General features: G+C 41.7%; 3 protein-coding genes across 7 annotated transcripts; 2 read left to right on the top strand and 1 right to left on the bottom strand.

Moving 5' to 3' along the window:
- Positions 1-1,297: 1,297 nt before the first annotated feature.
- Positions 1,298-8,226, bottom strand: LOC111265853 (FGF signaling regulator protein canopy b). Of its 5 annotated transcripts, none has more exons than XM_022842821.2 (5): positions 7,979-8,147; positions 3,099-3,300; positions 2,716-2,895; positions 2,135-2,300; positions 1,298-1,519 (listed from the first exon to the last, which is right to left on the bottom strand). In XM_022842821.2, the coding sequence occupies exons 1-5, from the start codon at positions 8,075-8,077 to the stop codon at positions 1,381-1,383; spliced, it is 786 nt and encodes a 261-aa protein (XP_022698556.1). In that variant the 5' UTR covers positions 8,078-8,147; the 3' UTR covers positions 1,298-1,380. The 5 variants fall into 5 exon arrangements, with proteins under 5 accessions (XP_022698556.1, XP_022698557.1, XP_086826802.1 ...); XM_022842822.2 differs by lacking the exon at positions 7,979-8,147 and adding an exon at positions 4,153-4,297; XM_086970676.1 differs by lacking the exons at positions 1,298-1,519; positions 2,135-2,300; positions 2,716-2,895; positions 3,099-3,300 and adding an exon at positions 5,457-6,945 and having other exon boundaries at positions 7,979-8,226.
- A 163-nt stretch (positions 8,227-8,389) lies between these two features.
- On the top strand, positions 8,390-13,301 carry Ssadh (succinic semialdehyde dehydrogenase). The gene is made up of 8 exons (XM_022842816.2): positions 8,390-8,535; positions 9,682-9,837; positions 10,067-10,243; positions 10,509-10,709; positions 11,032-11,292; positions 11,444-11,645; positions 11,768-11,985; positions 12,209-13,301. Exons 1-8 carry the CDS (start codon positions 8,524-8,526, stop codon positions 12,518-12,520), a joined length of 1,539 nt encoding a protein of 512 aa, XP_022698551.1. The 5' UTR covers positions 8,390-8,523; the 3' UTR covers positions 12,521-13,301.
- Positions 13,302-28,057: 14,756 nt separating this feature from the next.
- Positions 28,058-68,137, top strand: LOC111265854 (mitogen-activated protein kinase kinase 1). The gene is made up of 6 exons (XM_022842823.2): positions 28,058-31,684; positions 57,681-57,867; positions 63,061-63,334; positions 63,704-63,900; positions 64,262-64,515; positions 65,212-68,137. Exons 1-6 carry the CDS (start codon positions 31,590-31,592, stop codon positions 65,363-65,365), a joined length of 1,161 nt encoding a protein of 386 aa, XP_022698558.1. The 5' UTR covers positions 28,058-31,589; the 3' UTR covers positions 65,366-68,137.
- Positions 68,138-72,089: the final 3,952 nt, after the last annotated feature.

Here is a 72,089-nt window from a genome sequence, read left to right as displayed (position 1 = left end):
TATTCCACTACTAGATAGAGAATAGATTACTAGCATACTGGTCATAAATATTTCAGCCTTCTAGAAACTTGTAATAATATAAATACAATATGTCTGAAGATAACTTGAGTAAATTTTGAATATTATTTACCATTTTCCATATCAATTTCCATATCAAAAATGATTTGGAATTTGCTTCGGATAAATAATAATAATATGTCGCCTACTAGTGACTCACAAACCTGCAACCTTGATCCCATCTGTCAATCTAGAGACATTTACTTGCGATAATTTTTGATATAATTTTCACAAACTTTCTAAGTTGAATCGAAAAATAATACTCAAGCGTAGACATCTGATCCACGAGACTAAACGTATAATGTGCCAATATCAAATGTATATAAAAGAAACAAGACTAATTATCTTGGAGGAAACGTGAAAGGCCTTCAAGAGGATTCCGTTCCGAGACTTATACTTAGTTATGTTTTCCTATGTTATTGAATCTGTTTTAAAAATCTAACACATGTTTCGAATTTTGCGTCTTGAACTGCGTTAATGTTGCATGAGAGCACTTACATGTCAGTTTTTTTAGAAATACGCACACACTCAAGAAGAAAACGATTTAAGACAAATTTAGAGACATCTACTCATCTCCAATGTTTTCTATAAAGTTTCAGAACTCTAGCCAAGTAAGATATATCAACCACGGGACCATTTGAAAATTGCTTTAATGTTGGTCTTCTCGACTTAAGCTTTACTCAAGCCGTCGGCAGAAGTGTCGGTCCCAAATCTATGTCTTGGTAAAGGTAAATAAATATAACTACGTGTATCCCGAAGGGTACGTGATATACATAATGTATACATTCTGACCTATAAAAAGCATTTATTTGGCGAATTTCTTAATATAATTCCTTTTTTTTAATTTTAAGAAGTGTAAAGCAAGGTAAAAAACACAATGTGCTTTTTCTGGGCTTATTTGTAACCTAATATGTACACTTCAGATACCCCTTCTACTTGAACATTCCACACGGTTTATGATAACGTTGACAGTTATTATATTACCAATTGCCATAGACCATATCCATTATCGAATAAGCAAATCACACAGAGTACTTCGGCTGGTGCTCAAATTGAACGTCCAGTTTGGACTGCAAGAGATTAAGTAAGATTTTATTTTTACCTTATTTAAAACAATAAATGGAGTTCTCATTATTAACGCGGTCACTTTGACGTACATTGCATGCATCTTTCGAAATACGAAAACCGTGTCATTAAAAGTTCTTTAGAGACTTACAATATTATTCAGGTACAAGGTAAATTAAAATGACTAAATTTATTTTTACAGAATCATTTATATATACAATATTTGAAAGTGTATAGAAATGTACCAGACATTAGAAATTAAAGTTCGTCCCTTGATTTATTGTCACCATCCAGCAGTTGCTCATGCAAACACTTAGTTTGCCTTGGATCGTTCTTAAGTACGCGTTCCTCGCATAGATATTGCATCAGGGGAACTTTTTCGGTCTGTTGAAAATACCTGAAAAATAAATAAATGTCTTTGTTTAACCCAATGTACTGAACGATTCTGCCAAAAATACGATAGAGAGAACTTACCCCGATAAAAAAACTATCTACCACAACCCCATTCTTAATAATCATTGGATGAAAAAAGACCTGATGAGCCGCACCGGATTATCACAAATTAAAATAAGAGCCCAAGCTCATCGGGCTTCCTGTTTCAATCTGCAATACAAGGTTCTTTACTTCAACAAAAAAAGCATGATAACAATTGCCTGATGAAATTGTATTTTTTTTCTTAACCAATCCTCGGCCTGAAAACTCTCTGGACAGTGCTACAGAAACAATGACGTATGCGCGGCGTCGCAGCGATATTGCTCTCGCTTTTCAATTTCTTTTTCCTGTTAAGATACTTTATTGTGAGAAAAATTTTCGTAAAATTATTTAAATGTCCGGTTTCAAATCTGCGGCGCTTGCAAAACTGGCTAATGATCTTATTTAGAAAAACTAAGTGTTGTTTATTTTCGAACTCTAATGGTTGATTTATTGACATGTCCCAGACCATTTCGGGGGAAATTCTGCATTAAAGTCTAGTTCTAAATGTTGATTACTATAGAAATCATGTAGATCCTACCATTCCTCAATGTCGGATTCATGTGACTCGAGCATTTTCTCACACTGAGTTTTCAGGTTTGTGACCTCGGCGGGTGGTTCATCCCACAATTCTTGCGGGATACCCAGATCGACTTTAACACCTTTAGCGACCAAATTGTTAAGCACCTGGAACGTCTGAGAAGTGCCTAAACACACAACACAGACGATATGTGATTGACCGATGAATGTTAGGGATGTAAAATAATCATGTTGTTTTTTTATATATGTGTAATTTAAATTCAGTCTACACTACAATAGCTTATTGCAATCCATTGTCTAAAGCTTCTTCTGAATCTGGCTACAAAAATAACTAACAAGTGTAGTTATTATCATACATTGTCTCTATGAAGAAGGTGAGTCATGATAACGGTGTACGAGTTCAACACGGCAAAGGGTACAATATTTATAGTAGTTAATGTTTAGCCTTTGCAGAATGGAAATAGCAAAGGCTATTTTATTTTGTACATGAAAGTTAGGCAAAATTAATTACGTTTAAGAGGTTTATACAAGACCGAACTAAAAAAAACAACTCTAATCTAGCTAGATGTTGATAGATCCCACCTCTCGCAAATCTGGTTGAATCAGTTCTCTCTTTATGCAGTCGGTACTCTAAAAGCCGGTTGCAAACGCTTTCCAGTGTTTCTATTAGACGCAGTTCCGACGTGACGTACTTTTTCACCTTACGCTTCTCCGGAGGCGTATCTATATGATACCCGGTCTCGATAACATCGTGCGTTTTGCCTGTTTGTGAATACAATATTGCAATATGTTCCTGTTTTTCTCTAAAATATGACAGTTTGAAATTCTAAAGTTCAATATCTTAAATTATTGAACGCGAATGAATATTTAACTGCCGTAATTTAAACTTACATAAAACGTGCTCATCAAGTATGAATATATCAAGTATCAATAAAAATTTATGTTTCTTTTCCTCAAGTCCGTACCTGTCGCCTGGAGCTCTAAGTCCAGCTCAGTTACAAGGTACTTGCATACTTCGCAAGTGTCCGCATAACGAACACCGTACTCTTTTTCAACAAAATCAGTTTCACCTTTTGGTCCTTTAGTTCCATCTGTCTCCGTTGAGGCAGCAACAACGGATATGGCAATCAGGAGAAAAAGGACTCTCATTTTAGTACAGGCAAAAATCTGTAATGGAGTGGAATCAAAGCAAGTCATAATTCCTGTGTTAGCTATAACTTACTAAGTTTTTAATCAGGTATGATCGTATGTACTACTTGAAACTGAAAAAAGTGTCAGACGATATTTTTTCTCTATTGATGGTGTTAAGCCAGATTTCGCGCGCGATATTTTAGCCGAAAGTCTAACCCATCTAGAAGACTAATTCAATTATTTTCATCAAGATATAGTACAATTTACAATAATAGAATCCGTATAACTGCACGGCATTTGCTATTTTAACAAGACATTACCGACAGGAAAACTGCCCTTGGCTGTCTCCTTCGTGGCCAAGGTAACGATGCGCGAGTAACAGTTCATAAATTTTATTGTAGCGCTCAAACACAAAGATGCCGATAATCCAAATCCATGTATTTGATTTTTAGGATGCTTTTATCAGGGCTAGTATTTAGTTAGAAGGCACGTAGTTTCTTAAAGTTCGACATGAACTTAAGCACAGCTAATTTATATTTCTGTATATATTATTGTAATATTATTAGAATAGTGTACGTCTACTGCAGGTGCTGTACACACCTTAAATAGCGTAGTAGAATTTTACCAAACAAGGTGTCTATCTTAGTTAAAGGATTTTGTTTAAACTAAATAGGAGGCTGTAAAAACAGGAGACTATAGATATATAACTTCCTAGAATAGATTTCTTAAACATGATATATAAAATAAACTGCAGTCATTGGAAATCAAATAGAATACACTTTATGTTCGATGTTTACGTACCAACCCAGAATATTCATGTTACCTATTTGATGAAAAATCACATTCTTAGATTTGTAGAAAGCTATTCACATGCGACTAGACACTTACGATTTTTCTCCGCTTAAGGGAACCACCTTTATCGTTTCTTAATTTTATTCTACTTAGCCAATTTACAAAACACCGGTTAATGGATTTAACTTAGGGTTGGACGCCGGCAAGAACTATATGAAGAAATGGTTTTTGCAGTTCCTAAGCGGCATCTAGTTGTCTCGTTTCAAAAGCGAATGGGCGTTGTGCCGCAAGGTGGGCTCGCAAAGAAAGTTGTAGATTTATATTTCTCTTGTGTGAACTGCTACGCCGTTTTTTAAAGAGATTAAGTATTACAATAATAATAAAAATAATAATGCCAATTAGTTTTACTTTAGTGATCCCAATAAGTACACAGGGGACTCTAAGACCGTAACATGGATTCTGACTATAAATAGGAAAAACGCTAAAAAGTAATGGCACCAGTTGTAAATATAACATTATCTTAGAAATTAACACAGCGGCTCACACTGGGGTGTCTATACAAATGTGCATACAATGTTATGCACTTACAATGTGTATAACCGATATAAGCACACCAATAAAAAAAACTCATGGGTTTATATGTTATTTAGGTTCATAGATATATTAGAATCTATTTGTGATTGTCTATTCGCAAATAACTCAAGAGTACTAAAACGATCCACAAATGCGAAAAAACGAAAATCTAACACCGGTCACAGATAATTCAATAAAAATATATGGATGAGAAAATATCAAACATTCTTCCACAAGCCATCTAAGTGCCCAAAAACGTATGCGACCGAAAATAAAAATGTGTTTCTGAGTTTGTATAGAGATAGCTGGTATTGCAATTTGCTTCTCAAAGATCATCACTGACGCCCAAGTGTTTTAACTATCTACTGTAAATAAAGTTCTCCAGATATTTATGTTACTTTAGTAAAGAATCGTCACTAACAGAGACGCCGTAGTGCATTATTAGTTTCAAACGATCAACCACGTAAATAACTTTGTCTGATCATAGAATCTTTGTCGGGATTCTCTACCTGGTATTTAAATACATAATCGCAAGCTGATCGTAATATTATCGACAGGAACGATGCTTTCGTGGTTAATTTGACGATCTTCAATAAGTAGATTAACATTTGTGAAATTTTTGGATTTCTGAAATTTTCGGATGCCAGTAGACCTAGAGGATTTCTGAAATTTTTGGATGCCAATAGATCTAGAGGATTATAAACGTGATGACAACGTTTATCTACACATACAGAGAGGTACTCTGAAACTATAAAAAAAAATGGCGCATCTTTAAAAGCGTCAAACGTCGCGTTACACGCTTTTCGAGAAAAACAGACAGTGCAAAAGCAATTGCATTTTTACGATATATTTATTCAGTAAAAGTCAAACATGAAGCATTTATATCTATTGTTTGTATGTACAATATAAGCTATCATCATTGAGTTCTTTAAGCTGTCTTAAAAAAAGACACTCTGATTAAGTTCTTAGCGTTGACTAATAGAGGTCCTTATTGTTGTTAGAATGTGGTCGGTAAGTCTAGTCTTTATAGCGCACACCGAGAGAACGCCTGAAATTGCAGTGGTATTTCTAGTCTCTGTTTAATCTCTCAATAACTTTGAGGTATTCGCCCTCGAGCTCTTTGTATTCAGCATCGAGCTTTTCTATTCGATTATCGAGAGACGCGTGTAATTCGGCGTACGAGGCGCCCTCTTTCTTGAACGCTTTCTTTGCCTTTTCAAGATTGATCTGTTCTTGACGAGCCGTTGCGTTTAGACGATTCTTAATATCCAACCGGTACTTCTTGTATTCGGCTGCATTTTTCTGCTGGGTGTTCTTTAGGCGGAGAATCTCGTAAACGCGTCGTGCTTGACGCTTACCAATTTTCAGTTTTTCACGAGCCTCTACACGCATTTCCTCACTGAATCCTTTTGCTAGCCTGGCAGCGTGAAATGGAGCAAGTCTCTGACAGTTTTTAGCGTCGATATAATCCCGAACCCTTGTCAACTCTTCGGAAGGATCTTCGAAAGTAATGTCAACGACATCAGCCCGGCCTACATAGTAGTTGTAGACCATTTGAAGGAGCTGGGCACCCAAACCTTGCCTTTGGAAAGGTGGCAGTATTAGGATTTGTGAGACCCGAGGGCGCTGCTTGTCGGGATACGCCCAATACTTGTACACTGTGCAATAACCACAGAAGGTGTACCACGTATTTTCCCCCTCACGGCGTTTCTCGTATAATACAAATGAATTCCAATTTTCATCCTCTGTGTCGATGTACTGAGCGCCGTCAACGAACCACATGACAAAAGATTCCATTCGCATATGATACTTTCGGTATTTCGGGTCAGCAACCATATTGTGGTAAACTTCGTACGTGACCTCACTGCTTTCCGGCTTCCACTGGTGCTGGAGTTCACCCATTGGTTTGAACTTTCGCTCGTCCTGCAGCTTGCTGGTGAATACATCGAGATTTGTGTAAAAATCATTTTCGGGCAGTTTCTCACTAATCACACCAAGAACGTCGTCAGCTTCTACGTCTTCAGCCTTGTCAGGAGATATCTTTTCGGAAAACTTCTGTCCAAGAAAGATTTCTAGACTACCAGCAGCAAAGTACAGTTGAATAATAAGATCCTTATAGCCAAATATTGCTTCTCCTTCACCGAAGAACTGGTGGCACATTTCCGGGTTGAAGGTGCCTTCTTCCTTATTGAGATCAGCTGCCGTATGTACAAGACGAAATTCTACAGCGTCATTTCCGCTTGTGACATACTGTTCCAGCACGTCCTTACGAACCGCGTGGTTCATTTTTAGGGCTGAAATTGAGTGCAATTCAATCTGCTTGATTATAGTGAACGGCCAATATGTTAGTTTAAGAAAATCGTGATCACAAATTACTCTAATACGTATAGTGAATACAATTTTTATAAAATATTGATATATCGGAAAAGCTACTCCTGATCAGACATCACAATACATACTTACAGCATTGGTTAGACATCCCATATAAATTAGACGAATTAGCGGGCACATAAAATTTGGAGTACCAAGTGATAAATGCTAACAGAGCGATGTTCGGTAATTATTTTAGCGTTAAATACCAAGACGGTATAAAGCACACTTATCGTCTGTACGTTTCTGCATGTGTTATTTTCAGTCGCTTGTTTCAACTTAGATAAAAAAAACATTTTCTCTTCTACACCTGATAGCAACACACAGACACACAGTATACTAATATTTTTGAACACTTACACGAAGACATCCTTAAGGAAAAAAATTTCGGAGATGATATGAAATTACACTTAATTTATATAATTACAATAATTTTCTCCTACGAAAAGTTGCAGATAATAAATCCGTGTCTTAAATACACAAGTTTTGAAATGCGTGAGAGCTAGCTGTGAATTGTATTCAGAAACACGCTGTAGCCGCGAGTTTTTAGAGCTAGGCTAAAAATTGTCGCTGTTTAAAGGAACGGATACACACATCTTTTGTATCCCAGCAAATCCTTGCAACTACTATATACGACACGTGAAGGACCCACTTGATTCGAAGACTACATAACATACGAAGACTACATAAACAGATGTTCGTTATTGTGCCGATAAAACTAATCAAGGTAGTATTGAAAAGAGTTAATAAATCGGTCAAAAACGAATGCTCAGAAGACGACGGGTATATGTGGAATTGTCGATGGCTGATGAAGCTCCGATAAATTCAAAATGTGCGTTTACGGTGCGTACGTGTGTCTGCATGAAGGAACTGCGAATAAACATACGGATACAAGACGGTCTAATTTAACTGATCTCGTTTCACAGAAGGAAAATGCTACATCTAACATGCCTGTAACTAATACATATGGGACCCATACCTTGGAATTAAAAATATTGCCTGTGAATGTTAAAGGCAGCTGACTATACGTCAAAGTGAGTAGTATTACTTGCGCGGAACGAATCGAGCTTCGATTCATTCAGTTTTCGAACCTATTGTCGTCGGCAGCAGTTCACAATTCCACAAACACCTAGCCTTTCGGAAACCTGTGCATTGGCGCGAAAGCAGCTCATGGTCATAGAAACTTGATGCGTAGCTTTTCCAGAGCTCTAGCCAATCGTTCGCCTTGTTACTTATAAAGTGCCTAATAATTCTGATCAGAGGTTTGATTAAGTCAATCAAAAGGCTAGAAGTTATCTATTAAACCGATCCCGGGAAATCTGTCGCTTCATAAACGAGTCTACTTGGACAGCGAAGCTTCTAGAGAACAGCTGATTGCCTGAATCTGACCGCTAGATGGCGCTGACCGTGATGGGAACGTGGAGTGAGAATTACATTACTCCGAATTGAGTCGCCTTCTAGGGAGGCACTGGTAGCAGGCCTCCTGTTCATTAGCGTGATCCTGGCATCGCGCGTAGCGCAAAAATGTATCAAACGGTAAGATGTAAAGTTCGTACATTCTATACCCGTTGTAAACGGAAAATAGGAAAGTGTGTACTAGTGGGAACGCGTGCAGGTTGTAAATGCTTCGTTGAGAAATCTTGTCAAGTGGTCCAGCTGAACTCAGAGAGAGAATAAAGTGCAGCTCTGGATATTGTTAGAGTAGTAAAAAATTAGGCACATATGAAAATCAGCTACCCCAAATAACAAATAAAAAGGCTTTTTTTGTTTGAATCCTGCTGTGAAAAATGCCGGTCTTGATGTGAAGGGTTTTCTCCAGAATTTGGAGAAAAATCCTATGCTATATGTAACATAATATCTCATACAACTTAACCGATTGGACAAAAAAAGCATTTGCAAAATACCACTCCCATCGGTAAGCTAAGATGTCCTCGTATCTTAATTGCCTCTTTTCGAATTCGTGGTGAGTTACGATAAGAAATTCGATCGAATAGAATTTGCATGAACTGATTATGCTCCTTAAACGTTTTACCGTTGGCAAAAAAGTTCTTGGTTTACAATAATTGTACATAGGTAGGTTCGTATTAAAGCCTATTCGAATTAACTGACCACTGGCCATATCGGCTTAAACAAACGGCAAATATTTATTACTACGGTCACTTAATTTCAAAAGATATATAAATACAAACTATAACAAGAAACGAATCATCTGTAACTAATGTAACGCAATCCTAAGGCTTACAAGCTATGAGTAAACTGCCGATTAACGGTACAAGCCCGCTCAAATAAGTCCAGGTTCCTTTAATATCTGCACAAATGTTAAGCTTATTGATTTACGAGACTCATAGTATGAAAGGACAATTTTATGTTTTAATAGTAACAAGGTATTTAACCCTGTGTGTTTATAATTGATGTGATTATTATCGGAAGCATAATAATTCTAATAATAATTACTAAAAGAAAAATAGGTTCATGAAACTAAACCAGAACAGTTCTAATGAATCAGTATGTTGATTTCTTGCATGCATTGTTGCTTGAAACAGGACAACAGAGCATAAAGCAATGCGCAAATATTTGGTCTAACGGGAAATCTCATATCTATTATTATATGAGCGTCCATGGTTAGAGCTTGTAACTTTACAATGTTGGCATATATAATATTTCTCTTGGTCGGGATTGAAGGTGTCGGTTTCATTGACCAGAACGCTTGGGTACCATAAGAGCGGGATAGCGTATATATCGCAGCAGCTGAGAACGGCATCGACGCTATCGTTGCTTCGTACGAAAGCATATATCGGCGGGAAATGGACAGACGCCTCTAGCGGCACCACGTTTCCGGTTAATTGCCTCGATCCTACTTGCAGCTATCATAGTAACAATGACAATTCATATTCATTTTACAGATTCTGATTATTCGTTGTTTTGATATAATAAATTACATATCCGTAGATCTATAATATGATAAATATATTTTTTTCCTTTATTGTCCTTACTTTCTGTGGATACTGAGTGTAGTCCGGTCATTTAGGCATTACTTGGGCTTAACGGTGTTACATTAACATGTTAGGTCTACAACCCATCCACGAATGAGGAGATAGCGAATGTGGCTGATTGCAACGCTGAAGATGTCAATAAAGCGGTGAAAGTTGCGTTAGAAGCTTTCGAGAGCTTCAGCCAGACTTCAGCGAAAGAGCGCAGTACTCTCCTTCGGAATCTTTTTGATCTGCACAACAAGCATCGGAAGGTTCGTGAAGTCAAATTATAGGCATTGCTCCCGCTCAAACTAGTAGTTAGGGAAAAGTGCTTCATTTATGTGGAGCCTGAATACAGATAGACAAACACCGTGGAACATGATGATAAAAATAACGCAGGGACTTCTCAGGCTAGTAGCAAAACCTTTTCAGACGTGAGATTAATGAATTCCGTTAAGTTTGTGTTCAAATTTATAGAACTGCCATAGCTTGCCTCAGTAGATACTACTTTAAATTAGCGTGTCTTGTTGATTGTAGGAACTATCGGAAATAATGACTCTCGAGAATGGAAAACCCTTACGCGAGGCTACTGGTGAAATTGTTTACGGTGCTTCCTTTCTCGAATGGTTCTCGGAAGAGGCAAAGAGATTATACGGTGACGTTATACCTGCTAGTATAACTGACCGAGAGATACTCGCCATCAAACAGCCGCTTGGGGTTGCTGGAATAATTACACCGGTTGGTTGGACAAAGCAGATATTATACCAAGGCGTCTTTAGGTTTTAATTATGTTTAGTAATTAAGATTAAATAGGTTTTGTTGGAAACGTTTAGATCACGTTCGCCCCACCAAGCTCGAGGAAAATACACGATACGCTTAATTCAAATCTGTCAGTGTTAAACTGATCTAGTAATAAATTTACGTTACCCTTATTGTTTCACCTGTGGTATTTTATGTTCAAAAATAACATAGCTTCAAGACGTTGTGACTCCGAAGGCTTAGCACTGGAATTTTGAATCTAACAGTGTGTCTAATCTAATGGAGTGAACTTAATTTTCAGTGGAATTTCCCCAATGCCATGATTACTCGAAAAATTGGTGCCGCGTTGGCTGTGGGGTGCACCGTTGTTGTCAAACCGGCACAGGACACCCCGTTATCGGCACTGGCAATTGCGGAGCTGGCTGAGCAGGCAGGTTACCCAGCTGGAGTTGTCAACTTTCTCCCAGCTTCCCAAACGAATACTCCAAGCGTGGGCACAGCTCTAGCTACGCATCCTGATATTCATGCGCTTAGCTTTACTGGTAGCACGGCTGTAGGAAAGGTATCTGAATCTAATCGAGAATTTTCAATATTTTGTTTGATGGACCGATGAGTTCCATTGCATCTTGAACGATGTCTTCGATAACGCATTGTAATGAGATAACTTTTTATGATTAAATTATAAAGAACACATCGAATTCATTAACTTTCAGTTGTTGCTGGGACAATGTGCGTCTACTGTAAAGAAGGTTTCGCTCGAGCTGGGAGGCAATGCACCATTTATCGTATTTGATTCTGCCAACATTGACCGTGCCGTTGAAGGATTATTGGTGGCGAAGTTCCGAAATACGGGTCAAACTTGTGTCTCGGCTAATCGGATTTTTGTGCAGACTGGAATCTATGAACAGTTTATAGGTTTGTGAAATGCTGCTTCTAATCCTAACAATAAATCGGAGAGTGCAGCTTTTGACCGAATATGATAGAAATGACCAACAGAAATTATCCGTGCGCCTAAGTTCGAGAAACACTTTTTCCAGAAAAACTGGCGGCAGCCATGAAGTCCCAGTTAAAAGTAGGTGATGGCTTTGACGAGCGCTCAACATGTGGTCCTCTCATTAATGCAAAGGCCGTTGAAAAAGTCAAACATCACCTCAAAGATATTAAAGCAAAGGGTGGGCGTATCCTACTCGAGGGGAGTTCTAAAGGCAACTTTATTGATCCTGTCATTGCGGCTGATATCACACTCAGTATGGAGGTTGGTATTGTTATGACATTTTTCCTGCGACATTATTACGTCATTATGACATCTCTCAACAAATTAGTTAGCCAAACTGTAAAAGAGTGATTTTTTCCGATCACTGGCGAAAGATTTTCGTTATGGATAGATTGAACGCAATATTTCAGCAGTATCGCTCTGTTTTATAAATTCCAACATTACATCGGTTACATATTATATTCGTATATATTTTCGTTTCAAGGTTTGTCATGAGGAAACGTTCGGACCGTTAGTAGCTGTGATCCGCTTTAACACAGAAGAGGAGGTCTTGAAATTGGCCAACAACACCGAAGCGGGCTTGGCCGGATATTTTTATTCCCAGGATATTGCGCAAGTATTCCGGGTAGCTAAAAAGTTGCAGGTCGGCATGGTTGGAGTTAACGAGGGACTCATCTCAACAGCTCAAGCGCCATTCGGCGGTGTCAAACAGTCTGGCATCGGCAGGGAAGGATCTCGCTATGGCGTTGATGAATACGTTGAAATTAAATATATCTGCCTTGGCGGACTTGCCTAACTTGTTAGGTTTCGTCAGGGGGAATAATACTGAAATGTGTAGATCCCTTAAAGGTAACCTACCCTGAAGTTAACCGTTTTTCTTTATCGCACGTTATATTCCGATAGGATAGAAGCCATAGGTCAGAGCACTGGCATCGGTTAAATTGATTTGATTCTAGGTACAAAACAAAACTATGTCATTTCTTTGAGATGTGGAAAATATGAGGCTTCATTTAGCATTTCTCACGAAAAGGTAAGCTAATATAAGCTGTAAGTCTTCCAACATTATAACTGTAATATCATATTAACATGAGCATTTTATATTGTACAAGTAAAACGGACGCTTATAGAAATTAACAACTAATTACAGTTGTGCCATAGAATTTTCATGTCACTAACTAACAGACCAAAGTACGACTGCTAGGATTGCGTGTGTATTCAAATTAACGTAGTTTTCACTGAGAACAAGTGGTTATTTGCATCCATCTCTAGGAAGCGCTAGTCTTTAATTCTTATAGTACGTGCAATAATGGAACCGTTTCATAAAATATTTAGCTCTTTTTAGATCTAACTATTTTATTTTTTAGATGAAATACTTTTTACATTACATGTACATTTCAATAGAATAAGTTGGCTTTTAGTTGACTTTAATTACGGGCGTCGTCGAGACGTCATTGCACCCAAAAGAAGAGACAATACAGTACGTATAATATATACGGCTGCAACATAACGTGTTACAATATACTAATACGAATATAGTCAAACACAATAAATGGGTATGTTGTGTTACTAATAATAAATTGTGCTGTTTTCTGTTTTTTTCAACAACAAGGTTCAAGTGAAAACATTTCTAGGGTTGAGAGTATGACGTATAACTTTGTAAACAAGTGTTAGTTAATACTGAATGTTCAAATTGTAGATCAAAATGTATCAACTAGGGTTCGGAGTAATATTTGGAACCATATTTTTAATACTGGAAGGCACCCGCTTAAACCTCTAGGGCTACATAGTTGTGGAATCGACACGTAAATGGATCCTTAACACCTCCTCGTCAAGTTAAAAAATGCCTAAATGCTAGCGTCCCGTACGCGTTAACATCTACGTCTTGAAGAGTGCGCACGAAGTAAGATACCACATTTGTTCATTAAATATTTAGTTTCCATATTGACAGCAGAGCACAGAAAATTTTAACGAATTCTGGAAGGTTCTACCAAGACGTCCCAAGTATCTCTAGTACAATCAAGTCGTGAACTTGACATAAGCAAATCAAGCGTTCGTCGCATTTAAAAAAAACGTAAATGGAAAAACTACATTTTAAAAATGGTACCTGCTACCAATGAAAATGACCCGGATTGAAAAAAAAAAGATTTGTGAATGATATAATTTAGATAATGTATGAATAGAATAAACGGTTTTCGAAGAAAAGTGTATTTGGGGTGTCAAAGCTGTGTCCAAATTAGGCGGCATAATTAATCGATATGATTCCACCTATAGGGCGACTGTGACTCCACAAGTAAGAACGCCATATGCATGTACGAGAACTTCACTGGAATTTCGAACAAAGAATTAATTAAACCATCTCTTTCTTTCATCACCATTAATTGAACCAAGCCATAGTACAGTAACTGGTGCCTATTACTTAAATTTACTGTCGAAATCTGTTTCACAACGGGGAGGGACTTTACTAAAGATTGCGAATTGGATCTTAAACAAGATAAAGCATTTATACACTATTTGAGGTAAGAGCATATTTTGATTAAAAAGAACACAAACAGACGCATTGGAAGAGGTCCCGTGGAATGCCTTGCCCATAACGCCAATAGACCTAACTTTAAGATAAAGCCTACAATTTTATTTATTTATTTGATATTTAAGCTAGAGTCTATATTTATCGTTATCAGCGATATACCGATCAGAACGGTAATTTTGAACATGTGCAATAGGAGGAAATCAAACGCATTCTCTGTATATTTTTTCTGCAATCTGAACATTAATTACATGCAAATAAAAGCTGAATTCACGATAATCCAAACCATGCATACATTTTTGGGATATTTTGTATATTGATTTAGAAAATGTTTCCCCTTTACGATGACCGTCGTCTTGTCTAAAAAATAAAAACTCATCTCGAGTGTCGTAAGAGCTTTACCCATAATGGGATGGGAATGTCTGTCTTGGTATACAGATAGTGGATTATGGCAGCAGTGCAACCTCAACTGCATAAAAGTAAGTTTGAGCTCATTAAGCGTGAGATAGCCTATTAAGCACTTTTCATCGTTAACTTTCCAAATCTAACTGACGCTTCAAGAAGCAGGTGGCATCCATATGGCCAGAGCGCACCAAACAAATGAGTGGACATTTAACACTGTGTTTGACGATGCATACCTATAGATATCGAACAATTATTCACCACATAGCGACAGTTGTCACATACGATTATTATTAGTTTTGTAATTTTCCATGAGCAGATCGGAAACATACATTTTAAGTGTCAACATCTGGTTTATAACGTTGGTAAAAGTGCTGGACTTGACAAATCTACTTCCGCATAATGGCACCGTGGCGTCACTACGTGTGGTGTGGCACCGAAACGCCTTCAGCTGGTTTACATTAAATACGCTTTGTATGATTTTGGAATCAGTAAACCCTCTTGGATGTCAGATATCTGTCAAACTGTATCAGACATTATTCAGTCACGGCGAAGTATTATATGAAAGCTCAAAGCAATAATGATTACAACCAGATATTTAGAAGGTTGAGATGTACACGACATATTATCGGGGCAGTAGGACGCTTCTTTCAGTGTTCGACTTCTAATCATGTTTTGCTCGAAGGCACTCCGGAATGACCGCTTCGTAGAGGAAGGCCAAGGCGGGAACAACCAGCGCGGTGTCCAAGGAACACCGAGCAAGTAGGAAGGATAAGTTCTAACGGCATGTAACATCGTTGCTACAGGCGACGAACAACTACTGCTCGACGTGAACAGGGAATTACAGTTCAGTGCTGAGCAAAATATAACCAAAAGAGTTCTTGCTTATGACCAGCGCCCCGTTAGTGAGAAACAGCAGCTTTAGCTACATGCTTATTCCGAGTTTGCCGTACGTGTCTTTTGCGATAGTTAACGAGATAAGACCAACCCACTCGCAGCTCCCTCCGTCCTCTTACAGAGCTAGTAGAGAAACGGGCGGACCACATGCTCTGGCTCCGTTCGTCCGAAGTCTGAAGTTTCGTTAGGGTCGTCGGTTTTTGGGCCTTGTGTCGCGTCGATCAACCTGCCGCTTAACTCGTTACAGAGAGAGACGCGCACAGACACACAAATATACAAACATACGTGCATACATAACCTCCAGCTTCCCAGCCACATACACACACACTCACTCAGAAAGCTGCACATGCTCACCGTTCTCTACTAGACATTCTGAATCAGAGTACGAATGATCACAACGACGTAATAGTTAAGTAGCCTGTAGACAAATTTTTTCCAAATTTCCCTCTTCATTCGGCCCCTTCCTCTGGATACCCCCTCTTCCTGCGCAGGAAAATCAACTTTGTTCCTATTCCTGCTTTACCTCCTGCACTGCGTCTGACCTCTAACGTTACCCTTGCGCTGGTTTGTTCGTAATCCTGTTTTTCCGTTTACGGTATGAAATCGACGCTGCAATTGGCACTCACCAGCCTAGGTCTACTATACCGTAACCTATATAGTATCTAACCTTACCACCCGTGATGACTAAGGAAAAAATTACAGGATTGAGTTCCATTGTTATTAGATGAATGCGCGAACAAACAAACATATCGAGCCAATGAAGGAAGACAACATAATTCTGGTCCATATTTTAGTCACATGAGAAAAGGCGAAGTTGACTTTAGTGTTTATTACACCACTTTATGAATGAATGCTGAATACGACCAATGGGTTAGGCGCGTCCACTGCTACCAAGTCGATGACACACATAGAAGCATGGAACGTGTGCTCACGCGTGAAAGCGTTGCACGGTATGAATTTTTTACTGTTTTACCAGCCGGAACTTATAGAACTGCCATATCCATAAGAAGTTATGTCATTCCAAAACTTACAAACCTACATTTTCTACTCAACTGGTGTCAAAAGACTACTGGGCATATGCCACTGGCTCAATAGGTATGTTATTAGCGGGTAATTCCATAGTTATGAAAGACGAATTCAGCCAATTGATTCAGGTCATTTTCCTTTTACGGAAGTGAGTACAACAAATACGCTTGTCTAGCCATCGTTTGCTTTGACTTAGATTCTTTTTCGTTTAGTTGGACTACTTTGAAGTTCTAGCATTGTTGGATTGAATTTGGTATAGCACTTCGAACAGAGAAGTTAAAAAATTACCAAAAATACTGTAATCGTGACAAACATTTTCTAGTAACATCGCAATAATTATCATTTCCGCTAATGAGTGGTAATGTTTAACGGCGCAAACTTGATTTGAGCCATAATTACAACGAGAGATTGGCAATACTGCAATAAGGAGGTTTTTATCAAGTTCTAAAAAGACGGGAACTTGCACTGTCAGAACGGAAACGCAGCTGGTATGAAGAAACGTAGTTACTCTCCTATAATTCATCGTAGCTTCACATATCCTTCGAAGTATTGTAAATGTGTTAACTGGAAAAAATATCGAGCCGATCAAGTTTTAGAAATTATTTATAAACGTTTCAGAGGTAGTCCCGCACGCTTAGCTCCATCGCATGCTATGTTGGATTTTGTCGTTTAACCTATTTTCTAGGCCCAAGTTAAATTGTACGTGTTGACCGTTTAAACTACTTCTTCTTCTTCTTCTTCTTCTGGCAAATTTATTTCATTATAGCATGAAATATCATGCCATTAACAGTAAGCCTATTACACAGTAAAACGGGAGAGAGAATCTACGTCGACTAGAGAACGCATTTGGAAACTGTAAGGGCTGTGACAGAAGACTGCCCTCCAGCAATGAAAATAGAAGAAGTTTGGAATACAGCATTTTGCAAAAAGAACCGACAGGATGATACGCGTTGGTACGACTACATCTTTCATCATCGTGTCAGTCCGCAGGCAATTTTCGATATCTGAACGAAGGACCGTAGCCTCTTTAGTAAGCGGAAATTACTTTCAATGTACACCCACAAAGAAAGGCTACAGTTCACGAATCATTACAGAGAAGAAGATCAAGTAACAGCACTTACTGTTTTCATAACCAGGGGCAGATGGTATAACTTTGACTTATATTTATTTAAAGGCAGCTGAAAAAGAAAGTTGCTTTAAAAGTGTTTGAGCGGAAATCATTGTATACGTAATAATTATTAATGTACTGTTTCAAGGAATACATAAAGCAAATTGTGACTCGAATGTAATTGTTGCTGCGTCTGCTTCTAAGCCTCTAATTAGCTTCTTTCTGTTGGCCTTTGTCAGCGCTATGTAGTAGGATCGGCTTTTTTAACCGCAGCTGTTTGCTGAGTCGAGTTCGATACGATGCAGTCAAACTAATCGCGGATTCAAGAGATGTTGCGAGCTAAAACAATTTAGCTTCAAATTTTTTTATCGATATTATTCGGTAGCAGGATGAGTATCGTTCGTCCGTGGTCGTCGAGATATTTATATATTGCTAAAACACGGTCAAAACGTTTTTTGAAAACATCTCAAAAATGCTGTTTCTTATGAAAATACGTTCATCTGTTTTTGTGAGGTTATTTAGTGGTAAGTCGATTTCAGTTTATTTAAAATAAATCAAATGTGTTCTTTTTGCTGCTGTATGATTCTGTAAAATTTTAGCACTAATTTTTATGTCGTTGAAAAGTACCTTGCGGTCAAACATAGTGTTTTTACGTGTTTATATATATATACATACATACTAGTTCGATCGTAATTGTACAAATGAAGCGAAGCTATGTAATTGGAAAACATTCTTAGCATGAGATAAAACGTAGAACTACTGAGCGCGCACTATAGGCTTACTCTGCTAAAGGCTGGCTGTAGATTACTTAACGTAACATTTCTATGAAGTACCTATTTCAATACGCTTTATCATTTTTATTGTTTTACGTTGACAAATGTCTTACGATTTAAATTTTACTGCATTAGGTAATTCGGGTCCAGAAGCGCAACTAGACTACACTAAATAATAATCGAGTTTTTCCTTGAGACCGGAAGCGTGGCCCAAATAAACAATAGGCGTCTCTTTGAGGCGTGGCTGCCATTGAAACTACAAATCAGAGCATGATTTGCAACCATTAGTTCAACCCTCAGGTGTTCTAATATGGCTGAAATTCTTATATGACATACATTCTTCCGCTGTTACATCCATTACATACAAGGCCCAGATCAATCGAAAAGGATTAAAAACTGAGCAATAGGTCAAGACGATGGATGAAATTGCTCCTGCTTCTTTATAGCCTCTCTGGTTACTTGTATGAAGCTTTTGCAGGTTATTGGGGCAACACCGAGGCCTACTATAAAGGGAATGTTGCAGGATCAATAGTGAGTTATGTTTCAACGAACTAGATTAAGGAGGCACAAGGGGTCATAATAGTATACTATTTCCTTTTAATTGATCTACACGGCGAGTATAAGCAGATTCCAGTTATTCAAATTCACAAGAAACAACTGGTGGTCCAAGGACTAGTATGCATCTTTGGTATGAGTGTTTTGCCTAAGTTGCGGTTGACTTGGTGGCACCTACACGACGTAACAAAGCAACAAAGAGGTTCGCTGCACTGCCGGATACTTCGGTACAATACAACGTGTGTCTGTTGTGGATGCTTGGAAAGCGTGCAGCATAAACTAATACAGTCTTAATAGAGACACTAAATACGCGTAACCATTAGTTCATAAGCTGGCTACAACTGTGGCTGCTCGACAGACTCTGTGCGCCTCTGTAAGAAAGGCGGCACTGACGTCTACACGTCACATTGCTGACGGTCTCCGCCAGGCTACCATCGTACTGTAGGCTTTTGTTTTCTATATCTTCAAATCGATAAATTTATTTTGCCAGTAGTTCTATTGAAAACTGGTGCGTATTTGTATTAAAATATTGGCGAGCAGATACTTGGACGCCGCCGCCGAAGTTTTATAAGAGTAATATATGAGCTCTGTTGTGATTGTAACTCCGATTGCTTTTTGTCGAATTAGGCTATGTGTCCAAACACTTTATATATACTTTTTCTATTATTATCATTTTATCAGTGTATATATATGCTTGAAGTGGCTGACTGATATTTCATACCCGTTGTCGGTGGGAAGTAAAAAGTTGTTATTGAGAAAAATCGTTGACTAGGAGGGCAAATATTCAAGTGACCAAATCATCAACTGATGACTACCTTCTAGCTTGATTTGATATTATGATCCCAACTGATCAGAACCAGTTAGACACGAATCGTTAAATTTTTCACAGTAAAATGATAGCTTAAAAATTTACATTAGAACATTGAATGGATGGCAGCTACATCGTACTTCAAAACCATTATCAATTAGATTTTTTCTTCGCACATTTATTCTTCTCTTTGGCACAAACCTATAACAATATTGACTTACCCGCCTGTTGTGACAAATCGCTGGTATCGAGAATTGGGAGACGGTTGGGGTACATCCTGCGTCTTACGCTTGGCTGTCCCGACTAAATTAGAGTAGCTGCTTCGACACTGGCTTGATACTGCATAGACATCAGATCCTAACTAACTAATCAGTTGTCCAACTGTTTGTGTTTGCCGACAGAAAGTCTAGATTATGCATTCTGCTTACATATGTTGACGCTTTGAGGACGACCTATCAACTCTCTAACCATTCGTTTTCATTTCGAATTTTTCTTCGAGCTTTTTCTTGCTTGAGTTTCGGGCCGATTTTGCATGTTCGAATGATGTCGTGCCGTGCCACAGGTCGACGCCAACTCAAACGTGAACGATGATACTGAACAGTATTGTTTTACTTAGATCGAAGCTTAGAAGGCGACGGGTTCTAGCGACAACCTCGTATGTTTACATTTTTGTTAAACCTTCGTTAACTTTATTTGAAATAACTTCTGTTCTTCCTAATTAAACTGTCTTAATACCACGACGTGTTGGACGATGGCTTCTTGAATATTCCGCGGGGTATTCCGTTCAGTAGTTAATGCATTTTTACTATAGCTTTGTAACACTTTTCAAGAAACTTTGAGTCATGATTAAATCTTCCAACTCTGTAGTGTACAATAATATAAAAAGCTTGATCTCGCCGTGACTCTTTTGGTACATGCAACATGTTTCGAAATACCTTGTCTGGAAATGGAATGTTACAATTCTTGCATCACTTGGTTTTGTGGTGCATCTGAATGCCAACCACCTGCTATATCCTGCAACGTTTCTTGGAGCCAACACGAGCTACTAGTGCGAGTGCTTTACTTTTTGAAGTTGGATATAATCCTCACTGTTGGCGACTTCACGATTAAAAAAGCCTGCTTTGGCAGCTTTTTTATAGCCTGAACTATTAATTCTTTCAACATTTCAACATCTTCCTTAAAAATTATTTTTATCTGGAGGTGGAATGCACATTAGTTCCCGAGTGACTTATAAAGAGCATCATAGTATTTGTTTTGTTTCGATTGTTTTGTTTCAACAGAATATTATATATGGTGGCTTTCGACCCTGTCCGATGCTCGCGACCTGACGTAATCAAGAAAAAGTTGACACCTTACCAGTGCTCGTTCTCAACTAAACATATTCAGATATATGGTTGGCGGAAGAGCCCGTTCAATCAAGATAAACGTTAAACGTACTTTTGGTAGCGGAAACAAGAGTGCCCATTTGTAAAATTTATTCACCAAAATTTCGATTTCATATGCTTTCGACACGTAACGATGACCAAACTACTACGTAACTGAATTATGCCACCATAGGAGTTGCGGTTTTTTCGTGAATTGTCTACTCAGGCATTGAAGATGTCCATCATCTGCCTGTGCTTCGCAAGTAATTTTCTACGGTTTTAATGACAACCTTGACAAATTAATTTCTTCATTGTTCATTGTTCGAATGTTACTCATTTCTTCATGGGATTTCAAGTGAGGCTTACGATCTTTTAAACGTAAATTCACACAAAGGAATGTACTTTACGACAGACTGATTAGAAATCATGAGCTCTCGCAGGTCCACGTCCAAGGTCTTGAACCTGTGTTCGAGAAAGTAACCAATACATAGTATAGCATTTGCGGTAATCCAAACTAATCTATATTATCCGGTTCCATGGTGATACATACATGGAGGTAACTATACAAATCATATGAAAGATGTAAATGATATAACAGACGTTAGCTGTTACATACAACAGAGACCCCTGTTTTCTGGGATAAGAAGAAGTTTGCTTACATTAAGTGATTGTGAAGTACAGTTTCGAATTCTGTGACCTATTTCAATGATCAAGTTTGGCACACTTACGAACGACTAACAAAACAAAAATTGTTACTTTTTAAAAAAGAACTAAATTTTACCGCATTGAAGCGTTCCCGTTTATACCCGTACTGTACCAGAGCATAGTCGTTTGACAACTTCCTTATAAAATGAGTTCTGTGGATTTGTCAAAACTTCTTTTGATTAGTCACTAGTCTCTCTTATTTTTGTTATGTACAGCACTCGAATATGTGCACTCGAATACGGTACAGACTGCGTTGAGCGTCACATGAACTATATTTTCCATTTAGTTTTCTACCCCTCCGTATCCTATTATATAATATCCATTTAATCTACATGATCGTTGCGCTGTTTATAGGCTGCGACACCTCAATTCACACGGGTCTCTACCAGCTTTCGCAACAATGTTTTTCACACAAAAATTATATTATAGGAATATATTTTCCTTTTATTGACCTAAAGTCACCTTAGACGAATTGCTTTATTCGATGTAACAGTTGTTCCCACCTGCGAGCAAATCGTTTTTAAGAGATATAGTTTCCGAACTTTTGGCAAATGCCTATTCTCAGTCATGTGGCACTCACAGGCACTGCGTTTCGCCCAAATACACAGTTCGAACTGCTAACGAGCTACAAGTTCCTAAAGTACAAGGTTTTCAGAAGGCAAAACCTTTGAAATATTCTAGAAGACGAAAAGGAACAATCTTTGGCATGTACCTGGATGATTCGATAAGCATGCGTCCAGTCGGCCTCGATTTAGGTCAGGCGAAGTTAAAGACATTGACGACGACCACCTCATTTCGTATTGAGAAGCGGCCATGCGAAGCAATGCTTAACCGTAGCAGCGAACATTAAACTCGAAATATCTACTTTGACTTGTTTGACCACGTGATCCAGTGTGTGATTGTTTATTAATAGAAGTTTCCTTAACCTGGATTTTTAAACAGTGATGTGTATCTAGCTTCTACGTTTCTCGGGTTCATATGGGCACAGCAGGTTCAAAGCGCTCACCCGGCAATGGGGGCGCAAGAGGGCCGTTTTAATTATCTGTACTTCACCAGCTTTGGAACCACTGATGAGCTCGCTTTGTTAAGTTTTCCACAACATTTGGCTTGCTACGTATGATAAGTTTAGAAGACTAAACTGTTAGCCGGACTCGTAAGGGCCGAGCATTTCAAATGCGTTTGGGGAGCCCCTATAAGCGGATCGTCGGGCTACAAAAGCCTCTCATATCCAGCAGCTGGTCTGTAAATTAATATAGGTCGCCATTCTTTTAAAAATTCAAGTGCTTGATGGAATACAACTATGCTGGATCATATATTAAAATTGATGCTCGACTATCAAATGGTATCAACTTGTTTGCCGCATCGATCAAAAATACCCATAGGCTCTAATCGTTGGTGTACCGCTGCCTTTAATTGTGGACTGATTAACTCGTTGGTACTTTTATATTATCCCCAAGAGTCAGAAAGGCAAGTATACGGAATCCTTCTGCTCATGGTTGCTTCAAGTGCTGCGACGGTCATGCCGCCTGATGTGATGCTGAGGACGATAATATTACTCACAGAGAAAGCGTTTTTATGATTGACCTTCACACAATATATCATTGTTGTTGATGGCATGCAAATTCAAAACACTTAGCATTATCAGGCATTTTCGCCTGTACGGTAAGAGTCAACTAAAAGTGTATGTTGATCATATAACAATATATTACGTTCTTTTTATTATAGTTTATTACATAGAAGACTTGCGATAGACTATGCAGGGCGTGCTTAAAGCCGACAAAGCTCTCCAAATTGTATCCCCCAGGAAAAATCAGTTTCCCGCGTTACAGATACGGACACTCCTTTTTTCGTTTGCTTCAAGAAAATTGAGGTAAATTTTATTTTGGAAGACCGTGCACTGGGCTTTTGCTTGATCACAGATGTGACCTTCAAACGAGTGACAGGCCAGCGTCTCGCAAGGACACTGGAAGAGCTTAAAAAATAGCCACCTTTCCGAATTTCACATAAATCCTTTTACAAGTTTTTGCAACTCTAACAAATTGCATCGCAAAAAACTGGCTGTACAGTTGCTTGATTTCCGCAAGGTGCGTAGGCGGCTTAGCGTCTTGTTTAGGAAGATTTATTGATCATTCCACTGACACATGGAATAACAGGTATTAAATTTTATTATCCTTGCAAAATTTGAGACTAACTTTCAGGGCCTTTTCCATGACTTCCTGACTAATGTTCATGTTTAGCATGACGCATCCTACAAAGTACACATAGGTGAAGTGTGAATTTGCTCGAGCGAAATTATCAAGGTCACCGACGTGCAATTAACAACTAGATAACGGCTGTTTAGAAAGTAGCGTTGAGTTGATGGTACGAACGTTTTCCTAGGATGTAATTATATTAATGCTATCGATGATGGACTAATACAAGCAGCGTACAATAGTATTAAGAGCTTCAGTAATCTACGACACCTCATATTCACCAGCACAAGGGTCTTCGTTAGCAAGGACGAAAAAGTATCGGTTTGCAAACCAACACGCATACGACTGTGATGATTTTGTGCATTTTAATCTGACTTGACATGGTGCTTTATGTCAAGAAGAACAGCCTTGGGAACAATCGGGTGTATGGTAAGAAAACAAAGTTTCGCTGCACACTGAACCTCGTTGCCTTCACAGACCGAGTGACGACTGTTATTCCGTTCTCGCACTATCGCTAACTGGGCACAGGCCCCAGTGGTGGTTAAATCTAACATCTGAGGATTCAGAAGAAGAACAACTTGATAGTTATCAATACAACAACCAGGGTTCTTCAAAATGGACGTCATCCAACGATTTCACAGTAAATTAATTCGTTGCCTATCGGGATGTTTGACACATCAACGAAATCGATCGTCATATACTGATAGCTTCTGATACAATAAATATAATTAGGGTGGATGCTTGTCATGCGATCTGTCAAACGGATAGGAAGTTGCTCATTCCCATGTACATTTTTCCACGCACGAAGCTACGAATCAGTCAAACGCAGCTATATGCTCAAGCATTTTAAATGATCTTTCTTAGATATCGAAATATATACTGCTGTCACATTCAAGTCCGTTTTAATGAATGCAAAGTGAACACAATGAAGCTAACCACGAAATCTCCAAACGGTCAGATGCGAAATAACGATAAGTTTTATAATAGTGCGAAGCCACGGTTAAAAGGAAAACGCCAAAAGCTTAATCGTACACAAAAATGCTACAGATAAATGCAACAATAGGCTTGTTATTATACTCGGATTCTGAAATTATATATATATATATGACATAAATGAATATGATGGCGTAAAAGCGAATTAAGGCTTCTTTTTACCTTCAGTTACGCTGGCTTGGCCATAACCGAATAGTTCCGTAAGAGTTGGCCTGAGACGCATCGTACACATGTACCTTTCTTACGAGACGGAAGAGGGTTTACGCTATAAAAAGCAGAGTATATAAAATCCTGTAAATGGTTCACTAATGGTGTGGAATACAATGTCGTAGGGTTCCGGACAAATTTTGGGACCATCCGAATTAGCTACTCAGACACAGAAAATAGTTACCAGTTCAGGGAATCTAGTTCCCTCTAAACTATTATATTTAAGGATCTGTAAACGCACGTTTTTACGCAATGTTTGTCGACTCCCGCAACAATGCATTCATTCTTAAAGGCGGTCAAGAAGTTCTATACTACCCGAAGACTGTTGAACCTTCGAGAAGAAAGACATTTTCGATTTTTTACAAAACGGAGCAGTACACTTGCCGAATTAAATCACTTATAAAATATATATATATATATATATATATTTTTTTTTTTTTTTAATTTAGTTTAACCTCTAATTATATTGCTGATAAAGATAAATTTCGACTTAATTCGTTTTTTGAAAAATGCATGGTTTTAAGCAAACTTCCTTTAAATTTACGTTTCATGGGTTGGCTATGCTGATCGAGAACATCAGTTATTCCAATGTAATGACGAAATGCCTTTGACAGAAAATGTTGTTTCTGTGCTACTTGCTTCTTCCATTTCGGGTCAGAACACTTCAACCCACTCCTTCAAGTTTACCTTTGGTCTAGGTTTCTTTCTTCAGATGGAAAGCGCACAAAGAGAACTAGCACGACATTATGGGGGATACGCGGTACGAGAAGAGCGGTTGGAGGGGGCAACGGGGCTTGAGGGCGACGATTCTCTATTTTCCTTTCTCTTTCCCGTTCATAGCGTGACGCCTTTCGAATCAAGGCTTACAGCAATACTTCTAAGATGGAGGCGATCCGGAATGTTTACGACTCTTTCGTCATTGCGTGCGAAGCTTCAGCATAAGCGGACTCTAGCCGGGATCAGTCGGGTCGGCAGGCAACGATTTACGGCCTATGACACTACCAGCAAAAATAGCAGCAGTGAAGACAAAACGAGTATTGCCATGTTGCTTGTTTCGCGTCCTCCAGCGATTTTTCTTTTTGCATATTGGAGTCAGCTACTGCAATGAACTCTTTGGACGGCCGCTAGCGTTGCCCTGGCGTCTGAGCCTCGCTGTCTGGGACTGTTGCCTGTTAGACTAGTCTCTGTCCTCTTGCCTCAGAAGCAGCGGCATACAGGCTATGAACGACCGCGTCCTTGTACTGTTTCTCTTTCTCACTCTTTGTTATATCCTGAGGGCGCCCTCCTTCCTTCCGCTTTCGGTAGCGATGCGTTCATCCATCCATTGCTGCTGGTCAGGGTTCACAGCAGCGTACAGCATACTCGCCTGCATAGAGCAGCAACTAGAGCGCAGAAGCATTTGGTGCAGCAGCGGTTCGGCCTGCCAGATAGCCATCTAGCGTCTTGAACGCACGCTAACACGCGGAGATTCGCTGCCGCCACTGCTGCTGTTTGGCCGTGGTGCTAGCTCGCTTTAAATCCGAGGCTGACGGTCAGCCGCTGTGGCTGCTTTCCGGGAAAAAAGGGCACGGAGCACAGCACAGGACAGCGGCGCAGGTAATCACACCGACCGCATCATACGGGAGTGGCCGCAGAGGACTACGATCGTCGGTGCAAGAACAAAACGAATAATCTGCTGCTACAAGCAGCCAGCCGGACAGACAAATGACCAGCGCGATCGCAGTTGCGTATTAACGCGTGCGTGTGTGTGTGTGTGTGTGTCTGTGTGTGTCTCTGTGTCTGTGTGAAAGTGATCGAGCCGAACGGTTAGTTGTGAATGAAACAGAAGGTACTCTTTTCTCTGCTGCGTGCAAACACAGCAGCGGTAGTCCCAGAAACAACGGCAGAGCAGGTGCCGAATGCAAACAGGCTGCTGACTGCAGCTCTATCTTTGTAATCGTAACGGCAATCGCTGCCACCACCGTTGCCGCTGCTACCGCCTCCATATACTTAGGCAAGACCAAAGCAGTTACAACAGCAGAGGCCGCGCGTACAACTTGTGCGCGTATAGGTGCGAGGCCACTGATTATGAGCAGACGGCTCTTGTGGGCATGTGGGATCGAGAGGAATAGAGTGGGGTGTGCGCCCATGACTTCAGCTGTCGCTCGAAGCGACCGCCACCTAGGAGTTCGATACTACTATTGCGACGACGACGACGACGACGACAACTGTCGTGGTTATTCCTTCGACTTTGTTTGTAGCTTCATTCTCTTTTTGGGCGTAAGCGTCGATTCATCTATACGTGTATAAGCCTTGAAACAAATCCGTGGCGTGTCGCATTGCCAGAGTGCACTTAGAAAGCGACAGGCGGTGAAGCGAATTGAACAGCCGCAGCGGCGTCTGTTCAGATACAAACAGGCGATTTCTGGTCTCTCTAACTGCTCCTGCTGCTGCTGCTGCTGCTACGTGGCCTGCTGTTTGAGATTCCGTGCATTCGTGTGCTAACGTCAAATACACAGGGAGAAAAGGGATATTCCCAGCACCAGCTGGGCGTCAACTAGTCCTTTGCTAGTTTTCCTACAACTGGTTTGTTGACGGAAGACTAACGTTATTGTTGAACCGTGAGCGCGGAACGCGCGGCAAGACGCGACCGCCAACGGTATCGTTCGGCGCAATCAAGCACTTTCTTTCTCACCGTTCATTTTGTCCATTCGACGATTTGTCTGGTTCAATACATTATTGTGATTCAGGAAATTAAGCTAAATCCAGATCCCAAAGAGGCCGGTGACTTATACAGTAGAGCTGTGCGAAAAAGTTTTTGTGTTTGCTCTGAACAACGGGCCTCGTTCTAATTGTTAGATTTGATTGTTATTGTTGTCGATGATTGACCGATCTTCCGACGGCGCTGCGCATGGCCTGACACTGTGTTTGTTGCGAGAGTAGCGCACTGTTTCAAACCAATCGCACGGCCGTGTCACGCTATAGTGGTGTCCACGCATCCACCGGTTAGACGTGTGTGTCCCGCAATCACGCAACGCGACCAGGCTAAGGCAAAGCTAGGGTCGCACACAGGCCTCAGGACTCGATATGTTATCGCGATATTCTCGCGAGATTGCGAGACTCATCGTTAGTGAGGACAGTGAATATCGACGGACGCCGGAAACACGCTTGCGAATGAAGCTCATGATCATAGACTAACACATTATTCGAGCTATCGTTGTTGGTGCATTCATTCTGTCGGTTCGTGCAGAGTAACAGTGGCAGAAAAAAGTAGAGCGTCCACAAATTGCCTACATCAGACAAGCGCGTCCCAAGTCCAGGAACAGCCGCAACAATGTCAGCTACGATAAAAATTACAGCGGCATATAAACGTAATAAAAGTCATAAAATATTAATAATTACATTACCATATAATTAACAGGAAGTGGTATAACTGTGGGTCAAGGCACGACAACAACGGTACTACGCAAAGAAGCCAGTCATCGTTATACCGTCGGATACACCTGCCGAGCAAGGTGTCTTATGGGCCACAGTAGTAGTAGTTTAAGTATTACGATTCTAGTTGGCTGCCTAGACCAGTCAGCTACTGCCTTCTACACAAGCGATACCTAAAAGCGGTGGCGTCATCACCGGGCCGATCGGGAGTACAGGCCGTCAATACTGCGTGGAATTCTGTCGACGAGCCGGACTCGTTCGTACCTCGTCGGGAGGATCCGGGTAGTTTCGTAAGTCGTAAGGACAACCCACAGAGCGTCCTGTCTCATCTACTTAATAGTATTCCCCTGGCACAATTTAAGGGACATTCTGTTTATCCAATACAGCAGCGTTGCCAATTATATTAGCGAACCCAATAGAGTATTTCTTGTTGAAAGATAGCCAATGTATTTATATTAACTAGTACTAATTTGGCTGTTAGAAATCCGTGCTGGTGGTCTAGAATTTCCTGGGGTAGCATACCGCCGTCGAGCGCACTGTTTCCGTTCTACTAATGGCTCGATTTACCTTTTGAGGTTAGCACTGTCCTGCAAGTTGGTTTGCTTGAGACTAGTTGGTCGCGAGTCTGATAGACGAGGGGTGGTAGCCCGATCCTAAACACTTGATCCCTGACCAGCTGTCGTACGACTGGCGAGTGCGTTTGCTTAATCGCAGCACCTCTACAAGAGATCACCGTGTGACAAATTCGAAGTGTATTTTACTTTTGATGCTGCTATTAATACTGTGTTCCTGATCGTGGGGCAAGTAGCGTTAGCCCTTAAGAGATAAAAGAGCATTATCACAACAACAAGTGCTGCTATCTTGGTGTGCTAGCGGCGACACTGCCGGTGCGACGCTGTTATCGGCGTTTAGTCGGTGTTGCTACCAAAACTGGTGCTATCCCAGAGGAAAAATAGAAAGTGCGGGTGAGCTACTGAGCGGTGTGACGACTGAAATCAGTTGAGCCCAACATCGAGGAAGCGAACACTTGCTAGACCGACGGATGAAGTGACAGACCCCGAGAACCGTAGTCGCTTCAAGCGTCGCCGATAACCACGACAGCAGCCAGTAGCTGCAATTTTAGCCTGTACGCTCTCAGCTGAACTGCTACGACAGGAGCAACATAAATAAACAAAAAGAGGAGAATCCTAGCCATCCGAAGCAAACCGAACCATAGCAAAATACCCCATTCAACATTGACACAGCAGCAACAGGCTCTACAGCTTGCGTACTTGAGCAGCTCGCGTCCGTCGTTGTCGTCGTCATCATCGTCGTTTGTCGCCCGCTGAGCTGCGCCCTGTTTTGACGTTTTTCGTTCGTTCGTTCGTTCGTTCGCCTTATTGCCGTTCGCCGCTGATGTATGGTAGCTGAATCTGTTGCATGAGTGCGGGATAAAGAGTAAAAGAGCGCCAGAGAGTCATTGAGAGCGGCTGAGGAGCGCTGAGTGAGTGAGTGAGTGAGTGAGTGAGTGAGTGAGTGAGTGAGTGAGTGACTGACTGACTGACTGGCTGGCTGGCTGGCTGACTGACTGACTGACTAACGAACGAACGGCGCACCGAAAGCGCTGCCACCGCACCACTACGCTAGCACTAGTTACTACCGGCGAGTCGCACTATTCGTGTAGTTGCTGTCTTCCCCGCTGTCGTTTGTTGTTTGAGGCGGCACACGCTCGGTCGGTCGCTGTGCTGCAGATAGAAGAAAGCAGCAGCCAGCGGTGGCGGCAAGTGATCCAGCCATCCAGCTACTTGTTAGTCTGTGACCAGCCAGCGGCGATTGAGCGGTACAGCCGGGTGTTGGCCGCGGACAGAGCTGCAGGGCGTTTGCGTCCGTCGTATGCTGTGTGTCACTTTGACTATTGACGATTGAGAAGCTCAGAAGCAACTTCATACAGCACTTAGCTGACGCCAGGTCGAAGTTGATAAAAAAAAAATAGATAAAGAAAAATAGGGAAAAGGAAAGCCATCAGACTACAATTACCGCTAGCTCTGCGGTAAAGCAACGAACGTGCAGTAATTTGTGCTTGTCACCAGTACGAGTGCACTGTGTTTGATTCACCATTGTCGCCGTAAGCTCTACGATCATACATTAACACGTGATTAATCGTAGCAACAACTGTACAATATACGGCCTTTTGGACCAATTTTCTGGCAAAAGCAAAAGTAAAGACGTGAGCACATGGATGCGTGTACAGTGTAGAGAGCGTGCAGTCAACCTAACCAAGGTTGGAATAACAAAAGGAGTAACTGGTCCGTCAAAGCGTTCGTATTAAGACAAGTGCGTCCTTTTCGCATTGAGCTGGATCGTTAACGAAACCCATCGAGGAGTAAAAGGCAAAATCTGCTTGACCACTGTGAATCCTGCTGCGTTTTTCTACCGCGGCTGTCTAACAGGGAACCAGAGAAAGTGGAGGATCTGTTCCCGCGCGGACGTACCACGTAGAGTGAATGATGTTCTTGCAGAAATAATCGTCATTGTTGTTTTCATGATTATTACTGTAATCGACACAAGCTACAGCTTGAAGAACGAGGAACGAAGTCGCTAAAGTTCCGATCATAGAAGTGCTGTCTATGTTATCAGCTGGTGCGTCGTCAGCAATCAACTTACCTATTATGCAATAGCAACTACCATAACTATAATAAAACATTGCTATAAACAGTAGTTCGGTGCTAACTATCGCAGGGCAGCCCATTCTCTGCGCCGGCTGCCTATTATTTACGCATAGGCCTATTGTTGGCGGTCTCTTCTCCGTCCAGGTTCTATCCTTGCCAGATCCATACATTAATAGAGCTCGTGTGAGTCGACTTATTTCAAGTTCAATACAAAGTATAGCAGAGCAGCACGCCAAAGCAAGATTGATAATGGGGACGCGTAATACGTCAACGAAAAACAAACTCAATCTGAAGCTTCCGCCAATCGAGCCATTCGATCAGCTGCTCGACGAGAAGATCAATGAGTAAGTCTGGTGCACTTGAGTATTTGTTCTATATCCAGCAATACTGTTCGAAGTAGATAAATGAATCAATAGAGCAGGAGCGTACGCCTGATCAATAACCGTTTTACAAATCGTTGCAGCTTTGTAAGATGATGTTTAGGAAAATTAAAGATATAACCCAATTGTAGCAATTATTTGTAAATAGACAGCGACAAACTTAGTTAGCCGTTTAGACCTATTGAATATTACCCATATTGAGACGGTAAGCTTGAACGTTATGAGTTATGATTCTAAAAGATGATGAAAGCGAAATACGAAGTGGGTTCGTACTAATGGGTTGGTCGTCGCATGATGCTATGGGGCGGAGTATGAACCCTGTTAGGGATCGTAACAAACTCTCGGGTAACGAGTAATAATTAGGGTAACGAGTAATAATAGGGTAATAGTACGTGCAATTGCAGTGGTAACAATCGGCCGGCTGATCGTTTTACCGCATCAGTGGCAGCGACTCACACTCCGTCAGCCAGTCCTTTAGGTTATATATATTTCGTTAATTGACGCCGTCTAGTATGTACATCCGGCGCTTGCAGGGCTCGACGAAAGCTGGCTTGAAACTGTGTCATAGGCATACCCAGGCACCGATTAACAGCTTAATGGTACTAGAACACGCATATGGACAAAAGTAACAGGGGAAATTGGCCTAATTTTGCGGTTGCTATTGTGCTCGTTGCAGCCATTGTTGTAGATGATCTATATAATTAAAGTAGTTCCCAAAATTTGCAGTAGGTACGAACCGAGTGCTATTCAGCAGTTCTGGCAAAAACGGTTTATTTTTCGGTAGTATAGTGATTGCATGAAGATTTAGATAAAACAGTATTGCGATTAGAGAAAGGTATAGTTTTTGGCATGGACTTTAAGGAAAAATGAAAATTACTATAGTTAGTTGTACACTGTCATCTCTACACATATTGATCTTATTAGCGATACCTATCTATACGAAAAACGTGTGAATTTAAAAACACCTAAGTTTGTTACAATGTCGAAATACGGAGATGGTAAAACGAAGGTTTTTTACACTTGATGAAGCCATGCGGATAATATAGTAGCTAAAAAACAGGCCCAGATGAGGGAGAGTGTGTTAATCAAAAATGTATATTGTTTAGTTAAGTGTATAATAACGTGTTCGGCCAGTAAAACTTAAGCGAACTCAACAGACCAAACGCAAATATCACGTTCAATAACTTAGTAATAGTTTACGAGCAGGAGTTTACTGCTATGGGACTATACGTCGCGCAACAAGCAGACTCTAAGCTTGCCTATTTATAATTAAACCACTATATTTAGTGTGTAATATCATAGCGTGTAATATGGCTGCGATGTTACTCGTTCTATTTTCCTGCAGCACCTCTCATCTGCAATTAATTGATGTTATAATAAAAATTATTATCGATTGATCTATTATCGATAATAGGCAATCTGCGACTCTATGATCTGTAAAAAGTAGGCTCTTCCTTGACACGCGCGAACTATAGCAGACTGGACGCTTTAGCGAAGGCTGTCGAGATCTGCCCACGGTTATCAGCATTATAAAGGCATACATCTTGATGTTTCCATGAATATACTCCGTAGAAAGCTAGCGGCAGAGGAAAAAGAAAAATGGTTGCCCACGCAGCCTGAACATTGGAGCATGAAGGACCACAGTATTTCGCACGGTTGCCTTGGCGGACGCCGCCGACGTTGCATACTGTCGACTGTATGTTCGTCCTCCGGTTGTCGCTGCTCGGGAAAAAAGGGGACACCGCACAATGCTCTTAGTCTAGACACGGAAAGGTGACATGAGCAGCAGAACTCCTTTGCAAATAAGCGGGCATTGCTACTTCAAGGCCCTTTTTTGGTGTCTGCTATCACCAGCTAATCCGCGCTCCTCTGACAAATGTTTATAGCCACCTCTTTCGTTTTGCTTATCCCTCATAACATATCCTTGCGGCATCGTTCTCGTCCTTTCCCCATCCCCTTCTTTAATTTGATCTCTACGTGTTCTGCTGGACCTGTTCGACTTTCTGGGGTATTATCCATGTTGTCAGATAGGACTTGTTGCTGTTGCTTGCTGCTAGTATCTTTTCAATGGATTAGGAACAATCCCTGCGTGAAGGACTTTGCTGGAGGTGATTTCGTCATTCCCAGGGAACCGGATTGCCTCGAAATATACACACCGACTGAACAGTGAAATAGCCGACTAAGGTGAATCGGCACGCCATCGACCCACTTCTTACACAGCAAAGGCATACGCACTGATGCATCTTCATCGCGTATAAGGGGCACCGTCTCGGTGTGGTAATTGGCAAGGAAGAGTTGAGATCGGTTTCGACGAATAGATTGGATCTGTTGGGACTAGCGTAATGCAATGACGTGAGCGGGCTCGTATAGACTCACATATACATTCGATGAATGGATCAAGAAGAGTAATGATATAATCATGCAGACTCTCTGAGTGATTTGAATGCCATGCTGTTGCTAACTTGTGCTGGTGACAGTGCAAAGATTGACATCGGCGGCAGTGGTAAAGTAGACATCTGGAACATCTAATACGGGGTGAACATAGAAGAAACCTAGACAAGCAAAGTTACTTCGCTGCAAGCCCGTCTAAGAAGACACAAAAAAGCCACATGCATGCATACACCAACGCACTGTTGCCCGTTCGGCACAGACATCGCCTCGGTGGCAACGTCGTTCCTTTTTTGAACGCTCCTGTTTCTTTTATTGAATAACCGAAAGAATGCGCGCGCTCTTGCCTTGCCGACACCTTCGATAATTTGCCTTAATCACGCCTAAAGGTTCCCTATTCCGCATGGCATTCAAATCACCCAAGGAGTCTACATGATTATATCATTACTTTTCTTGATCCGTTCTTCGAATGCGTATGTGAGTCTATACGAGCCCATTTACGTCATTGTATTATACTAGTTCCAGCCTATTCGTCGAAACCGATCTCAACTCTTCTTTGCCAATTACCACACTAAGACGGTGCCTTTTATACGCGATGAAGATATAGCACCCTTTGCTGTGTAAGAAGTGGGTAGATGGCGTGCCGGCTCACCTTAGTCGGCCATTTCACTGTTCAGTCGGTGTGGATATTTCGAGACAGCCCGTTTCTCTAAAAGTGGAGGAATCACCCTCAGAAAAGGGGAAGCAAAGCCCTTTACAAAGGGATGTCCCCGATCCTCTGACAAGATATCAACTGCGAGCAGCAGCGGCAAGTTTCATCTGGTGGCAAGGGCAATATTCCAAAAAGCCGAATAGGTCCAGCAGGACTCGTAGAGGTCAAATTAGAGGAGGGGGTGCCGAAAGAACGAGAAGGGTGTAAAACGAAAGAGGTGACAATGAACGTTCGTTAGAGGACCCTGGATGAGCTGGTGGTAGCAAAGGCCGCTAAGGAAGAACCCTGAAGTAGCGATGACCCCTTACTTGCAGACGAATTCCGCCGCTCGTCGTTGGTTCCCCACTCTCGCCGTGTCTAGACTGGGAGCACTGTGCGTTTTCCTTTTTGTGCAGAACATGCATAGGTGCGCTGTCGCAAGTTGGTGTCGCGGTAGTGCCGTCAATTTTACGTGAGTCAAACAGCGTCACGTTTATATTCATGCTCTTATTACTCTGCATCTGCCCTAGAAGTTCCTTGCCAGGATGAGATAAGGCGGTCATATACGCCGCCTTTACACATGGCGCTATTTTTTTTCGATTAACGGATCCGTATAATCAGAACATGTCCTAATTCTTTTCCAATAGCGTATTCCCTTAATTGTCGACCTGTAGTAATCTCATAATTTTTACACGGCTGAGTACTTCCGCTGCTGTCCTTTACAAACCAGTCAGACCAGATGCAAAGAATATAAACTGAAACTATCTATAAACATATGTACGCGATCAAAAAACGACGGTTTAGTATGGGTGACATGCAACTCCTGGGCAGTTTAAAAAAATTCCATGAAACCAATGCCAACAAATAATCAATGATCATATTACAAGGTCCATGGTGTCAATGATCTCATTTGCTGTGGGCAGCTAGATAAAATTATGCACTTTTGAGCTTCAGCTGTAAAAACATCATATGAATCCATGCTTTACGTTGGTGTATGACACTTTGCAATCGTATTGAATAAAAGTGGCAAGTCAAATTTTGTCAAACCTACAAAACCATAGCATTTAGGGTGTTTGTTTTTTACGCTTGAAAACATTTAACCAGGCGTATTAAAGCTTAATATAGTTCCATATGGATAAAGGCTGTGCTATTCAAATAGATCCCATTTGTGTTCGCCTTGGCAACGCGATACCTTTACTTTGTATAGATGTATGCTTTGTATTATAATATATATGTATAGTGCACCCACTTATTTTTTGCCAAAGGGTAATGTTAGTAATTATAATATTTTAGTGACGAAACGCGTTGGTACCCATATGGGTAGCAAAAATCATTACTGATGTGCGGTGCGGAGCTTCTGGTATTCAAGGCCGTATTGCACTGCTCCGCCTCACGTCGACTAGAACTAATGCTTTGCTAGTAGACTATTTCATCAGCGGCAAACTCAACTCAGACGCTAGACAGTCGACAGTTTCAGCATCACAGACATTACCACTAGAAGCAATGTCCAGACATAATGGAAACGAGTACTGGCGACCCCAGCGACGCCTGGGGCTGTTGCGACCGAGACTAGCTCGCTTTTCTATCAAGCTTCGTTCCCTGGGGACTTCACATATACACGTTCACACAGACATACACACATTCGTGAGCTCCTATGGATGACTCATGCGACCGACGCGACGCGCTGCTTCTTTTGTTGTTTGTTGCTTTACATCTTTCTTTGTCGGCCATCAATGTTTTGCCATTGCTGCGTCAGCAAAGCTGAAGCTACTGCTCCTGGGTCCAAATGATTTTACTGGTCTCTCGATGCTTCGATGTGCTGCAGACATCTGTAGACCGCTACTGCTACCGCTGATTAGGTGGCAGCGTTAGAGTCGAGTTGCCTGGTCGATAGTCGAGGAGCGCTCGAGGAATCTGGTACCATGGTGACTATCGCAGCTGGAGTTACTGCTACCAGGCCACGATGGCGCCAGTAGGGGCCGCAATTGGGGAGCAGCTCCGTAACTTGACAGCAGCGGCAACGGCCAGCACTTCGCTAGCTGGTCTGGGCGATGGGCCCAGAATCACCTGCACTTCTGACTTTGCCTCGCAGTTGTTTCCTTTTTCTGCTTTCCTCTTTCGTCAGGTCGCTCGATGTCGTCGCGCGCAACCCGAGAGCTAACGATTCTGAATCGAGCATAAGAAAGTGGTAATGGTGCAGATGATAGTCGGCTACTGCAACGGCTAACTACAACCACTATTATGAGACTATCGCCGTCCCAAGGCGGCTACTTGTTTGAAGCCTACCACATACTCTCTCGTCACCCCGCCTGGTGGCATCGTTCCATCGTTTTGTTGATTCAGCTATTCGACTGAAAGCTGCTTTCGACTCACCCTTTTCATATTTTTTTCGCTTCCGTCGTCTGCGTCGTGCCGAAGTTACTGTTCTAGTCAGTCGGGTCTTCGCTTGCCGATACCATCGCCGCCGTGGAATCTGCGGTCCGAACACGGTAACCACTGCAAAAAATTCCGAGCAAGTCAAGCAACATCGTCATTCGGCGCTCTTCAACGTTCGGCTGTCGCTACAGCCATGTTGCTGGCCAGAGTTTAGTGGGACCGTACCTGATCAGAAAGAACTTCTGTCTTCAAAGTGAACTGAAGTGACTAAATATATCAGCCGTGACTGAAGCAGAGGCCTGAGTATGATTAGTCGAGCTACCTGGCAAAAAGGCAGGGCAGAAATATATATATTGTAAAACAGCAACCATAACGACGATGATGCGGAGATTGAAGTTTCATTGTTATGCGTAGCTTGTTCTTGCTGCTTCTCACTATTATGACTAGTTCTGAACTTTATTTGGCATCGCGCCCTCTCGCCGGCATTTTGCCCAGTTGGCAGTGCTTTTATACTTGATTTTATATATATATATGTATATGTATATATAGATTACGAGGCACCTTCATGGGGTAACCGACTGACACCTGTTCAAGTAATAGGCGACTAAATTTAATTCTTGCAAAATAGTTTTTCTCTCTGTGTTTCTCGCTTTTTTTCTAAAATAGAGCAACAATGAATTAGGCAAGTGCGGGCTAGGTTGTTAAAGATGATGTTTGAAAATTTATCCTTATTTGTGTTATCTCTGAAACTTGACGTGAAGGTTCACTAGCGTTACGAAGAGCCACTTTCCGAGCGAGAGAAAAGCCAACAAATGCAGTTTCTATTAATATTGCCGTTGTTGTTAATGTTGTTGGCGATGCTGTTGGTGCGCCATGCGTTTGAGTTGTGTCCATAGTAAATGGATTTCTTCAGCGAACTTCAGAAAGTTTTGTATTTTTAGCCAGAGATAGGCTTCAGAAACGGTGTCATCAAACCCTTAACTTTTTTTTTTATTTTCGTTTTATTGTTGTACTTTCGAACCTCATTTTTTGCGCTTAAGTGGTTTATTATGTTGATTGCGACATTCCGTCAAGACACGCTCTAGCTCCTTTAGTAAACTTATGTGTATATAGCTTTTGCAGTGCGATTTATATGACATATGTTGCCATCTAATACAAATCATGAGGTAACGCTTGTTGTTGCCATTTTGATTTTCTTGGAATAATGTTAACGCTAAGCAAACTATATGTAGATATTAGTGTCATCATCCTAACAGAGAACCATATTGCAGCGAATACCGAAGCGAAGAAAAATGTAAAGGGCAATAATTGACATATAAATAAGTTGCTGAAGCAACAACTTGTCCCCATTTGTTTGTGATCCAACAGTAAAACGAGAATACTTTTTACGATGGATCATATCTATAGTAAATTTTCCAAGCCAAGTAAGTTAACTTACCATATCCGGGAGATACAGGAGGTTTATAGTATGAACCAGTAAGAAAAGTAGCTACACATCATTCTCAAAAGCCTGTTATCGATGCCGGCCTGAACGTCGGCACAACGAAAAACCAATTAGGCCTCAAACGCGAAAAGCTAAAGTTTGCTTTCCATTCAAACTGTACCATATGATTCTATACGATACTATACGATCCTGTACAACGAACAGGGTTGTGGGGAGACCGCAATAAAGTCCAGTTGCAGATAAAGCACAAAGATAGATAGAGCAAGCACTTGCTAGTGCTATCCAACTCAATTATGTCTGGTATCGTTCCTTGGAAGCCCATTACCGTCGTCCATGCACTAGAAATTTGTTAAATAGAGGATGGCATTGTAACTTTAACGTTATTGATTAAAGAAACATATAATGTCGTTAAAAACAAATATCGCGCAAAGGTTGTGTAATACTTGCTTTGATCATCGAAATCACTCACTACGATATCATAGGGTAATGTTTAAATTAAACAATGATTATGTAATACGTCAATCTTATTCGTTATTGATTGTAGCAGTTGTTATGAGCTGAGTGTTGCGTGAGAAGTTTACAAAACTATAAACTCATGGTTCGGAACGTGCTGGCACTCATGGATACGGTTCAAAGCTGTTGACGCGGTTTATATTACAATACGTAGGCCTTGCTCTGGTTGCGTGATGACATTGGCACCCACCCACCCACACGATATCCGGCCCAAATAAAAGCAAACAAATCGACCCGCGAAGCTGACGAACGCGACTAGCTTCAGTGGCAAGAAGACGAGTGTCTTATCTGCGTGATGAGCTTTGAACATCCTTTGTTCCTACCTACTGTTCAAAGTTGATGTTTCGACTTCAGGAACTGCCAGCTTGAGGAACGACGATTCACCCCAGACGTGACAATCAATCCACGTAGTCGGACTGATTGCTCCTTAGACTGGAAGTTTCGAATTTAGATGATTAGAAATTTATTGAGCTCTGCCAAAGATTGGAAGAAGTGTAGTTCGCTAATCATTTGTCAACAAACGGGTACTGAACTTTTAGAAAAAAAATCAACGATATTACGTTTCAGGAAAGGATTATAGTCTATTCAAAAAGTTCCTCTAAAGGGATACTTTTTAGCTACACCGGTTAAGCAAGTAAGACTCTAGTCTGTATGTTTGTTCAAGGACTAGGGTTTTCAGAAGGGGGTATTGTTCAACTTTCGTATAGCACGTACGGGCAGAAATAAATGGTGTCAATATGTAGAAATATGCGTTTTAGCAAATACACATTCGATCGATGTCCCAGTTGGTAAGCAGACGGGCTTCCGGTCTGTGTGATGAGCTTTAAATACTTCTCGAAGGCCCATTTATCACATAACGCTAAGATCTGCAAATGTATTTTGCGTCAATGATTTTTCTATAATAACTTTAATATATACTTAAGATTATAGACTAAAATGTACGCGTGCAATATTTGCTTGATCTTCCACATTTTAGCGAAAAGCACCGAAATTAGTATTAAAAGCGTGCAACTGCGTCAATAGTAAGTGTAAGAGTGTGGAGTGTGGAAATCGGGGAGCCGCCCGCTACGAGGAATGAAAGAGCTCACATGGACCCCTATCTGACGAATTAGGCTCTTCCAGCGTCAATTCAAAATTGTGAAACTGTAAAAGCAGTGTTACTGTCTTTACAGGACAACGCCAGCCTGTATACGATTCGCTCGCTTAGCTCCTAACTTAAACCTATTTATAAGGTGTCTAACCTGAATTGTCAACAGGTTGAATTCATGTTAGACCCCCCCCCCCCCCGGCTAACGGCACTTGCGCGGAAAAGTAAAGTGTTTTCACTTAGCCGTGCAAAGTACGCAGTTTTAAGTTAAAACTTTTTCTTCAGCTAATAACAACGTGGATAATAGCATCACATAGAAGAGTAAAGAAAGTTTTACCGAATACGTTGCTAGCTTGAACGTCAAATACGTGTAGCGACTATATCTGTAGCAACAACACATTATCCCTAAAAAGTTCAAATGTAGTATTTGTTTCTTAATAATGCATCGTTAATATTTATACTATTATGACTTTTTTTTAATATGTCTTTAGCTTCAGCACGACCATTAGAACAATTATCGAAATTAATGTTTTAATAGTAAATATAATATTGTGTCGTATTATTACTCATAGTATTAATAAAACTAACGGATTACACAGTTATTTTTTTGGTCACGTACATTTGTCGGATACCAAATCGTCTGTTTGGCTACATCTTATGAGACACAGTTTCGGCCGTACCCGAGTCATATTATTGTATTGTTTCAAGCTTCGGTCGTGCGGCGTCTCTTCCTCATTTGTCCGTGCGACATTCGTGCCTCGTCTGTGATGCCTGCAGTCTTGCTAGCTCGCTTCGACAGTTGTCCATTGTTGCTCTAACTCACCAGCAAACATAGTGACCCAACAGCCTCATCCTACTACTGTTTAGCTATTCTGTGGTCATGTACCATCCGCTACTAGGTTGCCTCGAGCACACAATGAAAACAGATTGACGAAAAGAAAAAGGGCAGGCGGGCGGGCGGGCGGGCGAACGAGTCAGGAAAGTCCAAACTGTACTGCTTCTTTAGCATCATTAAAGCTGCCTTTCCTACCCAAGACAGCTTCACCAAACAGCTAATAAAATACAGCCACATCTTCGTATAACAGTTGGAGCGACAGCATCAGCAGCAGCTAAAGCTTTCTTGCTTCCATCAGTAGCTCTAACCTAACGCACAGCTAGTTAAGACAAACAGTCACGCTACTCGACAGATGCACACAAACCCGCAAACACATCGCTAGCAATAGCAGAAAGAGCAAAATCGTCGCAGATGGCGTCCTTTAATTGAGGAACTCTCCTTTATCTTCCTCCGACTCTGTCCGGTCGCACGCCGCAACAGCCCCCATTATTTGTCTTCAGCCGTCGTTTTAACTGCTACTTGCTTCTAGGCCCCCAAACACCATCACTTCAGTCTACACTTAGTCCACCTCTAACTGAACTCTCAACATCAGTTTAGCTTGTTTCACCCGAACATTTAACCCCGCGTCGCTTGAAGCCCTGCTTTTCTTTCCTCCTAGCTCCCATTGCTTCCGCCGCAAACGGGGTTCTGAATAATTGCTGAACCCTTGAAACCCAATACGTTCGTCGCGGCAAAGACTCGTTAGGTCGCTTGGCGTCATTGTCCCGGGTTGTGCTTGTGCGTTAGTGTGTCGAAATGCTACAGTTGGGATTGGTTGTTCGTTGTTGTTGATGTTATTGTAGCAGCTTTAGAAAAAGTTTCGTGGGTTTTCGATGCCTGATTTATAACTAAGCCTATTTTTATTTAAAACAAGTTTTTGTTCGATATGTGGAAATTTTTGCTATCGATAATGTAAAGCGTGTCTGCAAAAATCAATATTCTGGAGTATTTTTTTTCCTTATAACGAAGATTTGGCCGTTAAGAGAGTTTTTAGGACTAAAGGATACACCGTGGTCAGGGAATGCTGTATCAAGTGAATACGGTGGGCGCACCGAAGTCTCATTGCAGCTGTAAGATGATGTCCCGGGTAGCTCTTGCGATATGCGTTTGAGCGGTTCCCTGCCCAAGAATAACGTTTTCGATACTTTAACGCTAATTTGTTTTTCGAACGACGCAGCTGCCACACGATCCCATTGCGCCGAGTAGACGTTCCTGTGACATATTCGACAAGTTTTAAAATCCTGAGAGAACGGTGTAAACAGAATTTTCACGCTACTTTTGTCGTGTTGCTTCAGAAGCACTGGGGTAGGATCAGTCGTTGTTATCCTGCAGTAGCATGCCATTCTGCTGTCGTATTGAAGCTACTCCTCAACACCTGTGACAATCTGATCTAATTCTGATAATTATTCTGGAACTCTAGCAATTATTATTATAGCAGTCCTTGGCATTTTGCCGTAACAGTCACGAACTATTTATAGCGCTCTCGTTGACCCGTAAATAATATTCTATTAACTTTATTTACATGGAAGCAGGAAACGACCTAAGGTAGTAAATAACCAAAAAGAGAATATTACTTTTTAGGGCATCCTCCCGTTTGCTACTACTACTAATATGTTTAATAGTAATTTTATTGAATTCTAGTTTAGCTTAGGCTTTGTCCCTGTTCTGGGTTTTGCGAGTTGTTACCGGCCGCTCAATTGTGATTTATAAGCATTCGCATCTCTCCGTTTTCCCCATACTGCACAGCATCGACTTCGCATGAGGCGTTGTTCTTTTCGGGTACGCAACACAATTTGCGGTCCGGTTCGGCGAGCGTCATGGTAGAAAGAATTTAGCGGGAACTTTTTCGCACTAGCCGTCAAATGGTCACTTGTCTCTTCGCCGGGAACAGTAGCTTCTTTCCTTTCGCCATCATTTCATGACTACCTAGCCCTAGAACGTACATGTATACAGGTGAAGTCTCTTGTTCATACCTTTCTCTAAAACTATTTTCTTTCTCTAAAACTATTTTGTATAATTCAAAACAACGGAAATGGTTTCATGGTGATGTTAGCCATTATATAGTAAGGCCGGTCGGGGTTTTTTTGTACGTTTAAACTGCCTGTCAGACAAACAACTCGCCCGGCTCAAAACCTAAATTCATTCTCCATTTTGCTGAAAGATCGAGGAAATCAGGCTAAGTCGTCTTGTACGCAGACATCTTAGTACTATACGGTTGAACAGGAACAAGCGCAGCAAGTTCTAACCCGGCTCCAAGCGGCAGTCATAGATTAGGGATTGATCGTAAACGTGAACAAGACGGAGGCGATGAAGCTTAGAAGGGAAGGTAGAAGAGCGGGTAGTAGCGTCTTGTACCTCGCCAGATCGCTTCGTACCTACGTGAATCGGTTTCCCTGCTTGGTTTGCCCATCTCCGCGAACGTCACTGAAAGATGCAGAAAGACAGTGTTGTACGCCCAAACGATTAAATCGTCTCACCGCTTATCCCTCGCAACCCGCTCTTAGCTTGTTTCACTTTAAGCTCGAATCGCAACTTACAAAATGCATGCCATTTGGGAAGATCCTCGAACAATTAAATCGCGTCAAAAATTCATTTTTCAAATCAGTATTGAGAGTATACATGGGGATTCGCAATTGTCTTGCGTATCTCATTGTCTGCATCATCGCTTTGAGCCTACAGCAACAAAAGACCAATTTTAAATAGTAGGAGCAAAAACAGAAGGAGACTGACGTGGATTTTTTTATTTCGAGTAGAAGAGTGGAAAGGGGCGAACCGCTGTGTCATCACTAACCTCACTGTCCATGGCCCTCAGCATAGACGTTGCAGGAACTAATGCTTCTCCGAGTTTGATCATGTATGCTCTATGTGGGGGAGAAATCGTGACAGGTGTCATGCTGCTCATTGCCCCAGGGAATCAATTTTGGGACATCTGAAAAACTTCTTGAACGGTTTTATAAACTCAACAAAACTCACATGGCCTAGTGCGTTAAATATACTCGTCTTTATATTAGGATATCGAGTTGTTGATCTGTGCAAATGAGGTTTTTGACAAGGACAAACAAAGCTGAATAAATAAAATTGTATTTTCTATATATATATATATATATACATCCCTCCTTCACTGCTCGTCCCGTGTAATTTACGGTGTCTCCCTATCGCATGCATCCACGCTAGTGGCAAGCGGAGATACCTAGCTGTATGGCTGAGCGTAGCATCAGCATCGGTGATTTTAGTGGCAGATGCTTGAGTAATTAAATTTCCTTTTCGCTAGCAAGCAGTATAGTTCCAATGTCTTCTCCATATTTTTACCATTGCCATTGTATGTCGATGATACCATTAATTGACGTCAAGTACTCACCGCTTACTGACGCCATATCCTACAAAAGTGGTCAAGACGACCCGATTCGACATGCGTATTCTCATATGCCAACGAATGAAGATCAGAGCGCTAGGCGATACTACACAAGCAAGCAAGCAAGCAAGTAAGCGTGCAATGCAAAAACGATACAGATGCTTTCCTTGCAGCGTTATTCCTCTTTTCCAATACTTTAGATAGGATCGTATCGTTCCATATCACCGCAATACGAACAACTGCCGTTAAAAAGAAGCAAAGGCCACGGCGTAGGAATACAGGAACTGACAGATAAACAGACATTAATCGGATGCGGAGTTCGGTATGCTAAATGTGTGTAGCCGGAAACACTGAGTGATGTTCTGATGATCGGAATAATGGAGATGACGTCTACCCTTTTGGCTAATCGAAGTTAGTGATGTGAGCCGAAATTTTCTAAATAACAAAAATTCATATTCCCTATGTTCTGTAATTATTCGTGCTCAATGGATAAACACAATGTTTCATCGTACCTCAGAACAAATAGTCAAGTTCAAAACTCTTCTTTTGAAGAAAATCTTTTGATGGCTAACAGAAACTTTCATTCGTCTTTGTCTATTTCGCATGGTCATGTTAGTGTAGAATATTTAAAATCTGGACCCGAATATTTAAAAATATAAAGAAAAGGAAGTTTTAAGCGTAGCTCTTTTTGGAGCAATTCTAACTCTGTGAGATGTAAAGGTTACGGTCCACAAAAGTTGAGGACAGCCTACCTAAGGTGAACAGCAATAAAGAGGAACCACTCGCAATTTAATCAGGCACAAAATTCATTCATACTTGTTCAGAAAATTATTCAAATTACTTGAAATTATCCAGTTAGAACGTTTCTATGTATTGTTCACTGGTATTTTATAGTTATTAAGGTTGGTAATTTTAATTCAGAAGATACAAAACGATCTTTAACTATATCCATTCCAAAGATAATGATGCTACATTAGCGCTCATTATTTTGTTTTCATGGATCAATCTCAATCAATATATAGCCATTTACTATTTCAATATACAACGATTTTTTACGATTAAACGTTTATTTGATGGAAATAAAAGTCATTAGAACAGAAGACGCCTCTATATTAAATATGAATTCCATAACCTGGCTTGTTTCGTTGCTATTGAAAGTTATGTTACCTTCATGATTAATTGGGACTCTGAGAAAAGCACGGTCCGTCCATAGCAAAAAATCCCAGCGTCATGATACGATGACCTGAGGGTTCTGACTGTGCCGAAAAGTCATTGCCTGATTCTCCACTCCATATTCGTACGACAATTTATCACCATGCGACAATAGTCTTTCTTCTTGGTCTTCTGAGCCGCATGTGGTTTTGCTGTTTCTATATACCGTGGCCTACGACTCCTATTCAACTCTTGGGAACGAATAAATCTTTTTAAATAACCTTTCGTTAAACTCTCGCTCGGAAAATAGCATATGTTTCTCATGCTTATGGATGAAGACTATTTAGCTTAGTAAAGTTAACTAAGAGTAATAACAAAAGCCAAATACTGTTGCCGAGCCGGAGATGAGGATGCAGTCACTTCAAGTAGACTCTGAACCGTCGATATCCAATCACAAATGAAGATTTCATAGAATCGATTATTCCAAACCTGTGCCCATATTTACACCCTTGTCGATATCTTCATGGAGAATTGAAGAAACGTAACACATTCTATGAACACTCAACTGGGGACATCTAGCGAAATTTCTCTATTGACATATTTGTATTGTACAGAAGAGATCAAACTCTATCTCAGAATAATTATATTCTTTACATAAATACTGTATACTATAGATACTCTTCATAGTAACTATATACCAATTTTTAAACAAATTCGATCAAGTTGTATCACATCCAGATTTCACTCTGTGAACTTGATGTAGACAGAAAGCAATCACTGGAAAAACATAGAAGACAAGTATTAGCTGGGTTTAAGTGGCCTGTTTTAAGTAGCAGTCAATCATAAAAAAAAGCTAAGCCTTTACTCTTAACCGTTGAATTTTTCAATGATCATCATTTAAATGACTCCATCCTAGCAATTCGTTCTCTCTTCTTATACTAGGCCAATAACTTTGTTTTCTTTTAGCGCTAAATGATCGACGAAAGTAGCTGAATACATGTTTATAAGGTCTCAAAGTCCTTGATACTATCACCTTGTGATGAATAATATTGTTTGTGAAGCGCTTGAAAACAAGTTCCAGTGTTTGCTGTTTTACCATGAGCAGACACTTTCGGAGCACTAAATCTTTGGTTTCTGAATCCGCCGCAGTGGCTCGGGACAAGTTCCACAGCGACTGTACCCATCCATGCTTATCGATAAAACCAAATTTCGAATTTCGTATTAAAATACGCCGGTACGCCGAAAAACAAAGCGTATTCAACTATAATCATATATTCTTCGCTCATATCTTATACAGGTTTGTGCGCGGAGCGTAAGTTTAGTGAGCACTAGGGAAGGTTTCATTGGCTATCTTACGGTGAGCGTAAGCGCTTTCGGTCGCCGTTGCTCAAGCGGTAAAGATGACGTAGCACGATGTATATAGATCAACGCTGCTTTTATTGTTCGCGTTCATTCTGTTCGATGGCGTGAAGGGCGACTCCCTAGCAAAACGGGGGAAACACTGGGAGAAAGGAAGGCAAACTGATCAGAGCAAAACTGATGGAGAGTCTCAGCCACCGAACGCCGCGTTCCGAGAGCGCTGGCGTGCCATAAAACAACAAAGAAACACTGTGAAAAGAGAATAGTGCCAGAAATGTTAGCAATAGTGATGGAAAGCGCGGACACGAGCAATCAAATATGCACGCCATTCGCTATCAACGCGGGACTCCCCCATCTTCTTCTTGGTTACCCTTCTGACGTAGGGTCCACAACACTGCTGCCCTAATTTCCCTGGCCGCGACTGTTATTCGGTAAATCGGCCATCATTGCTTTCTTTATTTGGTTCTTTCGTTGGTTGTTTCCTGGTGTGATCCGTACTCGTTAGATTTAGTCCATTTCTCATGGGACGCGGTTATGTAAGAGAGGACGAGATACGATGTAGAAGAGACTGAGTACAATGGCAACAAGGTTACTGGCAAAACAGCAGGGCGGAGTTGCGGGTGAGTCGCAGTGGTACATCAGGGTCAAGGTGGCTTCGCAGACGTCATCGAAGGCTGTTTCAGCGAAACGGATAAAACGAAGACAGACAGAAATACGCAGACTAATACGCACGTACTGCTAGATCATTGTGCTGGTTCACACTAACGACTTTCGGTTACGTCAGGCTGGAAGACTTTCATTAACTAGCATGGTTGTCCCCCACTGGACCTTATCGATGTGGCGTAATTGCCTAAACTGTTTTGACATTATATGCTGAGATAAGAAGTTAAGATTGATTATTACGCAGTAGCTTGCGTATAAAATCGGCTGTCATGCGTAGCTACGCAGTTATGTGTATATGCATTTACCAGGCACACTTAGCGTTAGCTCAAAAAGATTGACGACGATAGCTTGGGTCGAACCGGATTGTGTGGCCTATGTGGTATAGTTTGTCAAGGCCTGATGGTTACTCGAATAAGTGGCTTGGAAGGCTTTGCCAGTATTGTATACACTATGTATCGGCTAGAGCTGAAGGGAAAACAATTGGTATAGGCAAGCGCCTACTGAACGTCTAAAAGGAGTGATTTAAAATGGGGAGCGCGTTCGACAACTTACTATTAAGGATATTAATCGATTATAAAGGTCCCACGTCAAACAAGTGAGCGTTTTTGCCGTTTCGTCTTTACCGAGCCAATCTCTTCTCGCCCCACTTTCTGGTTAGCTCTAAGTAGGCCAAAGTGGAAATCTATTGATTCAAACCTCAAACCGCCCGCTGCATCTGTTTTCCTCAATCTTCCTCTTGGTCTCCAATCTCAAGTAGCTTTTCGGATTAAATGTTATTGGAATATTTTCAAGATAACGAGGAACCGATCTATCAATAAGACTGGCGAAAGAGCAGCAGAAAGTTTGTTGGCACGTACCGGGCTCGTTTGCGTTGACGCCGTCGCCGCCAATGCATACGGTTGACTCGGCATGGCCGAGTGTACGTAGATTAATATTCATAAATGTATCCATAACTAATAATGAGCGAATGCCTTCCGAACCGTGTCGTTAAAAGGCAGACGTTAAGGAATACTATTACAAGCATTACGCCTACGCGCTCATGGAAAGACGTCAACCAATCCACGCGATGCTTCTGAGCCGACGATGTAGTTGAAGCTACGATTATGTAGATACACTACCAGCAACAAATATTGCTGCCCAGATGAACTGGGCTTCATGTGCATGCATACGAAAGGACCATGTAACATTTCTGTAGCACAAAGAATTCATAGTACCGCTTGTGGTAATTGGAAACTAAAGTTCCATCTGCCAGGTGCATTTGTTTAAGCTGTATGTGTATGTAATAATAAATGTGTCTACGTTGAAAGGGCAAGTCGATGTATATACCGAGGCAGTAGCTGGTTGTTGCGGTCTTAAAGTACGGCGAGTCTCGGCTATAACAAGGACGACGGTTTGTTTCGAACGTCGTTTCCAACGACGAGGTTGCCCTTGGCGCAGAACTGGAAAAGTCAGTAGTCCATGCTTACTACAATTACTGCCACTGCTCATCTACCATAAATCGAAGCACAAATGTATTGCAACTATCACCCCTATTTGAGCACTACATGGAATGAAAGAATGGGAAAGGTGGGTTTCAGAAGAAAAATAAGGGGTGACCGAAACGAAAAATGGTATCAGAAGAGGTTAATGCGCACCACCTATGAACTAGTTAGGGTCTTTCGTTGTATTCTCTACATGTGTATACAGGCTCTAAAATGGTGGCGCGCTGAAAACGTCCCTCCCGGATACTTTGTCCTGCTGAAGTAATCCTATATACATTTCTCACTAGACGAATTAGACTGAACAAGTTGTCAACTGTGCAACATGGTTACACTGTTTGAAAATCAAGGCGGCCAAAAGTAATGAATAGTTGTGAATCATACCAGCCCATGTAGCGGCGTGTTCTATTGCTACACGATAACGTGCCGGCCAAGAATTTGTGGATGATAATAAAAGTCAGCCGAAATATGTATAGCCAAACGCTGCTTTCAAGTTGAGTCTTCTAGACGTATTTCAGCATTAAGATCAATATTGGCATTGTATAATAGCTTAGCCAGCCACAAGGCCGTATTCCGATATGCAGTGCGATAGAGGTGCTCGCACAATCCAAAAGGGCATAATACAATATTAAAGTAATCTCATTCTTCCTCCGTATCCAATGTATTGGATGATCATAGACCATCGAACATGCTCCGTGCGATGCAGTAAAAATGAGTGGAGCGTTTTATTTTTTTCGGATAAATAAGCATTAGCTTCTACCGAAAAAGGGGCCTCGAATGGCCCCTTGTCGCATCGAACAAAAATAACAAAGCGAACCGCGGAACAATGAAACAAAAAGCGACGGAGAAGCAGAGTAGCAACAAAAAAGAAATACATTGGTTGAGCACACGAAAAGGAAAAGCTTTGTGACGAGTTTGCCTCCATCAACAAAGAGGAAATGGCGAGATTTGACAAACGGTTTTTTATGAGCGATAATGGATTATACTCTCCGGATCGGTCGATCGGTCCAAAACCACGACCGGCTCACTTTTTCTTGCTTGCATTGCTATATAGTAGCGTCATAGTCAAGCCAAGGAGGGCCAAGTCGGCAAGGCTGGATCGGACTTTGTCGCGACACCAGATCTTGTAGGAGAACTGGGGGAGAAAAGGCGCTGCGCGCTGGAAGGAGATCCTCAACGAAACAATGCTGTGACCGGAGACGAACGCACAGGTTCAATGGTCGTTGTAACAGCCGTGCTAGTGTTACTTGGTGGCGGTACTCTGACTAGTAGTTGTAGTAGAAAAAAAAGAGCAAGGACGAAGAAGAGTCCAGGACGATCTTGTCCTGGGAACAGCCTGTATATAAAAAGATAAATACCGCTTTTTCCGCCACCTAGCCGCCCTTTAGCCGAGAGTTGTGGGGTTTCTTCGTTGTACGGCTGTTGTGGCATTAAAAGACGTCTGGGAATGCCGGTTACGGAAGAAACCGGGCTGGGGGACGAGTGGCTCGGGAAACTGCGACACTGTAGTGGGCCGGTGGGGCAAGCTGTCCTAAAATAGCTTTTTTGCCATAGGGACAATATCGGAGGCAACAGCAGCACATGGGTAGGTAACAAAAGGCTAGAATGGCACTACTCGAGTTCGCTATAAGCAGTTTTAGCGGAGGCACGGACTAAAGGGGGTAAAGAAGGTAAATCCTGATATAAAATTTATTGGCACTCTCATCCAACCGATATAATACGGCCAGCAGTTTGCTATAGCTCGTGGCATAGAAGAGCAGCTAGTACCAGCAACATACTTAGGATAGTATCTATTGGAGTAAAGCTTTCATAGTAGGCTCCAGCTTTACGCCTTCATTCGGTTCGTTTTTGACCCAGAAGCCTGTTGTTTCCTGTCTTTCCTATCTTCTTCCCTTTTACTCGCCGCTCAGCCAATAGACGACGCACATTATATAGAGGCCACTGTTCTTTTACATCATTCGACATTGTTCCTTGCCAAATAGATTCGAGGGCACAAACGGGAATAGTGCGGATAGAAGCGGAAACGGCGCGTACGGCAGAGGCGATGGAGAAAAATTGGCAGAATCTCTCTTCGATTATTTCATAATTACACATATTTGTCCATTTACTTTAGCGAGAGGCATGCCTATGATGATAAGCTTTTCAAAAAAAGCCTGCCTTATTAAAATATTCCTTTAAATGACTAGCGTAGTTTGCATAATCCGCAAACACACGTGTCGGTAACAATGTAAGCGTTCAATTAAATGGGAAAGATAATGTTTTGTTTTGTTTTGAGGTATTTCCAGGAGCACGAACATTATGAATATTCAATTCGTTGCATTAGAGATGATTATCAAATGACTGACCTTCGTGTACCTGGCAGTAAGAGGATGGTAGAAAAAAAAAATTGAGAATTAATTAATGGTAAGCATCAAAAGCCGGGTCTTTGACGTCTATACGCGACCTACAACAGCAGGGAGTAAATAAACTGGCCTGGAAGCTTATAACCTATTAATGGCTAGTTTTGGTTTATGTATCATGTTCGAAACGTAACCACCTACATTTTGAAATGTTCCTTATGAGGGATGTGTATTATATTAATCCGCATTCCTTACACTGACGTCTACGGCAACCCGTTCTCTTCCTGGCAAATCCCTTTTTTGGCCTTTAACTCCATGGAGTGTCATTTTCTTAGCCGCATGACACTTTCCGAAAAACTTGTGACGATCATTTCCCAAACTGCGCCTTTCTCCTCGTGCCCCGTCTTCCTGCATTCTTCCCGTCTGCCACATACAAAGATGCGGTGAGAGTGTGATGGCAACAGCGTCCATCATGACTAATGTCCCATGTAATGGAGGCTGCAGTGCGAAAAGCCCTCTAAATATGGCTAGCTACCTAGTCCACTAAATCGTTAGCTAGAACATTTTCGCTATCGTCATAGCCAGATTGATGATGTTCGTGAGCCAGGGCAGGAACGAAGGCCAACGACCAGTCATTGACCGTTTGTCGATCTTTCGGCTTCTTGCGTTACGTGTTGCAGGCTGATCTTCTTTCATAGCATCAGGTAACGTTGTAAGGTCGGTGTGCGCGTGTGCCTGTGTGTATTGATCGAACATCCAGCGCAGGATACGTCTTGTAACATACGAGACGCAGTTACGCATGCATTATGACAATGGTTACGGTTGGGAAGAAACAACAACAACAACAACAATAACAATAAGGACTTGATCGAATACTGTGGTACGCAGAGGTTGGGTATGCTCCTATACGTGCCTTGTATGTGACCGCTGGCGATTCGATATGGTAAAATTCAAAAAATAGAAAAATTGTATACTGTAAAACAGGATCGACGGAAAGATACCTTGAACGTGAGACCAATATGGCTACATATCTGATCAGTGGCACTGTTTACTGTATTGTAGTTCGGTGATTCGGCGAGATTGAAACTGTGAAATCCAGAATATCCAGAAAGAACTTAAATAACTGCTGAAATTTAAACACCTAAATTTGGGTGTTTCAGTATCATTGTTCGATTACCTTTGCTCATGTCCGCTTGGCGCAATTGAAGAAATCATGAGTAACATAACATTTCGATCCATATAAAAGTCTTATTGACAAGTCGAAGAACTAAAAGAGGCATGGCATGCTATAGACTTCTATATCTCCTTTCACGTATTCTTATCATTGAATAGGTTCATTTAATTCGTATATCGTATCGAAAAATTATTTTTATAAAATAAATCTGTTGGCTTTTTGATTGAGCTCGCTATAGAGATTCAGACCTACATGCTTGGCACTTGACGACGGACACTGCACGCACATACTAGCAGTAGTGGATCCGGCCTTATTAGGAGATACGGCCTTTTATTAGCAGTCGTTTCTGACCCCATGGTGGCCTTATTATCCTAATCCCACTGTGTATTTTTCCTATTGCAATTGCCAAGGCTTTTCCTGGCCATCGTTGGTGGTCTCTTCTTTGCTAGGCTCGGTTAGCTTGCGGTCCAACTTGTCTACTCAGACTCAGTTGTAAAGCAGCTGCTCCGTTCGTCCAACCCCCTTTTGCTCTATTGTAGTTATAAGGGGCGGTAGGTGTTTTAGACGGCTGTAGGTAGGTTTACTGTAATATATCCTGCAGCAGACCAGACCAATGTACAGCATACAGTTTGGCTAAGACAAGAACGAGCATCACACGTCTTGTCAGCAGCTATTGCCTGTGGATACTTGCCAGGCTTTACGTAAACAGGGGAAAGAGAAAGAAAGAAAAAGAGAGCAGTAAGAGCTAGTCCTTTGCTGTCCACGTATCTCAAAAGGCAGACGATCTTGCAGGTAGCCTTGCTGCACAGGCCCCTGTTGTTGGCGGCATAAGCTGCACCACCTAGAACGTTCCTCCTCCGTTCTATAGGTAGGAGGATGGAAGCTGTAGACCAATCAACCTTGTGTATATATGTACTATAGATCCACTGTGTGCTTGTGTTCGGTCCTGCCGGCGATCTTGTCGTTGAGCGTACTTGTGTCTAGGTATGTGTGAGAGAGAATGCCTGAGGACAAATGCAATGCGCTTCTGCCCCTCAGTGTCAGAGAGAATGTTTGCCGACACGGACGCGGGCCTGGATGGTCGGACCTGTTCGTGGATGTGAATTAATGACTGGCACAATGCTGTGCGCTGCGGTGCAGCATGCTACGGCAGACAGAGTGCTGTGTGCTATTGCTGCAGTCGCCGCTACTGCTTCTACCTGCCGGCAACCAAGGTCTTCTGCTAGCTGCTACTTGTCCCTGGCTCGTCCTGGGCTGGGGGCAGTAAGACGTGTAAGACAGCGAAATGTTGTTTGGGGCAGGTGGAAGGCGAGACGAAGAATAGACGGTTCGAAGCCACATGGCGAAAGGGGAGGGTCCGCTTGATGACTGAAGTGACAGTGGCCTTACAGCTCTATCCCATCCAACAGCCACTCATGCCCCGTACAATGGCTAGCACGATGGAAGCACCAATCAGTCATATCTTCGACCGATATAAGCTTCCCAACAATTTCTGCTTCCCTCATCGATTTTCCATTGGACTTGTTTCCCCAATTTCTAAATAACTCGGTGAGTAACAACAGCAGCAGTCCCGGTGCAAAATCTGCCAATAATCCGTACGCTTGCAAATAAGCGCTTTGTGTATTTAGCCAAAGGAGAACAAGGAAGAGCAAGAGAAAAAAGCTCGGTGGAAGTTGCTGGCCTTCTTTCTTCGTGGCTCTATCACATCCTTTGTACACCTGACAGTACACACATTACCCAAGCGATAATTGCTTTAATTCAAATTAATTGATATGATTTATAGCTCTCTAGAGATTTATCTCTACATAACAATTTACGAATGAAACATACCTATATAGCAGCCAAATTGAGGCATTTCACGAGTTCACAATGATTTTGGCCATAAGAAGCAGCTCTTTTTTAAGAGACAAACAAAAGTCTCATCAAAGTAATAGCGCTGTTTAGCTTTTGGATTATATTACAAATTAGAATGTTATAGGCGCGTCGGCAGCTTTTCTGCACTGTATAAGGATACGTTTTTTTCTTTGTTTAACGACCGTCGGCCATTATAGCCCAACGTACGTATGGCGATAATGATACGGACAAAGTTATCAGTTTTAAGAGTTGGTTGCAAAAGGCTTAAAGTAAATGAGCGATCAAGCGTTGACCCGTGAAATGAACGCATAAGCAATGACGGTTCACTGTTTTTTTCCTACTACGCACTATACGCAACTGAAAGACCCTGATCAACGATTTAGGCTGTGTCTATCTATTAGTCTTATTTACATGACAACGAGAATCCCGTCTGAGTTGTCCTAATTATGCATGCGTAGGCTGTTCTAGAGTTTATGTAAGAAGAAGTTCAATGCTGGACCTTTTATTTGACTGAAACTGTTACTGCGAAGTAAACGTTTTAAACATATCATGCCTAATATGAGCGGAAAACTGTTAACGTGATACGTAGCAGTGCTAGGGAACACTACCTGGACTAAGACAGTTATGATAAAGACGATTCATGTCACCCGCCGTCATAACTAATATCATTCGTCCCATTGGCTTTTGTTCATCACGAATGTATCTTACCAGGTGAAAGCCAAACTAGATCGATCCCCCGCGCACCCAATCACAACCAGCAACGTCGGAACGTAAACTCTCGTGCTTGCTCATTCATTTATCGATTTTATCTATCTGATCTGAAGTCTATGAGATGACCGTGGTTTGGGTGGAGCAAGCGCTGTGCGTGGAACACTCAGGGATCTGGGGCTGGTCTGAGACACCCGGGTCGCCGAGTGTTACTATTATGTTGTCACTTCAGAGCCCTTCAGGCGACCCAATGAAAGAACGGACTTCGGAACGGGATGGACGATGGAGGGTCGTGCCTCGCTTCTTGATGTTTCAAGTATCTGCGAGTGTGCGATCCCTTTTCCTTTCGAATTGCTTTCATTAAGCGTTCTGGAAGACGATGTCTGATCGGATGCGACCCAGGGCTATCTTGTCGCCATTGTATTTTTCTGTCTTTTCCCTCTTTTGGTTTCTCTGCCGTTTTTCCTCTTGCAGAAGCAACTCGACACGTTCATTCGGGTCGATAACCGGGCCACTGGGGAGACAACGCCGGTTCGAACCGAACAGAAACGAAGCAAAAGCCTTGGCCTGCCGATCATCGGCTACCAGTTAGCAGTAAAGTATAGTGGGCGGCGAGCAGGCAGGAAACAACAAACAAGGACAGAACCCGAAGCAACGGCAACCAACAGAGTCGAATTTACAGCTTGTCCTTGATTAGGATTTAAGACAATGTTAATCTCCGGCCTTTGCTTAGTGAACATTCATTTACAAGCAGTCGAGAAGGCTCTAAACAGTTTACGGCCCTGGGGCGCATCGTGATCTGGCTCTAGCATGTACGGAGCTAGCCTCCACTAGGAAGTTGCCGAATCGGGCTGGCTTCCTAGCTAGCGAGCTGTGTTATTGCTTCGCATCACATGAATCTCAAACCTTTAAGAGGTCATACAGGATACGGAAGGGGCTTATATTATTAGACAGGTAGCCTCGAGGAGTATTTGTAACTTAACTACCGGAGTTGCTTTTATAAACAAGACCCGTGTAAGCGTTGTCTGGTATGGGCTATATAGGCAGCCAGCCTATGCTCAAGAAAGCTTGCTAGTTCCTTCCCTTGCGAGGACTCGGTTAGAATGTATTACCTCATAACTGTACCGGAAAAAATTCGTGCAAAGTACAGCGAATCGATTACCGCGTGCGCTGAATGGTCGTACACGTACATTCAGCCGGTCTCACCTCCAGATCAGTTCACTAAACCATAATTATCAATAAATGAATTCGCCACAACGGTTTCACGTTGTACGAGCATTAATCATTACCAAAAATTTGCTTTTTACAAAGCCTAGTTGTTATCGCTGCCTATAGTATTACTGAAAATACGTGTCTCTTTCGATAACGGAAGCTGCTGTTCGGGGCAACGACTCTGCACTGGCGTGCGGCATGCTCAGCCGCAGTGCCTATTTAAACGAAGTAATACAAATAACCACATCTAGCAGCACGGGTAATTCCCTTAGAACGAGAAGATGGAGTGCAACGGTGAAACGTCCAGGGATAGAAGGCAAAGTATGTCTATTATCATTACTACTCTATGTAAATAACAGCATACACGAAGAGAAGTGGAACGTATGCGTCCAAATCCAAACCGTTTTATTGAAATATGCAAATCCATTTTCGATGAGCACATCGAGCTTGTAAACTAATGTCAGGAGTGAATCTTATAAATCTGATGAGGCGCAGACGTTGGAAGCGAAGGTGGTTGAGGGTCTGATGACTCAAGGAGAGTGCATTTACAAGCTGGCTCAAATTTAAGCGATTCTGTGCGCTCGACCGAATGTGAACGGCACAATCGAGAAAAAGCAGAGATTTGTCTTCCTCTGAGCGTCCCGATAGCGGCAACAGGCTTTTCCTATGACCGTCCCAGCTCTTAACGGGTACAGTACAGGAAAGTCAATAACTCACTGGTTTCTCTTGGCCCTTTCTATCGTCATTGAGAATAATAATAGGAACGGCTTTCATAAAAGAAGTTCGAAGCCACATGAATTAGTGGTGGCGTACGAGAGTTTACAGTATGACTCGTGAGTAGTTGCTCAGCACCATGAAACTATAGGCGTATAGTCTAAATACAAACCAACGTGGAAATCATATGGCTTCTCAAATGTAACTTAGTCGCAGTAGATTATTCTGTTCTATTCTAAAAAAGCTATTAAATTTAGCAAAAAATGTTTAGTCTTCACGTAACGTAATAAAGTTATCCTACTCGTTTTTACGTTTCCCCGTGTTAGATTAGTGGCTAAATTTGTATTTGTATGTTAATCGTAGGGACACGTTGTGCTGTAAGTTCGGGCATATAGTTTCTGTTTCATGGAAGGTCTACTGGCAATACCAAACGTGAAACTCATTGCAATGTTTTGAACAGGAATAGGTTGCTTGAATAAATGCTTGATTGGCGGTTTTATGGGTGGCATTTGTATGCTAAACAAGGTGACAAAACTACCCGCTACAATTATTAAATGTAGTTCTTAAATTTCCTATTTACAGAACGCGACAAATCGACACGAGTTTGGAAGCACTCCGGCGCACCCTTGAAGGACTCGACATCGATGATCAACAGCGCAAAAGGCTCGAGGCTTTCCTCAGCCAGAAGCAGAAGGTCGGCGAATTGACCGCGGAAGATTTCGAGAATCTCGGAGAGCTCGGCGCTGGCAATGGAGGCGTTGTTACCAAGGTTAGAAGGTCTTCGATTAACAACAACCGCGCTACTTGGCCCTTACTCACTAGCGGTATCGAATTAGTAAGATCAAAGTACAGTTCTATTACCATGTGTAAAGCACGTACACAGTTGCTGCTGAGGGCCTGAAGCGTATGCAGTTTGTTACGCTATTGTCACGAGCGCAGCTAGCACATTATAAAAATGACCGCACGGAATAAAGAGAACGAACGAGGCTGATGATTCTCCTTGGGCAAAGCTTTATTGAGTAGTAGGAGCCGTATCGAGCATCAAGACGGTATGAATAATGGCCCCACACCACCATCGGAACGGGACCAACTTGATGAATGGCGGCTACTCCTACAGGAAAGCTCAAATGTTTGTGTAGCTGAAACCATATTGGCTGTCTCAAAACATAAGAGGCCGCTGCTGACAGGAAACAGAGGCAACGAGTTAGTCTGTTTGTGTACGGCAGTGGTAAGGCCGATTAATAGCTCTCTTCGGTCGTGTAGGCAAAAAGTCTAGTAGGAGGCAGGCACCGAGAGAATGGCAATGCAATTAGACAACGATAACTTTGTTTTGGACAAGCCTCAATAAAGGAGCTCACACGAGAGTTTATATGGAAGAGCTAGAGGAAACTAGAAATAGAGAAGTGACCTGGTCTGAAGGCTGATGTGACATTTACAAGGCAGACTCAGTATGTAGATGGATACAGGGAAGCATCACTCATAGCTTCTCTGGAAAACAATGATATCTGTTAACGTTAAACAAAAATCGATAATTATATTTACAGTTACCACCCTGTAACTATCCACGCCAACGCTTGGATGAGCATAACCAAACAGACATAGATATTAAACTTAACGGTCTCATCGTTTGCTCTCACTAAACAGATCTACTCCTAACATATGCGCAGGATATATTTCACATAATTTTACTTTTTTCGGTCGATTTACTATTTTGTTAGAAACTCTATAAGACTTTGAAAAGAATTATGGCCGCCTTTTGAGTAGCTTTTAAATATAGGATTGTACCGTTTTATACATTGTACCATGTTCTGTTGCACCAACTTACTCTGTTATTAATTAAATTCCAAATATGCTTACCTTGCTTAGGCAAAATTACTCATCAACGGTGAATCATACGATTATCGTTTTCAGGAAGGCTGAATAACTGATTATCAATTTGTGGAACTCAGACACCGTAATGTAGATTATAAACATTTAATGTGGAAGTTTTGTGCGGTGTACAATGGTGACCATCGTTTTGCTAGTTAGAAAGGACACAGACAAATGCCAATTTCGGAGGCGAAATAGGACAAGGCACCTAGACATGAAGTTTGTACGCACCAAGGACAAGGCAGGCCTTTGCTCTCTGGTGGTTATCGTGGTAGTGGCAGTCGAACATGTGGGATGAAACGAAACTGCGGAAGCCAGGAATGTCCAAAGCAAGCGAGGCCGAAAGCAGCGCCAAAATGGTCGTTGAACTTTGAAATTTGCACCGGCCGACCTAGAGGGTTAGTCGTAGGGTATGTTAGGTGGCAGGAAACGGGAGAGGTGAACAAGTAGATCAAAAACTGCAACAGATTCGCCCTAAGCGAAACGAGCCCAGAGACCTACGTGATGGCAATATGGAAGTGCCCTTGGCGGAGTCTAATATCGCATGTATATGTTGTATGGGCAACTCTGGGTGCGCGCTGAATAAAGCCAGCCTCTTTTACTTCGTTGCTTTAATGTCTAAGTGGTCATGGGGAAGCGTTGAGTCGAACTTACATGGCAGGGAAAGAACCCGCAGTTGCCAAAACTGTTGTCTTTAGCAATCAAAAAAGTACGACGAAGAATTCTTAAAGCTTCAAATGTGTTCTCCTCGCAGTTGCTGACTGTGGCGGGATGTGTCTCGGAGTTTAGGAGTCACATTAAACCTTGACTTTTAAACTACACTCGCCTAGTCAAAAGAGGGCGCCCCGTGTTTTTTATATTTCAAGACACGGCACTATATACTGCATTGCTTTAAACCACGTTTCCATTTGATGAGTATCATTCTTCGTGATTTCCTGGGGCAGCGTTCGAGAGTGTACGCAATGTTAATCCGTATGCAATCGTGTCCATGGACTAACTATCAGAGCCTTAATCAGGAAAAATAGGATATACCCTCTAATTTTTTAGCAACACCCGAATAGAATGAGCCCGACAAACGCGTACTGAGAACTGCGCATCGTTTTCTAGATTTTCTTTGTCCTACAACCGTCTTTTCTGTCATTTAAATTTTAGTTTGGCCTTTGCTAATCATGAACGAATATCTCTCTGTATGCGTGATACATCTTTGACTAACGGGATGAGTGTTTGGCCTGTTTGGATTCTTGAATACATCTAAACTTCGTACACTCTCGATTTCCTTTACTGACGAAGTTAGCGTGTGGATTTCAGATGCAGGAAGAAGTTTTCGCGCTAATTTACATGCCAAACTTTTCATAGATTAATTAAGAAATTCTGTTAACTCAAATTTGTTTCCTCATGCGACAATTCAATATTAGAGTTAAATTATAGAAATTTGCCATTCAACCATCTGTTGTTCTAGTACTGGCTAATTGATAACTACACAGTGGATTATTTTGATGGAAATCTTGTTCCTTAAGTATAGCATATTGATGCTATTTGTTAGAGAAACATTTCTGAATATTTCCTTTGAAGGAAATGTCCTTGTCATGGGACAGTTTTAAAAAGAAAAGTATATTAGTGTAGAAGACCATTGCCACTTCTATTATACCCCGTGGTGAATTTGCTACAACTCGAGCATAAGCAGATAGCGCGAAATCGAAGACTATTTCTTCAACCTTTTAGCGTATACGTATTTCTCCCTGCTATCGACAGCATTGAAAGCCGCCAGATAAGAATGCCACTCAGAAACGTTATAGCTCTCTCTCTTCTCGGTATTTCTTTCAACGAATATTGCACTACAGTGCAATAGTCGGCTGTCGTTTGTATCGAGCAGTGTGGCTGTGGATTTCCAGAATGTACCACATGCGTCCGTTAATAATGCATTGCTTCCCTTGTAACTCGGACGAAAACGAATACGACCCGCTTACTGTAATTCTGAAGCAGCACTCCGAAACTATGAGGCTCCGTGAATGTAGATAACAACGAATATACAGGCAATGCTCCCGCTGCCATCATTCTGAACGACCGCAGAGTGCTTGCAACTTTTGCTTACGTCGGCGCCAACAGTTGTCCTCAAGCGTGTCCGTTTCCCGGCTAAAGAGATTAAACCCTAGCTCTCATCCCGGTGCTTAGATGCGCCGAAATTATGTCTGCTAACTCAAGTTAGGCTAAACAATTCGTGACAGCATAAACAAACGATCGCTGGATTCGAAACAACGAGTAGTAACAGACGCTCAACCGGGACGGCTTTCGAAGGACGAACTCGTTTCATTATTCGAGATAAAGCTACATGTAACAGGATGAAAAACAACAGTTGTTTACTTATGTCCTGCAGCAGCAGCAGCAGCGGCAAGATCCTGTTGGAGACGACCTCAAAGGTCGGAAAAATAGCGCAACGACCTTTCACTAGGAATACCGATATAGAAGAAGGCGAGATGAGGGCAGACAGCTTTCTTTAAGCAGTTTTCCCTTCGTTCTGTTCCGATCTACGTTTGTTTGTTTGTTTGTGTGAACGCAGTATATCTTCTGACGGTAATAAAAAATGCAATATTTAACTGGATGTTTTTGTCCAGTAATATTAGTTTTTTGCGGCAGGTTATTTGCTTTTTGCGGCTTGTCGTTTTCATCTGGACTGCGTTTTACATAAAGACTTGACCCAAAAGCAGGGTATATGTAGACGTATTCGTATATTAGTTGTGCATAGAAAGTATTAGGGATCCTCCGGGTCATCTTACGTGTTGCTATGATATCCTCGTAATTTACCTCTCGCCTCCCTAAGTCGCCTCGTGCTCTCAGTAAGATCACTCAGCATGAGGCGGCTCTGATTCAATGGGATGGCTTTGGATTTTTACAAAGATTACAAGCATAAATATTCACATCTAGGGTTGTTATTATACGCATTGTTTGTACTTTGAAGGGGTTAACAACAGTGCAATCAGGCATCGCTAAATCGACCACGTGTTTCATACAAGTTTCAATCGTTATCCTAGACCAGCCTCTGTCATAGCGGTATCATCCGTGAAACGAGCAACGGGTCCATTCAAGTTACAACGGAAGTGTTCCGACCCGTCAGAATGAAAATAGTAGCAAGAAAAACTTAGCGATGGTGCGACAAGGAACGTTTTTAGGTCAAGGTCAAGGCTAGAGAATTATATAGATTTGTAAACAAGCTGCCCGGATCAATAGCCTGACGAAAATTTTACGCGTGCCTTCAAAGGACGCTTTCGGTGCCTCAAATATCCTTCAGTGTAATAGCTAGCTTTAACTTTTAGCAGCGGTGAAGAACGTGATTCTTCTAGCCATTTTCATGTGTGCAAGAATTAGTGCATACATGTACATTATAAGCGCGTATATTGTGACAGTTGCGAACGGAGTTCGATCTAATTAAAATGCCGATTGAGCAGACTATAGAAAAATAGAAACTCGAAAAATGGGCGCTGTGTCAAGGTCGAACATTCAGAAATTAGCCTATATAAATCTCAGAGTTGTTCGGCTTATGAGGTCGGAGTTCCGCTGTATAATCTGGCAGCGTAATAATAGCTCCCATACAATGTGTGCAGTTCAGACATCTGCGTTTTCCATCTCGATCGCTTCGTTTACGGATAATCCGATGAGTACGTTCTGAATGATTTACCTATATAAACTTCTGTGGTAGAAATATACCTATGAGAATTAGTACAGATACGCTGTTTGTGTGGTGCAGTAAGTTTGTTCGTATTAATGTAAGAGCATCGGCAAGTGCGCATGTGGGGGGAGGGGGCGGGGGAGGGGGCGGGGGAGGGGAAAAGGGTATATTAACAGAGACTCAGTTACTCAGACTCTGTTTGCGCGTTCCTTACCCTTTCGTTAAGTACATTACAACTGTAAGTTAGTCTGTTGTGACTGCTTTTCATTACCTGTTTCTAAACCAGCTCTTAACTCAAACTTACGCCATTACGAGACTCAAATGCCTGGCTTCTAAATAAGCTCTGATAATCAGAAGACACAGGCCGATTCAGCAAATTAATCATTATTGTGTGCTACAAATCACTTTCTTTCTCTATTCCCTATACAGGTTTTACATAAGCCAACAGGCCTAATCATGGCCCGGAAATTGATTCACCTTGAAGTGAAGCCTGCTATCCGCAACCAGATCATTCGCGAGCTCAAGGTATTGCACGAGTGCAATTCGCCACACATCGTCGGTTTTTATGGAGCTTTTTACAGCGATGGTGAGATAAACGTGTGTATGGAGTACATGGACGGTGGATCTCTCGACCTTGTCCTCAAGAAGGCCGGCCGGATACCAGAGAATATTCTTGGCAAGGTGACAATCGCCGTTCTAAAAGGTACAGAGCTAAAGACATTACTGCTGAAACAGCGCTAGAAGAACATTCGACGCACTGCCTGCATTAACCTAGCTACTAATTGTAAACCGTCCTAGCTCGCAAGGGTAAACTAATCTAGAAGCTAACAAGAAAGAGAGAGTGACGACTGCGGGAACTTAGAATGAACTAGAAAATAAGGCAGGCTTGCACAAGAAGGTGATATGGCATTGAAGGGTTCTGTGGCTGAGAATGAAAACGTAGGTGCTTTTGGAGGAATAGGCAAGCAATCTTCCTGGAGGGTGTAACCAGGCGATTACCTGTATGGCCACTTCCCCTGACGGACCAAGTCAGCTAACGGATGATGTTGCTTTTGCCCTTTTATGGTTGCAGGTCTCAGCTACCTTCGGGAGAAGCACCAGATTATGCATCGGGATATAAAGCCGTCCAATATGCTGGTGAACAGCCGCGGAGAGATTAAGATCTGTGACTTCGGTGTGAGTGGTCAGTTAATCGACTCGATGGCCAATTCTTTCGTTGGAACGCGTTCCTACATGTCGCCTGAGCGGTTGCAGGGCACACATTATACGGTAAAGGAAGACACAAAAATAAAATCTACTCCCACTTGAATAATTTTTTAAATCTAAAATAACTTCATTCATCCTTTATACAAGTGTTTTTTACTTAAGTCCTGTAAGTTGTCCCTTTTTTTCTTTCAAACGCCTGGCCTCATAGAGAAATGGGCGTTTGAATTAAGCCATTGGCGAACTGTTGGAAGCTGCGCGTTCACCTTTTTCATTTAATTTATCGCTTTAACAAGGTTGAAAAGTGATCTCAGCATTTAATGTGTCGTTTATTATGGGTTCCATTAGGAGCCGTACTGTTTTCTCGTGTCTCAGCTAGTCCTTCGTGCATTTGCCCTCCCTGTGTCGAACCTTATGATATGAGCAGGTACAATCAGACATCTGGTCGCTTGGCCTCTCTTTAGTAGAGATGGCAATCGGACGCTACCCTATCCCGCCGCCAGACTCCAAGGAATTGTCAGCCATATTTGGGGCGCAATATAACCCGCTCGCAAACCCGCAAGACCAGCAGCCGACAACGATGTCCATCTTCGAGCTGCTCGATTATATTGTAAACGAAGCTCCACCGACCGTACCCCAGGGCGTCTTTAGCGACGACTTCAAGGACTTTGTAGATAGATGGTAAGCGTTCGTTTATCAAGGCTGATAGCAAAAAATAGAAGCGACTGTTGCATAGAAAAGGTATGTACTGTGTACTACTAAGGTACACTTGTGTATTATCATGTCCGCAGTATTTAGGGTGCAAAAGAAATTGCAAACGCAACACTTTTGACGCCTCTCGAATATTTTATGGGAACTTCTGCTACCGTTTTGCCCAGTTCAATTATTTAGTTTAGACCAGCGAAACAATGACCATTGCTTCGCAACAAAACGTAAAGTTCGCCTAGGAAACGCTTCGGTTGCGGCTTTTATTGACAACACGTTCTCACAAATATCTACTCGTTGGACGGGAACACTTTGTAGACGATTTGTACGCTGCGTTGTAAGGAACTGGCGACAAGAACGTAAAAAGATAGCTCTGTACTTATCGATAGTTAGTCTGATATGAAGTCCTGGTGCGCTGCGTGGGGATTACGTTTCTGACCATACGCAGGTGAGTGTATATGTGCAGCTAAGAATAGGGGTGGTCAGGTGGAAACGCACGGAAAAGGATGGTAAGAGGGTAGCCAAACTAGAAAGAGAATCTCCGAAAAGGCGGGAGCGAATTGTTCGAAGATCAGCGCATCAAAAAATTCATGGTTCATGCTTCATCACCCTCAGTGCGCCTTCATCGTTAACCCTCTTTGTGTTTTGCTTCGTTTCTTTTTTCGGCTTTAGTTTAAAACGCAATCCTAGTGAACGTGGCGATCTCAAAACTCTCATGGATCATCCGTGGATCAAGCAGAGCGAACAGGAGAACGTCGACTTCTCGGGCTGGGTTTGTCAGACTGTCGGAGTGAACGATGCTCAGGCCACGACGCCGCCCGAGTAAAACGCATGAGACGGATGGGCGCCATTTTCAACCGATGGCACAACGGAGCAACGTCAAGCAAGCTCCGTGTTGATACTTTATCGCGGCGGCGCTCGTGCGCAACACAAAAGTAACTACACACGTGATATAAATCTAAATACGTGCGAGCGCTTATATTAGCGTTAACAAACAACAATACCAGTCACAAATGCTTTACTAAAGGATAGTTGGTTGTCGACCGACGAATTTCTTGCTGCAGCTTCGGCCGCGGCGCCTTCCATAAGGCGACTGGGGGGCAATGTTTGCTTTGCAAAAACAAAGAAAAGAAAAACAGAATGAAGAGAAAAGAATGAAGGAAAGAAGAAAAGAGAGGTGCTAAAGGAAAACGCATTCCAAAAAAAATAAAGATTATGATCATGTAGCCATTCTGCTACTTTTCGTCTTGCTTGCACGGCCGGTCAGGGTTACTCTTACAATGCACGGAAGCGTAGATCGGTTGACCAGCAGGACCCGCCGGACAGACATATTGTAGGAGCGAGAAGAGGCATACCTTGAAGAAAGCTTCTCCTATAGTTATTGAGCTTTGTGAACAATAACAATTATAAACAAATGAAATATAGGAAACGAATTTTGTAGCTCTTCTCCCTTCCACCAAATGAGTGTGAATAGCAATTATCGTAGGTTATGCCTGAAACGTGCTACCATTAAAAAAACTAGACGAAGAAACACATCAGAAATAAAAAAAAAAGTAACATAAAAAAAACTAACGTAATGGTTGCTTACGTTAACGACAAAACAACTGGTTCTTCTGTTACTTTCTATACTGTATACTCAAAGATAAGGAACAATATGGACGATGAAATTTGGAGTGGATCCTGCGTCACGAGCCTACCCTGTGTTAGTCGCCACTGGATCCAGGACAAGTAAAACCTCAAAATACTGAATCCAGCATGCAAGCAAGACAACCGCCTAAAGCACATTTCATGGTCGCTTGCTCTCTTATACATCGCGACTAGCCTTGATTAAATGCTGATGCCCTAGACTTATTCTAGAAGGGCCAAAACAGTGAGCCCGTTGTTCCCCTACCCACGTTGCCAGGATATTAGCGGGCAGAAGGATAGAAAACAGGACAATGGTGGTGACAGGGCGATGGTGGCAAAAAACGATGAGCTCGTAGCCCAGGGCAGCATACGGTATCGACCGGATCGCCGTCTGACGGTTCATAATACGGCCGAAGCTAATACCGGGCAAGCAAGAACAAAACAATAAGAAAGAATGAAGCAAATTATCATATACTGACTCGACAATTTTTTATCCAAATAGACTCCGAGCAAAAGCACACCATTCCTTTTGTTTTACAGAAACAAAATTATACAAAGAGTGCACGTGTACTTGCTAGATAAGATTGGTTTACAATATGAGCATGGGTATCCGTAGTTCACCAAATCACTTGACTACCAAAATCATTGAGATATAGTCAGAAATAATTTACCGACAATGTTGGCATTGTATCTGTCCTGCTCTGGATTTCACAAGTTCGATTGAGGCTACAAATGATGCTAATAGTAAGGACGGGAGATCGACAAGATTATGCTACACCTACGTTGTTGTGCTAAGGATAACCCTATAAAGCCTTTAACGAATAGTAGCCCAATGGACCCAACTAAACAAATCAGATGCACCAATTACCCTTTGTAATTTCCCACTTAGTCCTGTCGGGTTTAGTACGACATTGACAAACAACGTTTCATTATGGATCATACAATCAACAGTTCTTGCCCTAAGAAGGCGAGGACGAGGTAGGTCAAGGGTGAAATACTTGAAGAGGAGAGGCAGCACCGCCGTGTGCTCCCCTCCATGCCCCCTAGAACAGAATTTTACAGAAACAAACGCTTACGTTTCGAATATGAAATAAGGCCTCACGATGGTCAGTGACGATTGTTGGCTATTACTGATCGTTACCAATTATCTAATGGGTGGTGGGGTGTTTTTTTTGGAACCAAGCACAGACGAACACACGCACATACACACGAAAAAAAATATGCACGTGTCCGACACAAACGTACAATGATGTTGCTCCCGCAATCTCTAATTCTCACCTTAAAGTATATACATATATATATATATATATATATTTTGCAAAAAAAAAATCATATATACATATAAACGAGTATGTGTGTGTATGTACACGTTTATATGTATATATAATTTTTATATATAATTATACGTAAATATCTAATATTTACGCGACTTCCTATTTATTATTTTCGGAACTATATATTTATTGTGATTTTCTATCATCACCTCTTCTATATGAAGAGACGAAGATGGGGTCGAGAACGAGAGGAAAATTAAAAGACAGATTGAAAATAAAAAACAAGGTAAAAAAAATACATGATAATAAAAGGAAGGAGCGATTTGTCGGAAATGTGTTAATTTCTGGTGTGATAGTTTCGAGACCGTCTTGTGAGATTATTACGGCACTGTTATCGGTGTGAATTGTTTAATTAGGAACGTGAACATTAGACAAAATAATCGAAATTTACCACTACCACATACAAATGACAAGCCTATATCTCACATACATCGGATCACTATCCAATAACTTCAGCTTCACTGGAACCCCACCAACTAATACAGGAGCGGACAAATGAAAATGATCGCCACGTGCAGATTTACCCGACAGGAAAGTGAAGAGAACTCTATCTAATTACATTATTCATTTTGCCCTTTGACAAGGTCCGACGGCAAAATCTATATTTGTAAATAAATCGTCTGTGATGAGTACAAATATATCGTTAGAGTTTTTATTGACGATTGTTGATGGCCATTATGTTACCGCAGAGCTATGTAGTAAGAAATTATTTTTGGTATTAACGAAAAAGTCGCGTCTGTGTTTATTAATAGCTTTGAGTTACTGTTAATGGTTATTCTCTGAAGAGGCAAGGGGATTTTTATAGGGGAACCGCTTCCACTAATGGTTGAAGTTGATGCTCAAAGGCTGGTTCATGCAATAGCCTACATTTAACCCGCAGCAGGTTTTCAGGCAATGCATTTGAGTATACAATTAGTAGTCAATGCGTACGGGGTGCATTTGTAACAAAGATAGAATCATTTCTAAGGCCAAATCGTAATTGGGTTATTGTAAAAAAAAATAATGGTAACGTCCCATAGTGGGTCTCACCGTTCTCTTATGTGGAGATCCAAATGTAGATACTATTATGTAGTGTAAAGAGAGATATATTCGACAGTGGCGTTTGCCGCTATATCAGCGAAGCTGATCCCCTTTTTGGAAGGATTGAAACTGTTTTAGCATTATTTTGGATCTTTAGGGAACTTGTACTCGCGCTGAAACCTTCGGAGATCTTTCGGAAAGTCGCTGTTGAGCTCGGCAAATGTCTTGCTTCTCCGTCTCTAGTTTTGTCATATTGTCGATTTCTCGTATCTAAAAGCTGCACTGACTATTGTATGCTGTGCCAAGCCGTAACAAAGAAACGGTTTCCGTAAATTCAATAAGGTACAGGCGTGTAAAATCAATTAGTAAGTAGATAGACCTATGCGTGTTTGGTGAATACCTGTCATATTGTTAATAACTTATATGCTTATTTGCTATATTGATATACACAAAGCAAGAACTGTTTGTTGTACCGAATTTAATAACGATGCAACTCAGCTCAATGACAGAGCAGTTTTGTACATTATGGGGTTTACTTATCGCTTACCATTGTTAAGTTGTTGAGCAACCTTTGCAAAAGACAGTCTCTGCGTCTTCTTTGCTATGCCTAACTAGGAACTCTGCAACTATCGCCTTTCCCAGTATATCATCCTTCCTCAATCCTTGCTTCCGCTGGCCTTTACATGGTCTCCCCTTTGACTGTGCTCTCACTTCTCATTTGTCGCTCAGTCTACGTAAGTCTATGGAGGTAGAAGAATTTACCGACTCGCACAACCTTGCTATAAGGACGATAGCACGCCCGGGCTAGCACGAGTCGTTGTGTGCTGATGTGATCAGTGCATAGGAGCTGGCTGAGCTTGTTGAGGCCTAATGCATTTGGCGAACCAATCCAGCCGGCAGGACACGTTGCATCCGCGTCGTTGCGCTCCTGAGCCCCACCCTCGCTTGCTTGCTAGAAACAACTAAGCAGTCTATGTATAGCCTACTTCCAGTACCAGTCCTCCTAGTGGCAGAACATAGCACTTTTGTGGTCCTGTGAGCCTTCTGCTTAGCAATAGCCTACCAGCCGGTCGGCTGATTGCTCAGTTCGGTGTACCTAGCTTGCCTCTACTCTTCCTCTAATCTTCTTTTAGTCATCTCACCCCTATCTGCCCTGTACGCTTTACGAAACTATACGTGGTCAAGTTTAGTTACCTAATGGTTAGAAACTATTTAGCAAGAACATCCGGTACTTGGTCTTCTTGACTGCAGAGGATAGTAGCTCGTACGTCTTTTGTGTTGTGCCAGCGCCGTCGAACGGTGGCCAGAAGGGGTCGAAATGAGGGGGACGCGTTTCGCTCATTATTTTGCTTCTCACAGTTTCTGTTCCGTCTCTGCATGGTAACTTCTAGCTCGCGTCACTAGAATCCAATGGCCTTAAGGCTTTTGCTTGCCTACTATTAGCTGCCTGTTCTGCTACCGTAACACTTCACCCAGCTCCGCTGTAACATTGTCGACTGATGGAGCTTATTGGGTCACCATCTAGGTGTTTTTGTGGCATTAAGGCCGTCTTGAGTAATCTTCTGCCATATTATCTCTCTTACCGCCCTTACTACGCTGTACAACTTAACGGCATTCGCCTACCATACACACAAAGTATGGCCGAGCTTGTTCTACCCTAGTTCATATTGACACGGTGATAGGAATGACACTTACGGTCTAATATTATTCGTTGAAATGAGCATCGCTCTCTTACGGGTTGCTTGGAGTCTTCTTACTTTATTTGACAACGCTATTACTATGATTGTTATAAAAAATTAAACAATCAGTGAAGTTCACAATCAAGCAATATCTTACAGCAAAGCTAGAGTAGACGCAGCCCATCTAGCCTTGAAAATAATAAACAATTTTATGGAAATTCTGCCCCTTTTTTGCTGCACTAAGCCCGTTTTAAGCTAATCCGATGTTTTGTCGGATACGGTATTATTCCTTATTAATTATTCTGAATAGCCAAGACATCGTTATAGTATCACCTAGTGGTTTTGTCCCTGTGCAGGAGATTATGGTGTGCAGCATAACTGACTGGTATGTTGTACCGCTGGGAACACCAAGCAGTGAATAGCCGTATGTTAGATTATGTCCAATTCATGCGCAAACTGAACTCTAGATATACTCTAGTTACGGAGAACTTTCACTGATAATCAACATTATTGATCTTAAAACAATGAACACCTCTACGTAAACAGCAGAAGAGAGGTCTGCATGATTGTATACGACCGCTGCATCTATTGAGTCTCTATGTTTCGAATCTTACGTGCCGCTAGGCATTTTACCGCCCCGCGCGACATAGATCGAGTAATCTGTGCCAGGCTTAGAAGCTAAGTTTCGCCACCAGTGGTAATATTTGAAGTACTAATTAAAAGCGAAGTGAAAACACACGAGTGATTGTCGACCAAGTGTTTTTTTTATTTGTCTTTCGTTTTCCTCTTTCGTTATCTTCCTTTCATTCTCTCCATACTTTTCCTTTTTTCTGTCGTATATGAAGAAGCAAATGTTGTACACAAGGAGTGAAGGACGATGCACCTGTAGACTGTTTGGCTCGACATTTTTCACACCCTTAGAGCCTATTATTGTCTCAGGCTAGTCCGCGCCTTGAAATTTCCAGCAGGTGTCCGACATTTCCTACTCCACCTTTCTGTTTCGCGCATATATATAGTATCGCTAGCTAAAAGCCCATTGTGTGTTCGTTTCTCTCTTTGTTTATGTATTGTATGTGGTCATTTACAATAGTATATTATTTAATCTAAATACGTCATCGAATTGGACGGCCGTCACGTTCAGGTCACGCTCAGCCCTCGCTTTTTGTTGGTTGTTTCTCTTCAATGACTGACACGTCCTGTTGCGACGGGCGATCGCCTAGCAGACTTCTACCGACTTGCCCTGTCCGTTGTCGTCCACATAGACGGATCGAAAAACGGGCGCACGTTCATCATTCTAATTATTAATCATATTATTATAATAATTTTTGTCATTATAGAGTCTTTCCTTGCCACCAAGGAGACACCACCTGAGCAGACACAATGACTTCTTTCGTTTTCTTTCATCCTGTATCGCCAAGGTTGAGATGGCGCTAGATCGTCACGTCGGAGACACTGCTTGGCATAGCACTTTTTGCAGGCCTGCGCAAGAGTGCGCGATCAGCACGCAAGATGCGTCCCGAATCGATTATTAGTTTTGTTCCAATGAGTAATAATTGTCGGTCATTACCTTAACCAATAGCGTTATGGTCATAAGCGTTCGATAAAGTGCCCCCTCAGAGAAGTGAAATTATCTACATGAACAAGATGCTTCGCCGAAGTCTTAGTTACCTCCACATATACGATACGACATTATTATCATTATTTTTATACGATATATCATCATATTTTATAGCCTTCGATTCCACTGCTTCTGGAACTTCTCGATTGTAGTTAATTCTTTGTAGTTTCAAACAAATCATTTCCGCGGCGGACAGGCAGCCACCCCTGTCTCATCACTAGTTCCATTTGTCGCTTATTGTTTACTTCACGTAGATGTACAGACATCATGAAG

Source organism: Varroa jacobsoni, unplaced genomic scaffold (assembly GCF_002532875.2).
Source record: "Varroa jacobsoni isolate VJ856 unplaced genomic scaffold, vjacob_1.0 scaffold_1019, whole genome shotgun sequence".
NCBI lineage: Eukaryota > Metazoa > Arthropoda > Arachnida > Mesostigmata > Varroidae > Varroa > Varroa jacobsoni.
The sequence above is the reverse complement of the archived record's forward strand: the minus strand, read 5'-3'. Positions and strand labels throughout refer to the sequence as shown.

Coding starts and splice junctions, on each gene's coding strand:
- LOC111265854 (XM_022842823.2), top strand. CDS start 31,590: ATGGGGACGCGTAATACGTCAACGAAAAACAAACTCAATCTGAAGCTT. Junction 31,685..57,680: donor CTCGACGAGAAGATCAATGA/GTAAGTCTGGTG, acceptor TCCTATTTACAG/AACGCGACAAATCGACACGA. Junction 63,901..64,261: donor TGCAGGGCACACATTATACG/GTAAAGGAAGAC, acceptor TGATATGAGCAG/GTACAATCAGACATCTGGTC.
- Ssadh (XM_022842816.2), top strand. Junction 10,710..11,031: donor TTGCTGGAATAATTACACCG/GTTGGTTGGACA, acceptor CTTAATTTTCAG/TGGAATTTCCCCAATGCCAT. Junction 11,986..12,208: donor ATATCACACTCAGTATGGAG/GTTGGTATTGTT, acceptor TTTCGTTTCAAG/GTTTGTCATGAGGAAACGTT.
- LOC111265853 (XM_086970676.1), bottom strand. CDS start 8,077: ATGAATCGAAGCTCGATTCGTTCCGCGCAAGTAATACTACTCACTTTG. Junction 6,946..7,978: donor GCAATATTTTTAATTCCAAG/GTATGGGTCCCA, acceptor ATAATCAAGCAG/ATTGAATTGCACTCAATTTC.